General features: G+C 56.1%; 1 protein-coding gene across 1 annotated transcript; it reads left to right on the top strand.

Annotated features, from left to right (window-relative positions):
• Window positions 1–45,509: 45,509 nt before the first annotated feature.
• On the top strand, window positions 45,510–62,501 carry EPPK1 (epiplakin 1). The gene is made up of 2 exons (XM_073329792.1): window positions 45,510–53,915; window positions 54,213–62,501. Exons 1-2 carry the CDS (start codon window positions 45,539–45,541, stop codon window positions 61,673–61,675), a joined length of 15,840 nt encoding a protein of 5,279 aa, XP_073185893.1. The 5' UTR covers window positions 45,510–45,538; the 3' UTR covers window positions 61,676–62,501.
• Window positions 62,502–70,519: the final 8,018 nt, after the last annotated feature.

Below are 70,519 nucleotides of genomic sequence, written 5' to 3'. Positions count from 1 at the left end.
GGCCAGGGCTCTTTGGAGGGACGCCGAGTCCGAGTAGCTCTGGGTTATTGAATTACATCCCATTGCTCGCTCCAGTCTGCCAGGTCAGCCAGAGCTTCCTGGAAACTTCCGAGCCTCCCCTGGATTGACCAGGCCTCCCGGCTTCCCATCGGCCCATTTCATTCGCACGCTCCTGCTGCTGAAGGAGACTGGGCCCCAGGCCGATCCTGGAGACGCTCCCCAGGTCACCTCCCTGCGGGGCGATAGTTCATCTTGCAGCACAAGCCTTCGGCCAGGTCCTCCCCACCGTACCGGGCTGCCACTGAGCCCCATCTTCCCGAATGTAACTCGCTTTCCTGTGCCAAAGGCTGCCCTGAAATCCCAGTGTATCGGGTCTGCCGTATTCCTTCCCTGAGCAAAGAACGGAGTTGTTCCGAGGGGAACAGCTGAGTCCGGCCTGGGCTGCCTTGGTAAGCCCAGCTGCATTACGGCCTCTTTCCCACGGACCTGCAGGAATTTCATTCTGCTTTCCTCCCCCGTTGATTCTAAAGCCTTGTGTGCTCCCAAGGGCAGACTAACGGGTCTGTGTTTGCCCGGGTCGCTTTGCGTCCCTTTCTTAAATACCTGCACGACATCAGCCGTTCTCCAGGCACATGGTCCTTTGTTCTCCAGCCCTTTAACTCTCACCTTGCAGGGAGGAAGGGCCCAGGCCATCAGTTGCCAGAAAACAGGGTGTCGGCCATTCTCTGTGTCCTGACCCCTGCACACACCTGCCCTCTAGGGCTCTGCAACGATCATACACCCTTATCCCACCACCTAGATACTTAAGATCTGCCTAGGGGAAACTGGGGCACCCCCACACTATTCAGAGGAAACATTAAGAACAGTCCCACTTCGTCACATTTCTCTCCTCTTCGAGATCAAACTGAGCAGGGCCACTTTAGCCAGTGACCTGGGGAGGTTCGAAGCCACCAACGTTCCCGTGGATGCCCCAGCATCTCTCCCATTCCTTGGTGGGAGTTACACCAGGCCCTTCCAGTTTCACGCCCTCCCTTAGGTTAGGGGTGGTCAACAGCACTCGCAGGCCGCATGTGGCAAGGTTTATGCAGCCTGTGCCTTTTGCCAACCCAAAACCCCAGGGGGTCAAACTGGGATTGGGTCTTCTCCCCAACAAGCTGGCCAAACACAGCCACTTGGTTAGAGGACTGTTTAACATTCTTAACAGCTTTATCTCCATCTGAGTCCTTCTCAAAGCTATCCTCACTGGATCTTTCAACAGGGAAGTCAGTGGATCCATTCACAACAGCAAATGTCTGGCTGTTAGGAACTGAAACTTTCTTGATTAAATCACTTTCACACCCTTCAGTTGCAGTAAACTGCTTGCAAAGACTCCATGAGGATTCCTTTCCCTAGGGCTGCTTTATGCAACAATTCAACCCCACAGAAATTCTGCCCTTACCCTCTTTACCTAGGGTTGCTCTAGAGGAACACTTTCCTAAGCAACAACAGACTCTTTCTGGGTCTCCCTTACATCCAGAATTACCTCTGGCCCATCCGGTGGATTCCTACACAATCCCCTTTCAGGCAAACTTACAGACTTCCTAGATAAAAGGTTAGAAGTGTTGGGAACACTGGGGCATGGCCACTAGGTAACTCGAGGGGATGGAAGACCACGAGTGTCGATGAAGCCCCCTCGCACTAGGCCCCTGTGTCCTTGGCCCCCCCCTCCTGCCTGGAGGCACTCGCAGCAGCTCTGTGTGCTAGGCCCAAGTGTCCTTGGCCCCCCCGCCTGGAGGCACACACAGCAGTTATGCTGAGAATCTGCAACAATATGCTGCAGAGTCAGACTGCCTGAAACTAAGCAAGGCCAAACAGGGGAGATATGGAAGAACAATGCTGGGAACTGGATTGGCTGGCTATATGGATACTTGGAGCAGCTTGCTATTGGATAAGTATGCTGGGAAAAAGGATGTATAAAAGCCTGTGTAACTTCCTGCTCTGTTGTGCAGGATTTGAGATTTTATTCTCCCTGTACCTTTTTGCAGCTGCAAATAAACTTTTCTGCTTCTCCACCCCGTTGTGATTATTGGGTGTAGCACACCGGGTAACGAACCACTCAAGCTGTTGTTCAGCCTCTCGGCACTGGGTGCCGGCAACAGAAGCATTCTCCTTCCCTGTGCCACACACAAGTTCAGGAATCTTTTCCTTCTTGCGACAGGTTTCCACACCCTCCGTAGGTAACACAATCACACACCTTCATGCTCTCCTTGTGCCCTGGCTAGGATCTCACCCTGATTAGACAGAGTTGCTCCACCCTTTCCAACAACACACTAGCAACAGGCAAAATACAAGCACCAGAATTGTCTGGCTCTGGGATTTTGCATAGACACTAACTGGATGTGACTTCGTTACAGGGCCATTCTCCCGAGCAGATGCAAATTTAGGACCGTTCCCTTCCTGGGCTTTAGCTGAATCCAGAACCAGCTCTGAGACAACTGCACGACCCTCAACCATCACAGGCTGAAAGGCCCCTTCTGTCGCTCCACAGACAAAGAAGAGCCAGACACACTTTCTCCTTTCCCAGACACACAGCTTGGGATCTCATTCCCCTGGTCCCAGCACACAAGGCTGGTCACAGACAACTGCTTGGAGATCAGGGTAGCTCCCTCCATAGGCAAGTCAATACCCCTGACAGACACAGGCACATTTCCTTCATCCAGACTTTCATAGAATCATAGAATATCAGGGTCGGAAGGGACCTCAGGAGGTCATCTAGTCCAACCCCCTGCTCAAAGCAGGACCAATCCCCAACTAAACCATCCCAGCCAGGGCTTTGTCAAGCTGGTCCCTAAAAACCTCTAAGGAAGGAGATTCCACCACCTCCCTAGGTAACACATTTCAGTGCTTCACCACCTTCCTAGTGAAAAAGTTTTTCCTGATATCCAACCTAAACCTCCCCCACTGCAACTTGAGACCATTACTCCTCGTCCTGTCATCTGCTACCACTGAGAACAGTCTAGAGCCATTCTCTTTGGACCCCCCTTTCAGGTAGTTGAAAGCAGCTATCAAATCCCCCCTCATTCTTCTCTTCCGTAGACTAAACAATCCCCGTTCCCTCAGCCTCTCCTCATGAGTCATGTGTTCCAGTCCCCTCCTCATTTTTGTTGCCCTCCGCTGGATGTTTTCCAATTTTTCCACAACCTTCTTGTAGTGTGGGGCCCAAAACTGGACACAGTACTCCAGATGAGGCCTCACCAATGTCTAATAGAGGGGAACGATCACGTCCCTCGATCTGCTGGCAATGCCCCTACTTATACATCCCAAAATGCCATTGGCCTTCTTGGCAACAAGGGCACACTGTTGACTCCTATCCAGCTTCTCGTCCACTGTCACCCCTAGGTCCTTTTCAGCAGAACTGCTGCCGAGCCATTCGGTCCCTAGTCTGTAGCGGTGCATGGGATTCTTCCATCCTAAGTGCAGGACTCTGCTCTTGTCCTTGTTGAACCTCATCAGATTTCTTTTGGCCCAATCCTCCAATTTGTCTAGGTCCCTCTGTATCCTATCCCTACCCTCCAGCGTATCTACCTCTCCTCCCAGTTTAGTGTCATCCACGAACTTGCTGAGGGTGCAATCCACGCCATTCTCCAGATAATTAATGAAGATATTGAGCAAAACCAGCCCCAGGACCGACCCTTGGGGCACTCCACTTGATATCGGCTGCCAACTAGACATGGAGCCCATTGATCACTACCCGTTGAGCCCGACAATCTAGTCAGCTTTCTATCCACCTTATAGTCCATTCATCCAATCCACACTTTTTTAACTTGCTGGCAAGAATACTGTGGGAGACCGTGTCAAAAGCTTTGCTAATGTCCAGATATATCAGGTCCACTGCTTTCCCCTCATCCACAGAGCCAGTTATCTCGTCATAGAAGGCAATCAGGTTGGTCAGGCATGACTTGCCCTTGGTGAATCCATGTTGACTGTTCCTGATCCCCTTCCTCTCCTCCAAATGCTTTGAAATGGATTCCTTCCAGACCTGCTTGATGATTTTTCCAGGGACTGAGGTGAGGCTGACTGGCCTGTAGTTCCCCGGATCCTCCTTCTTCCCTTTTTTAAAGATGGGCACTACAGTTGCCTTTTTCCAGTCGTACGGGACCTCCCCCGATCCCCATGAGTTTTCAAAGATAATGTCCAATAGCTCTGCAATCACATCCACCAACTCCCTCAGCACCCTTGGATGCAATGAATCCGGCCCCATGGATTTGTGCATGCCTAGCTTTTCTAAATAGCCCTTAACCTGTTTGTTCACCACTGAGGGCTGCTCACCTCTGTGATGAAGCAGGACTGTTCTTAATCTTTCCTCTGAATACTGTAGGGTGCCTCAGTTTCCCCTATGCATTTCTTAAGTCTCTAGGTGGTGGGACAAGGGAGTGTAATTGTTGCAGAGCAAAGAGCCCAGGATACATAAATGGCCGACATTTTGTCTCCTGGCAACTGGTGGCCTGGGTCCTTCCCCCCTGCAAGGTGAGAGCTAAAGGGTTGGAGAACAAAGGAATCCCGTGACCTCCTGGCCCGGGAAACGGACAAAGCCCAGAGGAGGAGGGGCTGGAGGGAGTTTCAGTTTGGGGCTGGCTGGGACATGGAGTGAAGTGCAGGCATGGTTGTCTGACTCACTGCCCCACAAAATGGACCCAGCTGAGGGGTCCTGTTCTCTGCACCTGCAAGCTCTGTTTTAGACCATGTTCGTGTCATCTCGTAAACCTTCTGTTTTACTGGCTGGCTGAGAGTCCCATCTGACTGCGAAGTTGTGGGGCAGGACCCTCTGGCTTCCCCAGGACCCCGCCTGGGCGGACTCGCTGGGGGAAGTGCACGGAGGGGCAGAGGATGCTGAATGCTCCGAGGGCAGACCCAGGAAGGTGGAAGCTGTGTGAGCTGTGTGTCCTGCAGACAGGCTGCCCCCAGAGAGGAGACTTCCCCAGAGTCCTGCCTGGCTTCGTAGGGAGCAGGTCCAGAGCATCGCCCGGGGACTCCGTTGCAACTGGTGGCAGCGGTGGGATGTACTGCACCCCGTGGATGGCACTTCCTGCAGTAAGTGACTGGAGAGCAGTAAAACGAAGGGGGATTGATGAGGAACAGGCGTGCTGAAGGCTCAGAGAGGAGCGGTTTCGGGGGGCGGTTAACCCCTGGGAGTGTGTGACCAGCGAGAAGGACTGTGCAGTAATGGGGTCCCCCTGGGGACTGCGATGAGCAGTCTCAGGGGCGGAGGAGCCTGCAGCTTGGCCCTGGGAGAGAGAAGGACTTTTGCAGTAACAGGGTTCCCCTGGGGATTGCAGCGAGCGGTCCCAGGGGTGAAGGAGTCTGCAGCTCGACCCTGGCAGAGAGGTGGTGACCTCGAGAAGGGCTGGCACACTAGGGGTTCTCCCTGGAAACTGTGGGGAGCTGAGAGCACACAGGCCTGTGAGTCCTCAACAACTTGGGAAGAGTGGAGTGATGGCCTGTCACCGTCTCCTTAAGAAGGACATTGTAACCCTGTGCAGGAAGAGAGGGTTGAGCGTTGGAAAGTTCACCAAAGCAGAGTTCATCGTGCAGCTGGAGGAGGATGACCGCTCGAAGGAACAGATTCCTGACCCCAAATGGGGCTATAGCAGGATCTGGGAGCAGCTGGAGTGGGAGCCAGGCATCCCCAAGACTCCTGTCCCCGACCAGACGGGGGTCTTCACGATCGGGTTCCCCATCGGGGGATCGGAGACGGACGGGATTGGAGCTGAGTCCGAGGGAGCAAGAGGACTGTGAGAGACAGCGAGAGCCCGAGAAAGAGCTGCAGAAGCAGCAGCAGCATGAACTGGCGGTGGGGGAGCGGAGAGGCCCAGGGGACCTCCCAGGGGTGAGTGGGGATAGACCCCGGGGGGCCAGTTCCGCAGGGAACCTCGAGACTAAATTGCTGCCCCTGGTTAAGGGGCATAAATGATCTGGAGGATGGTGTGGATTGCACTCTCAGCAAATTTGCGGATGATACTAAACTGGGAGGAGTGGTAGATACGCTGGAGGGCAGGGATAGGATACAGAGGGACCTAGACCAATTGGAAGATTGGGCCAAAAGGAATCTGATGAGGTTCAATAAGGATAAGTGCAGGGTCCTGCACTTAGGACGGAAGAACCCAATGCACAGCTACAGACTAGGGACCGAATGGCTAGGCAGAAGTTCTGCGGAAAAGGACCTAGGGGTGACAGTGGACAAGAAGCTGGATAGGAGTCAGCAGTGTGCCCTTGTTGCCAAGAAGGCCAATGGCATTTTGGGATGTATAAGTAGGGGCATAGCGAGCAGATCGAGGGACGTGATCGTTCCCCTCTATTCGACATTGGTGAGGCCTCATCTGGAGTACTGTGTCCAGTTTTGGGCCCCACACTTCAAGAAGGATGTGGATAAATTGGAGAGAGTCCAGCGAAGGGCAACAAAAATGATTAGGGGTCTGGAACACATGAGTTATGAGGAGAGGCTGAGGGAGCTGGGATTGTTTAGCCTGCAGAAGAGAAGAATGAGGGGGGATTTGATAGCTGCTTTCAACTACCTGAAAGGGGGTTCCAAAGAGGATGGCTCTAGACTGTTCTCAATGGTAGCAGATGACAGAATGAGGAGTAATGGTCTCAAGTTGCAGTGGGGGAGGTTTAGATTGGATATTAGGAAAAACTTTTTCACCAGGAGGGTGGTGAAACACTGGAATGCGTTACCTAGGGAGGTGGTAGAATCTCCTTCCTTAGAGGTTTTTAAGGTCAGGCTTGACAAAGCCCTGGCTGGGATGATTTAACTGGGAATTGGTCCTGCTTCGAGCAGGGGGTTGGACTAGATGACCTTCTGGGGTCCCTTCCAACCCTGATATTCTATGATTCTATGATTCTAGGGGGGGGATGTGGATTCCACCCCACTGCCTTTGAGCAGGCTGGAGATTTGAACCAGGGAGATCCTGCGGAAAAGCCCAGGTGTCTAGCTCCCTTGCTGGGTTCCAAAGCCATAGACTCCGTCAGCCAGATGGGTGGGGAGGTGGATGGGCTCCCACTCCTGGTCCCAACCTATATATCTGTGTGGAGTTTCCTGGGGCCAGGCCCCTCGGACCCCCAGTGGGAGCGGAAGGTGACGGTCAATGGGGAGACATTCCTGGGGTGGCGGGACCCTGGGACAGAGAGAACTGTTGTCAGGCTCTGGGTGGTGCAGCCTCAGATACTGAGGGGCTGGGTGAGCTGGGTGAAGGTCCCAGGGATGAAGCCCCTCGCCCTCCCTATGGCCCAGATCCCTGTGCAGACCCAGGAGGGGTGGGGCTAGCTGGTTGTTGGGGTTCTCCAGGATACCAGCTGAGAGACCCTGCTGGGGGGGTGACTGTGTCTCTTTGGGACAGGATCCGGCTCTTCTTTGTCTGTGGAGCGACAGAAGGGGTCTTTCAGCCTGTGATGGTTGAGGGTCATGCAGTTGTCTCAAGAGTTGGTTCTGGATTCAGCTAAAGCCCAGGAAGGGAAGGGTCCTAAGCTTGTGTCTGCTCGGGAGAATGGCCCTGTAACTAGGTCGCATCCAGTTAGGATCTATGTAAAATCCCCGAGACCAGACAATTCTGGTGCTTGTATTTTGCCTGTTGCTAGTGTGTGGCTGGGAAAGGGTGCAGCAACTCTGTCTAATCAGGGTGAGATCCTAGCCAGGGCACAAGGAGAGCATGAAGGTGTGTGATTGTGTTACCTACTGAGGGTGTGGAAACTGGTAGCAAGAAGGAAAAGATTCCTGAACTTGTGCGTGGCAAAGGGGAGGAGAATGCTTCTAACCTTTTATCTCGGAAGTCTGTCAGTTTGCCTGAAAGGGGATTGTGTAGGAATCCGCTGGATGGGCCAGAGGTAATTCTGGATGTAAGGGAGACCCAGAAAGAGTCTGTTGTTGCTCAGGACAAGTGTTCCTCTAGAGCAAACCCCTAGGTGAAGAGGGTAAGAGCAGAATTTCTGTGAGGGGTGAATTGTTGCATAGAAAAGCCCTAGGGAAAGGAATCCTCATGGAGTCTTTGCAAGCAGTTTATTGCAACTGAAGAGTGGGAAAGTGATTTAATCAAGAAAGTTTCAGTTCCTAACAGCCAGACATTTGCTGTTGTGAATGGATCCACGGACTTTCCTGTTGAAGGATCCAGTGAGGAGAGCTTTGAGAAGGTCTCAGATGAAGTGGAAGCTGTTAAGAAAGTTAAACAGTCCTATAACCAAGTGGCTGTGTTTGGCCAGCTTGTTGGGGAGACAAGGTTGTGGAGAAAGGGATGTCTCCATGCTAGTTCTGTAAGTGAACAGTATGTGGCCCAGGTCAAGATGGGGGCTCTTAACCAAGAGAGCCCGAATTGCAGCCCTCCAGACTGGAGCGCTGGGAGAAGACTCGATCCCAGTTTGACCCCCTGGGGTTTTGGGGTGGCCAAAGGGCACAGGCCGCATAAACCTTCCCACATGCAGCCTGTGAGTGCTATCGACCACCCCCAACCTAAGGGAGGGCGTGAAACTGGAAGGGCCTGGTGTAACGCCCACCAAGGAATGGGAGAGATGCTGGGGCATCTATGGGAACATTGGTGGCTTCGAACTTCCCCAGGTCACCGGCTAAAGTGACCCCGCTCAGTTCGGTATTGAAGCGGGGAGAGATGTGACGAAGCGGGACTGTTCTTAATGTTTCCTCTGAATAGTGTGGGGGTGCCTCAGTTTTCCCTATGCAGTTCTTAAGTATCTAGGTGGTGGGATAAGGGGGTATGATCGTTGCAGAGCCCTAGAGGGCAGGTGTGGGCAGGGGTCTGGACACAGAGAATGGCCGACACCCTGTTTCCTGGCAACTGATGGCCTGGGCCCTTCCCCCCTGCAAGGTGAGAGCTAAAGGGTTGGAGAACAAAGGGATCCGGTGACCTCCTGGCCCGGGAAAGGGACAAAGCCCAGAGGAGGAGGGGCTGGAGGGAGTTTCAGTTTGGGGCTGGCTGGAGACATGGAGTGAAGGGCAGACGTGGTTGTCTGGCTCACTGCCCCCCAAAATGGACCCAGCTGAGGGATCCAGTTCTCTGCACCTACAAGCTCTGTTTTAGGCCATGTTCCTGACGTCTAATAAACCTTCTGTTTTCCTGGCTGGCTGAGAGTCACATCTGACTGTGAAGTTGGGGGGCAGGACCCTTTGGCTTCCCCAGGACCCCGCCTGAGTGGACTCTCTGTGGGAAGTGCACGGAGGGGCAGAGGAGGCTGAATGCTCCGAGGTCAGACCCAGGAAGGTGGAAGCCGTGTGAGCCCTGCAGACAGGCTGCTCCCAGAAAGGAGACTTCCCCAGAGTCCTGACTGGCTTCATGGGGAGCAGTTCCAGAGCATCGCCCAGGGACTCCATGACAACCTCCTCCCCATGCTGTGCTGCCCAGTGCAGCAGTCTGGGAGCTGACCTTGTCTGTGAAGACTGAGGCAAAGAAAGCATTGAGTACTTCAGCTTTTTCCACATCCTCTGTCACTAAGTTGCCTTCCCCATTCAATAAGGGTCCCACACTTTCCCTGATCTATTTCTTGTTGCTAACATACCTGTAGAAACCCTTCTTGTTCCCCTTCACATCCTTTGCTAGCTGCAACTCCAATTGTGCCTCGGCCTTCCTGATTACACCCCTGCATGCTTGAGCAATATCTTTAGACTCCTCCCTAGTTATCTGTCCAAGTTTCCACTTCTTGTAAGGATTTCACTGTGAAGCCAAGCTGGTCGCCTGCCATATTTGCTATTCTTTCTACACAGCGGGATGGTTTGTTCCTGCACCCTCAATAAGCCTTCTTTAAAAACAGCTATTGAAGCTAGACACGTTCAGACTGGAAATAAGGCGTGAATTTTTAACAGTGAGAGTAATCCTTCCTTGCCAAATCCAGAAGGGCTGGTTTTCCCCAGGGTCTGCTCCAGGGTCATCTGCCTGTGTCGTAGGGGAGGTCAGAGCAGGTGATCACAGAGGTCAGTTCTGGCCCTGGAATCTAGAACCTGCTTTCATTATATTCCCTGATTGCACCCGTCTCAGCCTCACAGTGTCCAGGATTGATGCCCAGCTAACTGGCCTGTAGCTGTCCGTTTCATCCCATTTACCCTGGTTAAATGTTGGCACTGAGCGGTTTCTCCCCAGGGAGGCGGCTTTGTGTCCTTGATGAAAAGACGGGAGCCACCGGGGAATCTCTGCTGACGGGAGCAAGTTCCCAATATTTTCCAAAGTGCCCTGGAAAGGGTGAAGTGGAGCAACCAGTGTGACCCCCAGGGCAGGGCGGGGTGTCTAGAGTCATCAGAGAACCTGCACTGCCCCCACCCCGCAGGCCTGGGCCGGATCCTTCCCTACAGACTCTGGCCCAGGGTGCTGACAGGCTAGCGTTAAACATTCCCAGCAATGCGGCTCCCACACCTTCCCCGGGGGATGATCCCCCAGCCAGAGCCATTGCCTTGCTGGTCACACCCTGTTCTCCCTACTGAGCCTGTCACAACCACAGCTAAGTAACACCCGCCATGCCCAAGTCACTGCCCGGCCGAGTTACCCACGTTTGGGTCTTTCTGTCTTTCCCTGCAAGACCCCTCCGTCCAGGCCAAGCTGGCTGGGCAGCTCCTTGGCTGGGGAGCATGGCATGAACACGGCAGAGTCTACCGGGGGGGCGGGCGTGGGGCACCTCCCACCTGACAGCCTCCACATTTTCCATCACCTGATTATTCTCGTCCCAGAGGTGCGCTCACGCTGGGTGCCTGACGGGGCACACCTTGGCTGTGGATGGGCACCGCTCACTGGGAGGCACCATGCGCCTCTCCATAGTGAACCGAAGAACTCACTGCCCTAGCTCAGTCCCCAGCTGCCCCCAGAGAGCCTCCGAAGGGCAGGTGCTGGCCCTGCGGGAGGGGAACCCCACCTTGGAGGTGTTGTGTTCAGACTGGCACAGCCTGGACCATCAGCCAGCTGGCCTAGGCTGCCACTGCCTGGGAATGCGGGGCAGGGGCTGGGGGAGCAGAGTGGCTCTGGAATCGTCTCTTGGAGCCGGGGGGTGACAGTGGGTTTGTTCCCCCGTCTGTCAGTGACCGTCCATCTCTGCCTCTCCCCCGGCATCGCTTGCAGCCCACATGATGTGCATTCCGCCTGCACCGTTGCAGGGGATGAGCTCGCAGCTCTGCTCCCTGCATGTGGGGCCAAGGATAGAGACAGCAGCACTGGCAGAGGGCCTGAAAAGTCCCCCTCTGCAGGCCCCCACCTGGTGTGACAAAGTGGGACTGTTCTTAATGTTTCCTCTGAATAGTGTGGGGGTGCCTCAGTTTCCCCTAGGCAGTTCTTAAGTCTCTAGGGGGTGGGGTAAGGGTGTATGATCATTGCAGAGCCCTAGAGGGCAGGTGTGTGCAGGGGTCTGGACACAGAGAATGGCCGACACCCTGTTTCCTGGCAACTGATGGCCTGGGCCCTTCCCCCCCTGCAAGGTGAGAGCTAAAGGGTTGGAGAACAAAGGAATCCTGTGACCTCCTGGCCCAGGAAAGGGACAAAGCCCAGGGGAGGAGGGGGTGAAGAGAGTTTCAGTCTGGGGCTGGCTGGAGACATGGAGTGAAGGGCAGACGGGATTGTCTGGCTCACTGCCCCCCAAAATGGATCCAGCTGAGGGGTCCCATTCTTTGCACCTACAAGCTCTGTGTTATCCATGTCCTGTCATCTAATAAATCTTCTGTTTTACTGGCTGGCTGAGAGTCACGTCTGACTGCAGAGTTGGGGGGCAGGACCCTCTGGCTTCCCCAGGACCCCGCCTGGGCGGACTCGCTGTGGGAAGCGCACGGAGGGGCAGAGGATGCTGAATGCTCCGAGATCAGACCCAGGAAGGGGGAAGCCGGGTGAGCTGTGTGTCCTGCAGACAGGCTGCTCACAGAGAGGAGACTTCCCCAGAGTCCTGCCTGGCTTTATGGGGAGCAGTTCCAGAGCATCGCCCAGGGACTCCGTGAAAGTGGGGAGTGCTGGGTAAGGAAAGTCTGGATGAGCCTAGGCAGCCTTGTGAGCTGATGGCTGTGTCTAGTCAGCAGTGTGGGAAGGCGAGGAGAGTGGAAGATGAGTGTCCCTGGACCTTACCTGTTAGCTGGGGGGAGAAGTGTGACAGTGAAGAAAACATGCCTGTGTCTGTCAGGGGTATTGACTTGCCTATGGAGGGAGCTACCCTGGTCTCCAAGCAGTTGTCTGTGACCAGCCTTGTGTGCTGGGACCAGGGGAATGAGATCCCAAGCTGTGTGTCTGGGAAAGGAGAAAGTGTGTCCGGGTCTTCTTTGTCTGTGGAGCAGAGAGAAGGGGCCTTTCAGGCTGTGATGGTTGAGGATAGTGCACTTGTCTCAGAGCTGGTTTTGGATTCAGCTAAAGCCCAGGAAGGGAAGGGTCCTAAGTTTGTGTCTGCTCGGGAGAATGGCCCTGCAACTAGGTCGCAAACAGTTAGTGTCTATGCAAAATCCCAGAGCCCAGACAATTCTGGTGTTTGTACTTTGCCTGTTGCTACTGTGTGGTTGGGAAAGGGTGGAGCAACTCTGTCTAATTTGTGTGTATAAAAACATCTTCTGTATTTTCCACAGTGTGCATCCAATGAAGTGAGCTGTAGCTCACGAAAGCTTATGCTCAAATAAATTGGTTAGTCTCTAATGTGCCACAAATACTTCTTTTTCTTTCTGTCTAATCAGGGTGAGATCCTAGCCAGGGCACAAGGAGAGTATGAAGATGATGTGATTATGTTACCTACTGAGGGTGTGGAAACCTGTAGCAAGAAGGAAAAGATTCCTGAACTTGTGTGTGGCAAAGGGGAGGAGAATGATTCTGACCTTTTATCTAGGAAGTCTGTCAGTTTGCCTGAAAGTGGATTGTGTAGGAATCTGCCGGATGGGCCAGAGGTAATTCTGGATGTAAGGGAGACCCAGAAAGAGTCTGTTGTTGCTCAGGAAAGTGTTCCTCTAGAGCAAGTCCTTGGTGAAGAGGGTAAGAGCAGAGTTTCTGTGAGGGGTGAATTGTTACATAGAAAAGCCCGGGGGAAAGGAATCCTCATGGAGTCTTTGCAAGCAGTTTACTGCAACTGAAGGATTTCAGTTCCTAACAGCCAGAAATTTTCTGTTGTGAATGGATCCACTGACTTTCCTGTTGAAAGATCCAGTGTGGATAGCTTTGAGAAGGTCTCAGATGAAGTGAAAGCTGTTAAGAAAGATAAACTGTCCTATAACCAAGTGGCTGTGTTTGGCCAGCTTGTTGGGGAGTAGACCCTATCCCAGTTTGACCCCCTGGGATTTTGGGGGTGGCCAAAGGGCACGTGCCGCAGAGACCTTCCCACATGCGGCCTGCGAGTGCTATCGACCCCTCCCCAACCTAAGGGAGGGCGTGAAACTGGAAGGGCCTGGTGTAACTCCTACCAAGGAATGGGAGAGATGCTGGGGCACCCATGGGAACGTTGGTGGCTTCGAACTTCCCCAGGTCACTGCCTAAAGTGACCCCGCGCAGTTCGATCTCGAAGGGGGGAGAGATGTGACGAAGCAGGACTGTTCTTAATGTTTCCTCTGAATAGTGTGGGGGTGCCTCAGTTTCCCCTGTGTAGTTCTTAAGTCTCTAGGGGGTGGGGTAAGGGTGTATGATCGTTGCAGAGCCCTAGAGGGCAGGTGTGGGCAGCGGTCAGGACACAGAGAATGGCCGACACCCTGTTTCCTGGCAACTGATGACCTGGGCCCTTCCCCCCTGCAAGGTGAGAGCTAAAGGATTGGAGAACAAAGGAATCAGGTGACCTCCTGGCCCGGGAAAGGAACAAAGCCCATGGGAGGAGGGGCTGGAGAGAATTTCAGTTTGGGGCTGGCTGGGACATGGAGTGAAGGGCAGATGGGGTTGTCTGGCTCACTGCCCCCCAAAATGGACCCAGCTGAGGGGTCCTGTTCTCTGCACCTACAAGCTCTGTGTTAGACCATGTTCCTGTTATCTAATAAACTTTCCATTTTCCTGGCTGGCTGAGAGTCACGTCTGATTGCGGAGTTGGGGGGCAGGACCCTCTGGCTTCCCCAGGATCCCGCCTGGGCGGACTCGCTGGGGGAAGCGCACGTAGGGGTTGAGGAGGCTGAATGCTCCGAGGTCAGACCCAGGAAGGTGGAAGCCGGGTGAGCTGTGTGTCCTGCAGACAGGCTGCTCACAGAGAGGAGGCTCCCCCAGAGTCCGGACTGGCTTCATGGGGAGCAGTTTGTCACGGAGTCCCCGGGTGATGCTCTGGAACTGCTCCCCATGAAGCCAGGCAGGACTCTGGGGAAGTCTCCTCTCTGGGAGCAGCCTGTCTGCAGGGTGGGGGATGGGGGGATGGTGCTCAGTGACTGGAGCAGGCGGTGGGGACAGGACTGGGGGGTGGGAGTGGGGAGGCAGGGATGGGTGCTCGGTGATTGGAATAGGCATGGGCAAATTGCCTGAACACCGATGCTAGGAGCCTGGGTACAAACAAGAGGAACTGGAATTGCTCATTTATGAGGATAAATTCGATCTAGCTCATATTGCTGAAACTTGGCGGCTGAGCCACACAACTGGAATGTTAAAATCAATGGTTATAACCTATTTTGGAAGAATTGAAAGGGGGATGGGGAGGGGCACTCTATGGCATTGGCTGTTTCTCAGTCACTGTGGTCTGGAATGCTTGCAGAGCAGTGTCTAACAGACAAATCACAAGTGGGTACTAGCTGGTGTCTGCTACAGACCACCACATAAGAGCATAAGAATGGCCACACTGGGTCAGACCAAAGGTCCATCTAGCCCAGTGTCCTGTCTTCTGACAGTGGCCAATGCCAGGGGCCCCAGAGGGAATGAACAGAACAGGGAATCATCAAATGATCCATCCCCTGTCGCCCATTCCCAGCTTCTGGCAAACGGAGGCTAAAGACACCATCCCTGCCCATCCTGGCTAATAGCCATTGACGGACCTATTCTTCAGGAACTTCTCTAGTTCTTTTTTGAACCCTGCTATTGCCTTGGCCTTCACAACATCCTCTGGCAAGGAGTTCCACAGGTTGACTGGGCGCTGTGGGAAGAAATACTTCCTTTGGTTTGTTTTAAACCTGCTGCCTATTCATTTCATTGGGTGACCCCTAATTCTTGTGTTATGAGAAGGAGTAAATAACACTTCCTTATTTACTTTCTCCACACCAGTCATGATTTTATAGACCTCAGTCATATAACCCCTTAGTGGCCGCTTCTCCAAGGGGAAAAGTCCCAGCCTTATCAATCTCTCCTCAGAAGCCGTTCCAGACCCCTCATCATTTTTGTTGCCCTTTTCTAAACCTGTTCCAGTTCCAATATATCTTTTTTGAGATGGGGCGACCACATCTGCACACAGTATTCAAGATGTGGGAGTACCATGGATTTCTATAGAGGCAGTGTGATATTTTCTGTCCCTTTCTTAATGATGCCCAATGTTCTGTTCACTTTTTTGGCTGCTGCTGCCCATTGAGTGGATGTTTCCAGGGAACTCTCCACAATGACTCCAAGATCTCTTTCCTGAGTGGTGACAGCTAATTTAGATCCCATCAATTTATATATATAGTTGGGATGATGTTTTCCAATGTGCATTACTTTGCATTTATCAACATTGAATTTCATCTGCCATTTGGTTGCCCAGACACCCAGTTTTGTGAGATCCCCTTGAAACTCTTCGCAGTCTGCCTGGGACTTAACTGTCTTGAGTAGTTTTATATCATCTGCAAATTTTGCCACCTCACCGTTTACCCCTTTTCCTAGATCATTTATGAATATGTTGAATAGGACTGGTCCCAATACAGATCCCTGGGGGACACCACTATTCACCTCTCTCCATTCTGAAAACGGACCATTTATTCCCACCCTTTGTCTCCTGTCTTTTAACCAGTTACCGATCCCTGAGAGGAGCTTCCCCCTTAGCCCATGACACCCCACTAGGGAACCCAACCTAACTACACCTACGCACCTAACTACAAAGTGTACGAATAAAAGCTGTGTGACCATGGGGGACGTCAGTTTGACTATGTGCTGGAGGGCTCATGCTGCCAGTACTAAAACATCCCTGGAATTGCTACACATAAGAGATGTGCTTGGAAAGTGCTGCAGCCAACCCGGAGGAATGCTGTACGAGACCTTGCTCTAAGGGGCAGAGAGGCACTGATCACAGAACTGAAAAGCAGTGGTAGCTTCCGTACAAGTGATCAAGACTCAATCACATTTGCAATGTGCATGAAGAACATGCTGGCCAGACAGGTAACGGAAAAGACCCGGGAAGTAGAAGAGGTAACTAAGCTCTGGAGGAAGCAACCCAGCCAGTCGAGCACTGGAAAGCCCAACCCCTTTTAACAGGGCAACAGGCAGTTCAAACCCATGATATGGTCAAGCAAATAAAGCAGGAAAATAAGAAATTAGAGACAGCTGTAGAAAAGCAGCAAAGCAAAAGGTACCGTCCCCCATCGCTCAGCAGGCTTCACAAGCTTTTACTGTACCTGAAGTGTGGGGACAGAAATGGAAACAGGTAGCCCCTAGCTAAATTAAAAGATGGGACATGGGACAACTGGAATGAATGCTGCAATGGGGACATGTGGAATGACCCAGCTGAATCATCCTCTACTGACCCATGGGCAGCGGCTACAGCACTACACCCGCCATCTTATGATGAGAACCATGTTGTGGGCAAACCCTCCCCAAAACCTAGATCAATTCCAGTTAAAACAGGAGAAATGGGAGAAATTGGGAGAGAGACCCCTACCAAAGAACCTGACCCCAACACTCCGCATACACCCCAATTTACCCTTGATGCTACCCCACACGCTGAGGGTCCACTGCCATTGAGGCTATGGAACGCAGTGGAAACTGCAACAGAAAGACTAACGGACAATTTAAGAGAACCACGGTCCCGTGGCAATTATGCAGAAAGAGAAATAAATCACGCACCTAAGTATAGAGAGAGGGAGAGATATCAGGCACCTAAAAGTACATATACATCTCACCCACCTCGAGTGAGCAGCTTAACTGCCAGACGCGATGCTTTAAAAATTAATGAGCTAACTGCGCTAGCGGGAGCTGTCGACCCCCCCGCCTTCCGAGACATTCGATGAATTTATGGCGTGGCTCCATAAGTGTTCGCAGTTATTAAAAGCTGTGGGAATTGACATGTTACAGGAACCAGTTCTGGTATAAACACCTTTGGGACCACTGAACTGTCATACCCTTGGTTTTGATGTTATGCAAATGGTTAAACGTGTGGTTCAAAAGAATTACAAGAATGCCAGGGAAAGCTCCGGCTAAGCTGGCTGACAGAATACAAACATATACTAGGTTAACAGCGGGGGTTACTAATCTTGAGGATTTGAAGCAACTTGTTTGGGAGGCAATGCCTTCTGGGGTGTGAGACTGGATGAATGCCTGGTGCCAGAACGGAGGTGGAGATATACCCTGGAATGAATGGATTGAAAAAGTGGAAACTGCAGTTAAACAACAGGAAGGAACTCCTGTCAATGAGCTGCGAACACAGTTAGGACAGTGGAAAACAGAGGGTCCTGGATACTCTCCCTGTAGCCGTGGCCGGGGTTGGAGAGGTCGCGGAATGAATAAAGGCAGAGGAGGAAATAGAGAGAGTGAATGGGTAAAGCCTGGAGTTTTGAAACAGGAGAATTTAGATCTTAAGGGAGAGATTGAGAAGCTGCAGGCACAGTTGCAGGCATGTCTGATTGGCAAGGAGTCTCGAAAGGAGGAAGATAAGACAGGGATGAAGTTAGCTCAAGCGACTGTCTTGGCGTCTGGACTGAATGACCCAAATGTCACTAATTCAAAGGAATAGGACAGCCCTCCCTGTAACTCAGAATGCATTTCCAGCAACCCATGACAATAGACATCTGGGGACGCCCCCACTTAAGCATCCGAGTTGGGGATGGGCTTGTAGATTTTCTATTGGACACGGGGGCTGGAATTCCGAGAGTAAAAGATGAATTTAATGTATATCCAATTGGGGATTCCATTCGGATCCAGGGCATATCAGGAACTAAGCAAAGATATGATGTTAAAACCCGCCCTCTCCAGTTTGGTGTACATACCATTCAGGAGAAGGGTGCTATTGCAGGGAGAGAAAACTTAATTGGGGCAGAAACTATCAAGCGACTGGGATTAATCCTAGATTTCCCAAATATGTGTACCAGGCAAAGTCTCACTGTAACGGAAGGTACAAATGACACTAACCTGATCCCTATGGGGCTTGCTACGCAGACTGTAAAAGCAAGAAAATCTAAACCACCTCCTCCTTCACCGAAAGGCTGGGAAGGTTGGTGGGCTGAGATTCAAGCCGTCTGGGCAGCGGACTCCCTAGATACTGGAACAATGCAGACCTCCATCACTTCAGAAGGGGATACCCCCCATACATAAAACAATACCCAGTCCCTCAGGAAGCAAAAGAATCTTTAAGACAAGTAATAGAAGAATTGGAAAACTGAGAATTAATTAGAAGGTGTTCAGCACCTAATGCGGCACCAATCTGGCCAGTTAAAAATCCTGATGGAACATGGAGATTAACTCTTGTCTCTCGGGGGTTAACAGAACTGCAAACGGGGAGCCCCAGTGGAGGCGGTAACCCCTGACAGGAAGTGGTTCTCAGTACGCCATGTGGCAAATGGCTTTTGGAGTTTACCTCTAAACCCAGAGTCCCAATACAGAACAGCTTTTGTGTTCCAGGGTGTACAATACCGTTGGAATGTTCTGCCGATGAGGCACTGTGACGCACCCACAGTATTTCATACTGTAGTGAGAAATATGCTAGAAAAGGAGGGATTATTACAAATGGGAAGAATAGTCCAGTATGTAGATGACATTTTAATAGTGAGTGAACAGAACAAGAACACGAAGCGTCAATGCAGCAGCTGCTGACTAGCTGCCAAGAGTAGGGCTTGAAACTTAACCCCTCTAAATCCCAGATCAAACAGAGAGAAGTGCAATATCCTGGAATTCGGCTCTGTACAGGGGGAAGAGCTGTGGATAAGGAAAGGGTGAAGTGTATCGTTAACCTTCCTATGCTGGTGGATACTAAATCTTTGCAAAAAGAAAAGGAGTACTTGTGGCACCTTAGAGACTAACCAATTTATTTGAGCAGAAGCTTTCGTGAGCTACAGCTTACTTCATCGGATGCATCCACAGTATGTTTCCAGAGTATGCATCCGATGAAGTGAGCTGTAGCTCAGGAAAGCTCATGCTCAAATAAATTGGTTAGTCTCTAAGGTGCCACAAGTCCTCCTTTTCTTTTTGCAAATACAGACTAACACGGCTGTTACTCTGAAATAAATCTTTGCAGTCTTTCTTGGGACTCACTAATTTTTGCAGAGAATTTATGGTTGGTTATGCAGAGAAAGCAGGTCTTCTGTATGAGGTACTTAAAAGACCACAGTGGACTTGGACAGAGGAGGCAACTAACACATGGGAAAGCCTGAAAAAAGGGTTAATGGAAGCACCTACCTTAGCCGCCCCTAATAACGAATTCCCCTTTGTTTTGTACCCCAGTGTTAAGAATTTCTGTATTGTTAGCATGCTTACACAGGATACTGATGCTGGGGAAAAGACCTGTGGTTTATTATAACAGAGCATTAACAGCTCCAGAAAACAAACTGGGAATCTGTGAGCAAACTGCCCTAGCTGCATACTGGACACTGCAAAAAGCTCAGGCCATCATGGGAGCAAGCAAGGTGATTGTAAAGAGTCACCATGCACTGGGAAAATTACTCAGTCAGGAAAATCTGTCTTAAGGACATGTGAGAGTAGATAAAGCCATTCAATGGGTCTTTGCTCTCATGTCCGAGAATCTGCAATTAGTCCCGCTAAAAGAACCTGAAATATCTGTATGGGGACTGACTGTAAACGGTGGAGAACATGTCTGTGAACCCCAGCAGGAATCCAAAACACACCCTATCTTTAAAGCAACCCCAGTTGAACAGGTGATTGGGAAAACGATCTGGTTTTTGGACGGTAGTTCTTATACCGAAGGAAAGCGAGTCACTGGTTTTGCAGGGATTTGTTTAACTGGAGACCTGCAGACAGTTAACTCTTTCCAGTTGTCACAGAACTGTGTGGGAGTCCTGCACCCTCTCTTCCTGCGACTCACCGTGACTCTCAGCCAGCCAGGAACACAGAAGGTTTATTAGACGACAGGAACACAGTTCCAAGCAGGGCTTGTAAGTACAACCAGGACCCCTCAGCCAGGTCCCTCTGGGGAGGCAAGGAACTTAGACCCCAGGCTTGGGGTTCCCTGCCTCCTCCCAGCCAGCCCAAAACAGAAACCAAAACCCCTCCAGCAGGCTCTCTCCCCTCCCGTCAGCTCCTCCCCCAGCCTTTGTCCAGTTTCCTGGGCCAAGGTGTCATCTGGCCCCAACCCCCTTTCTGGCTCAGGTTACAGGCTCATCCCCTGCTCTCCCATCCCCAATGCAGACAGTCCCAGTAAAAGTAGGCGACATTCCTGGTCAATCCACCTCGCTCCCTGCTGCGTCACACCAGTACAAATGGACTAAAGGAGGAACACAGTCTGCAGAAGTGTCAGCAGGTTTAGAAGTCTTAGCTAGAATGCAAAATAGACAAATAGAGATAATAATAGGAATTGATTCGGATTATGTGTACAAGGGAACCACTATCTATCTGCCATGGTGGAATAGTATAGGTTTTACAGGAACCGATGGATCCGAAATTAAACACAAACCTTTGTGGCAGCAAATGGAAAAATTGGCAAGGCAGTACCAGAGGATCCAGATGGTTAAAATAAAAGCCCATAGAGGAAAGGGTCCCTTACAGTGGGGAAATGAACAAGCAGATACATTGGCTAAAGAAGCAGCCCTTATCTGAACATTGTGGGAGCCGACGCCTGTAGCCGTAACCACCTGGGCTCAGGCAAAGCCAAAACAAGATATTGAAGGAAACAACCAGAAAGACCTTCAGCTATTACAGGACCTGCAGGCAAAAGATGACATTATTCAGCAGTGGATAGGGGAACGTCCCTCACAGTGGCAGGGTGTCCCACTGAGAAAGGAGGGAGATCTGATTCTGGCAAAACAGAAAACGAGTGGGTTTTAGTAACCCCTCTGCAAACGCAGTACCTCCTGTTCGGATGGGTCCATGGTTCAACTGTGGGAAAACTCTGTTTTCACTAACAAGGTCAGCTCCCAGACTGCTGCGCTGGGCATCACAAAATGGGGAAGAGATGGCCAGCCCTCTGTGGAGATAGAGGTGGTTAGGGACTATTTAGAAAAGCTGGACGTGCACAAGTCCATGGGGCCGGACGAGTTGCATCCGAGAGTGCTGAAGGAATTGGCGGCTGTGATTGCAGAGCCATTGGCCATTATCTTTGAAAACTCGTGGCGAACCGGGGAAGTCCCAGATGACTGGAAAAAGGCTACTGTAGTGCCAATCTTTAAAAAAGGGAAGAAGGAGGATCCTGGGAACTACAGGCCAGTCAGCCTCACTTCAGTCCCTGGAAAAATCATGGAGCAGGTCCTCAAAGAATCAATCCTGGAGCACTTGCATGAGAGGAAAGTGATCAGGAACAGCCAGCATGGATTCACCAAGGGAAGGTCATGCCTGACTAATCTAATCGCCTTTTATGATGAGATTACTGGTTCTGTGGATGAAGGGAAAGCAGTGGATGTATTGTTTCTTGACTTTAGCAAAGCTTTTGACATGGTCTCCCACAGTATTCTTGTCAGCAAGTTAAGGAAGTATGGGCTGGATGAATGCACTACAAGGTGGGTAGAAAGCTGGCTAAATTGTCGGGCTCAACGGGTAGTGATCAATGGCTCCATATCTAGTTGGCAGCCAGTATCAAGTGGAGTACCCCAGGGGTCAGTCCTGGGGCCAGTTCTGTTCAATATCTTCATAAATGATCTGGAGGATGGTGTGGATTGCACTCTCAGCAAATTTGCGGATGATACTAAACTGGGAGGAGTGGTAGATACGCTGGAGGGGAGGGATAGGATACAGAAAGACCTAGACAAATTGGAGGATTGGGCCAAAAGAAATCTGATGAGGTTCAATACGGATAAGTGCAGGGTCCTGCACTTGGGACGGAAGAACCCAATGCACAGCTACAGACTAGGGACCGAATGGCTAGGCAGCAGTTCTGCGGAAAAGGACCTAGGGGTGACAGTGGACGAGAAGCTGGATAGGAGTCAGCAGTGTGCCCTTGTTGCCAAGAAGGCCAATGGCATTTTGGGATGTATAAGTAGGGGCATAGCGAGCAGATCGAGGGACGTGATCGTTCCCCTCTATTCGACATTGGTGAGGCCTCATCTGGAGTACTGTGTCCAGTTTTGGGCCCCACACTTCAAGAAGGATGTGGATAAATTGGAGAGAGTCCAGCGAAGGGCAACAAAAATGATTAGGGGACTGGAACACATGAGTTATGAGGAGAGGCTGAGGGAGCTGGGATTGTTTAGCCTGCAGAAGAGAAGAATGAGGGGGGATTTGATAGCTGCTTTCAACTACCTGAAAGGGGGTTCCAAAGAGGATGGCTCTAGACTGTTCTCAATGGTAGCAGATGACAGAACGAGGAGTAATGGTCTCAAGTTGCAGTGGGGGAGGTTTAGATTGGATATTAGGAAAAACTTTTTCACTAAGAGGGTGGTGAAACACTGGAATGCGTTACCTAGGGAGGTGGTAGAATCTCCTTCCTTAGAGGTTTTTAAGGTCAGGCTTGACAAAGCCCTGGCTGGGATGATTTAACTGGGAATTGGTCCTGCTTTGAGCAGGGGGTTGGACTAGATGACCTTCTGGGGTCCCTTCCAACCCTGATATTCTATGATTCTATGATTCTATGGGAGGTCACCCAAAAGAGGAGGAGGCATTGGAAAAACTTTCAAAACAAGGATGGTGGCCAGGAATGAAAGAGGATTTAAACCTGCATGTCCATAGCTGTTTGACATGTGCTAAGCAAGACCCTGCTAGAAGGAAAAGACGTGGAGAGTTAATGCACCAAGTGTTCAAGGGACCCCTCGAGCGCTTACAGGTGGAGTTTGTAGGGCCCTTGCCGATCCCCCCTAGGAAAAGCAGATTCTTGTTTGTGATTGTGGATAACTTCAGTAAGTGGGTGGAAGCATTTCCAACTGGAAAAGAGACCAGCTGGGCTGCAGCAAAAATGTTAGTAACTGAAATTTCTCCAAGATGAGGGCTGCCACATAGTATAGATTCTGATAATGGCCCCACTTTTCTTGGACAGGTGTACCGAAGTATGGGTACCTGGGCCGGTATTCCCCTCCCGTTACACATCCCCTACCTCCCTCAAGCTGGGGGGCAGGTGGAAAGGATGAATAAATCTCTAAAAATTGAACTGTCTAAAGTGTGTAATGAGCTAGGAGCGAATGGGGACATGGTACTCCCATGGGTTCTGATGCGAATCCAAAGCCGACCAAACCCATGACAGGAGTTAGCCCTTAGGAAATCCTTTTTGGCAGACCCCTGCCCGGCTGGGAACCCTTGCTGTATTCCACCCCCCACCCCCCCCCCGATGGGGAGACACTGACAGCGCTGGCAACCACCACCTGGATGAACAGCTTTAAATACCGGCTGGGCGCCATCCAGGGAGCAGCTGCAGCACAAGACGCTGCAGGACAGCAAAATGAAGGAGGCATTTGACGGAAGCGGTGATGTCGAACAGTGGCCAATTGGAAGCCATGTTATGGTTCAAGGTGAACCTGCTCCTAAGAAAACATTCACAAAAGGAGAATGGTCAGGCCCCTGGCCAATCAGAGATAAATTAGGGCCTTCCCTGTACTTGGTCCAAACCAAGGAACAACCTCAGTGGAAGCATGCCATGCCGTTGAAGGAATATAAGGGCTAAGCTGCATATGACGTGTTTGTGCTTATTTTACAGAAAACCATACAGAACAAGCGATTAAGGTAAGCACAGTGGAAACCTTCCAGATGAACAATGGAAGTTTTACAAGCTTTAATCTTCGAGCCTCTTCTGCTCCTCGCTTATTGCTGTACTTTGCTTGGGGTCCGTTAAAGCAATTTGAAGTGTCCAGGCCTTACCCCGTCAGACAATGGAGGGCAAAAGGACAATGTACATAGGGTATTGGAAATGTGATCACCGTTTGGTGGAATGACAAAGATACTTCAGTGTGGATATTGGAACAAGTTGGAAAACAGCCTTTGTGGATGTTGGGGCCAGGAATCTCTTGGGCCAGTAACACACCCACCATTCCTTTGGGAACGAGATTTCTGTTCCTGAATCCCCAAAGTGACCAACTGATTCTGGAATTATTGAAGCAGGATTACATTATCAGGGAGCAGCCCAATAAGAAACCAAAATGGGAGCAATAGAGATACCCCCAGCCTCACAACCATGCCAGGCTGATATCGCTGCTATTTTTTAAAAAAATAAAAGTAATTAACTACACACTTACCTGTGGGAGAGAGAGGCGAGTGTGGCTTTTTATTTTTTAAGGTTATGATGCCAATCTGGACGTGGATCTTGTTGGGTGTCCTGGTGGGGACCCACAGCGCAAAGGGATTGGTCGATGTGACAAAGATCAACACATTCGGTGATCAGAACCTTTTGGACAGAAACAGTTAACAACACCACAGGATGGGATGCAGTAAGGCAGGAGCACCCTACCGGAACTGTTTTAAAAGTAGTGTGTGAAACTGAAGGAAAGCACCAAAAGGAAAACATCCTCAGGGTGTCAACCTTCGCGATTTGGATGGCTTGGGGAATCATATATACTGATATAGCCACGTAATCATATCCACAGACTTCGATATCTATATGCTTTGGATATTTATCCTATCCTTGCAAAGCCCTCAGGTGGCCAACAGGGCATCGCATGTCTTTTACCAACGCTGACCACACACAAACCCCGCACATCTGTATCAGGTCCCGGGCCTAACATTTCCAGGCCCAAGATAAGGGACTAAAATTAATTGGATAATAAAATCTGTCTATCAGTCGTACGAGGGAAGGTGCAGACTGAATGACGGATGGGGCATGAGTGTATGGATGGTGAAATGGGATAACCACATGACAGTGTTTAGCCCACTAGGTTGTCCTCAGTCCATACATTATGCTTTTCCGGGACGATGGGTAAACATCCTCCCCTTAAAAAGACAAAAAGTGGGGGAATGTAATAAGATGAGGCCCTGAAACATAAACTCTTGTATCAGAGGCCCAGTCTGAGGCCTGAAGCCTGAACCAAAGTACTTCCCGGCATTGCTAAGCAAAGGCTGGGCTGTGAGCCAGAGGCAGGCCCCACTCACAGACATTGGCAAGAAGAGGGTGGCTAGAAGCAGGTGCATCCACACATAAGTGCCAATAAGAGGAACTTGGGCCAAGATGGCATCAGACCACTCCCCAGAGATAACAAGGAACAGGCAGGTGCATCGTAAAGACAGGATCAAAAGGACAGCGTTGTTAGGGAAAAAGGGATTCCCTCCCGTCTAGGGTTAGGAGGGTGGCCTTCCCTGGACTTCTGTATTAGCCAAACAAACCCAGAGTCAGGACTCTTAGATAAAATGAGGCACTTTAATGCTAGCAAGTACGACAGCTGAAGGGCTCACCAATTCCTACACAGAGGAATATGGCGAAGCCCAGAACAAAGAACAAGGTGTCACGGAGTGTGGGGGAGTCCAGGCCCTGCACCCCTCTTCCTGGGATCCACTGAGACTCTCAGCCAGCCAGTAAAACCGAAGGTTTATTGGACAACAGGAACACAGTCCACAACAGAGCTTGTGGGTACAACCAGGACCCCTCAATCACGTCCTTCTGGGGGAGCAGGGAGCTTAGACCCCAGCCCTGGGGTTCCCTGCGTTCCTCCACCCAGCCCCAAACTGAAACTATAAACCCCCCCAGCAGGTTCCCTTCTGCAGCCTGTCTTCACATTCCTGGGCAGAGGTGTTACCTCCCCCTCCCCCTCCTGGCTCAGGTGACAGGCTCTCAGGTCTCCCATCCCCAGGGCACATCCCCAGGTCAACGCTCCCCTCTCCCTGCTGCGTCCCATCCTCACACAAGGTAGAGCTTTTATAGCTTGGTTTAACATACTTTGTGATATCTCTTCCAGTTCAAACCGGTCAACCCCTGTTGGTCTGAGTCCTGAGGTATGAACATGGAGGCCCCTCTGTATAAGGAATTCTTTCCCCAGACAGGGAGTACAGGTTACACATAGTTCAAATTCTTTCTACCCATAAACATAGGGAAAGGTCAGATAAGCATAGAAAAAAGACAGAAGCCTAGCTGTACATGACTATAGGGTTGTTTTCTGGTTCTTTTCTTTATCGGTGTCATGGATAGATTCGTTTGAACCAACATGTAACGGGAGAAGCAGCACCCTGGCGAGTCCAGGGGCTGCACCCCAGTGCGTCAGGAGGGATGAGTAACCTGTTCTGCACCTGTAGAAGACTAGGTCTGGAAGGGCACATCGTCGTCCAGCCGAGGGGGCAGTGGAGTGTCCTGCCCCTGACTGAGCTGTGTCCATTGCAGGGGGCACATATTCATAGTACGTCCTGTAGAGTCTACAGGGAGCTATCACTGTTCTTCATTGGACAATAAACCGGGCCAGGTGCCTTCGTACCTTACCAGAGTCTGTGGTCATTCGGGCTTCTCTCGGGGTCTGCTGTGCCAGCCTTCCGCGCAGAGCCGGGGCAGCACACAGAGGGAACACGCACGCAGCCGACGGTTATCATCACCGAACCCGAGCAGAGCACCGCACCGGTAGCTACCGACAACACCCTCTGCCCTCCTCCCTCCCCCACATGCCCTGCCCTCCCCCCTCGCCCACCTCCTGCCCTCCTCCCTCCCCCACCTCCTGCCCTCCTCCCTCCCCCACATGCCCTGCCCTCCCCCCTCCCCCACATGCCCTGCCCTCCCCCCTCGCCCACCTCCTGCCCTCCTCCCTCCCCCATCTCCTGCCCTCCTCCCTCCCCCATCTCCTGCCCTCCTCCCTCCCCCACGCCCCCTACACACCTCCCTCCCCCACACCCCGGCCCTCCTCCCTCCCCCACGCCCCCTACACACCTCCCTCCCCCGCATGCCCTGCCCTCCCCCCTCCCCCACATGCCCTGCCCTCCCCCCTCGCCCACCTCCTGCCCTCCTCCCTCCCCCACACCCCGGCCCTCCTCCCTCCCCCACCTCCCTCCCCCGCATGCCCTGTCCTCCCCCCTCCCCCACATGCCCTGCCCTCCCCCCTCGCCCACCTCCTGCCCTCCCCCCTCCCCCACCTCCTGCCCTCCTCCCTCCCCCACGCCCCCTACACACCTCCCTCCCCCACACCCCGGCCCTCCCCCCTCGCCCACCTCCTGCCCTCCTCCCTCCCCCACGCCCCCTACACACCTCCCTCGCCCACACCCCGGCCCTCCTCCCTCCCCCACGCCCCCTACACACCTCCCTCCCCCACACCCCGGCCCTCCTCCCTCCCCCCGTGCCCGCTGCACACCCCCTTGGCGCTCTGCTTTGCTGGGAAGCTGGGTGGGCCAGCGGCTGTCCGCTGGAAGGGCGTGTGGCACCCACCGAGGCAGAGGAAGCGGGGCGACGGGACCGGACGGAGCGAGGCTGCGCCCCGGCTGGGTTCACAGGGGGCACTGAGGCCTGCTCGCCACAGGGGAGCGCTCTCAGGCCAGCCCGGCGGGGAGCGGGGGGCCACCTGGGTCAGCTGCTGCTGGTCCCTGGCCCGCGAGGGGGGCCCTTGGGTTTGGCTGGGTCACCAGGGAAGTGTTTGAGCTGCGCTGAGCACCCCCGACGGTGCGCTCCCCAGGGCTGGGCGGGCCAGCAGACCCCATCCACGTGTGCCCCTCACTCGTCCCCGGGGATGCCCCGCGGGGCAGCTGGGGCCGAGCTGGGGACTGCCCCCGGGGAGGTGGGGAGATCGCCGAGGCGGCAGAGACGCCGGGCTTGGGGCCGGGGGAAGCAGCCCAGGTGTGCCAGGTGCAGAGGGGGTTTGGTGCCGGCAGCAGGAGGCCCCTGGGCTGGGCCGGCTGGGGGGCGGGGGAGCAGGGGAAGCTGTGTGCCTCGCTAGCAATGGGGCTGGGCCGGTGTGTCATCCCCAGGGGCGGGGAAGGCAAGGGTTTAACGCCGGCTCCCGGCCCAGGGCTCAGCCCGGCGCAGCGGCAGGACGGAGAGCACCTGCCAGCGTCTCAGAGGCCCAGCCCAGCCCCACAGGTAGGACAGAGCCGGGCCGGGGGAGGAGGGCACCAGGCTGCCTGGGCAGCTGCAGCCCCGCAGTCGGAGCCTGGCTGCTGCCTCTGGCAGGGCTGCACCGGGGAGCCACAGACACCTGGGGCTGGCTCCTGCTGGGCCAAATGCTCAGGAGGAACCAGCTGGGGCAGTGCTGGGATCTGACCCCAAAGGGGCCTGAGGTGGACACTCCTAGGCCATGGGTCTGGAAGGGCCCTGGGGGGTCCTCACGTCCCGCCCTGCTATCGCTGGCAGCCCCGTCATTTCACCCTGCTCCAACACCTCTCATCGGCCCGCAACCCGGGGGAGGCCTCAGGCCTGGGGCAGAGGGAGGCGGTCTAGCCATGGCTGTACGAAATGCTCAGCAAAACCCTGTAAAACAACGGACGTCTGGGCAGTGGGGCTCAGACCCACAGGCAGGGTCCGGGCCGGGGCAGCTGGGGCTCAGACCCACAGGCAGGGTCCGGGCCGGGGCAGCTGGGGCTCAGACCCACAGGCAGGGTCCGGGCCGGGGCAGCTGGGGCTCAGACCCACAGGCAGGGTCCGGGCCGGGGCAGCTGGGGCTCAGACCCACAGGCAGGGTCGGGGCCGGGGCAGCTGGGGCTCAGACCCACAGGCAGGGTCCGATCCAGGGAGCCGGGGCTCAGAGCCGGAGGGCAGGCTCCAGGGGACAGTGGAGAGGCTAGAGACGTGCGTGTCCATGAGGTCCCAGGGTCCCCCATGCTCTTGGGAGGTCAGGCAGGTGCTTTGCATTTCCCCATAGGGAACAGGCCCATCTGCTTAGCACGGCTGGCTGAACGTGTAACTCCTGTGCCCAGGCTGCTCCGCTCCCACTGACGGGGTCACAGGCCTGCTGCTGTTCCCTTAGCAGCGAACTTTGTCACCGGCTGCTCCCGCCAACAGACCTGGGGCCACATACTGCTCCTACTGACTGCCCCGTGCGCCTGCTGCTTGCTCTCCGGTGCCCCTGCTCCCCCCTTCCCTGTGCCCCTGCTCCCCACTCCCCCGTGCGCCTGCTGCTCGCTCCCCCGTGCCCCTGCTGCTCGCTCCCCCGTGCCCCTGCTGCTCGCTCCCCCGTGCCCCTGCTGCTCGCTCCCCCGTGCCCCTGCTGCTCGCTCCCCCGTGTCCCGTGCCCCTGCTCCCCCCTTCCCTGTGCTCCTACTGCTCGCTCCCCCGTGCCCCTGCTGCTCGCTCCCCCGTGTCCCTGCTCCCCCCTTCCCTGTGCCCCTGCTGCTCGCTCCCCGTGCCCCTGCTGCTCGCTCCCCCGTGCCCCTGCTCCCCACTCCCCTGTGCCCCTGCTCCCCACTCCCCTGTGCTCCTACTGCTCGCTCCCCCGTGCCCCTGCTGCTCGCTCCCCCGTGTCCCGTGCGCCTGCTCCCCGCTTCCCTGTGCCCCTGCTGCTCGCTCCCCCGTGCGCCTGCTGCTCGCTCCCCCGTGCGCCTGCTGCTCGCTCCCCCGTGCCCCTGCTGCTCGCTCCCCCGTGCCCCTGCTGCTCGCTCTCCGGTGCCCCTGCTGCTCGCTCCCCCATGCCCCTGTTCCCCCCTTCCCTGTGCCCCTGCTGCTCGCTCCCTCCTGCCCCGTGCCCCTGCTGCTCGCTCCCCCGTGCCCCTGCTGCTCGCTCCCCCGTGCCCCTGCTCCCCCCTTCCCTGTGCCCCTGCTGCTCGCTCCCTCCTGCCCTGTGCGCATGCTGCTCACCCGCCTCCCGTGCCCCTGCTGCTCGCTCTCCGGTGCCCCTGCTGCTCGCTCCCCCCTCTGCCCTATGTGCCTGCTGCTCGCTCCCCCATGAGGTGGCAAAGTTTGCAGATGCTACTAAACTGCTCAAGACAGTTACGACCAAAGCAGACCGTGAAGAACTTCGAAAAGATCTCACAAAACTAAGTGATTGGGCAACAAAATGGCAAATGAAATTTAATGTGGATAAATGTAAAGTAATGCACATTGGAGAAAATAACCCCAACTGTACATACAATAGGATGGGGGCTAATTTAGCGACAACTGATCAGGAGAAAGATCTTGGAGTCATCGTGAATAGTTCTCTGAAGATGTCCACGCAGTGTGCAGTGGCAGTCAAAAAAGCAAACGGGATGTTAGGAATCATTAAAAAAGGGATAGAGAATAAGACGGAGAATATCTTATTGCCCTTATATAAATCCATGGTGTGCCCACATCTTGAATACTGCGCACAGATGTGGTCCCCTCATCTCAAAAAGGTAGACTGGCATTAGAAAAGGTTCAGAGAAGGACAACTAAAATGATGAGGGGGTTGGAACGGGTCCTAAAGGAGGAGAGATTAAAGAGGCTAGGACTTTTCAGCTTGGAAAAGAGGAGACGAAGGGGGGATATGAAAGAGGTCTATAAAACCATGAGTGGTGCGGAGAAAGCGAATAAGGAAAAGTCATTTACTGGTTCCCATAATATAAGAACTAGGGGCCACCAAGTGAAATGAATGGGTGTTAGGGGGCTTATTCCCCCACCCACTTACCACCGCTACCCCAAAGCTCTGGCAGAGCTTTAAAGGGCCTGAGGCTCTGCTGGGGTAGCGGCTGCCAGAGCCCCGGGCCCTTTAATCCCCGCCTGAGCCCTGCTGCCCGAGCCCTGGGGTAGCGGCTGCCAGAGCCCCGGGCCCTTTAATCCCCGCCTGAGCCCTGCTGCCCGAGCCCTGGGGTAGCGGCTGCCAGAGCCCCGAGCCCTTTAATCCCCGCCTGAGCCCTGCTGCCCGAGCCCTGGGGTAGCGGCTGCCAGAGCCCCGGGCCCTTTAATCCCCGCCGGAGCCCTGCTGCCCGAGCCCTGGGGTAGCGGCTGCCAGAGCCCCGGGCCCTTTAATCCCCGCCTGAGCCCTGCTGCCCGAGCCCTGGGGTAGCAGCGGCCAGAGCCCCGGGCCCTTTAATCCCCGCCGGAGCCCTGCTGCCCGAGCCCTGGGGTAGCAGCGGCCAGAGCCCCGAGCCCTTTAATCCCCGCCTGAGCCCTGCTGCCCGAGCCCTGGGGTAGCAGTGGCCAGAGCCCCGAGCCCTTTAATCCCCGCCGGAGCCCTGCTGCCCGAGCCCTGGGGTAGCAGCGGCCAGAGCCCCGGGCCCTTTAATCCCCGCCGGAGCCCTGCTGCCTGAGCCCTGGGGTAGCGGCGGCCGGGCTCCATCGGGGATTTAAAGGGCCCCGGGGCTCCAGCCGCCGCTACCGCCCTGGCCCTTTAAATGCCCGTCGGAGCCCCACTGCCACCACCCCAGGGCTTCGGCAGCAGGGCTCCGGCAGGGATTTAAAGGGCCCCGGGGCAGTAGCGATGGCTGGAGCTCCGGGGCCTTTTAAATCCCCGCCAGAGCCCCCCACCCCTACCTCAGGGCTCCGGCAGCAGGGCTCAGGTGGGGATTTAAAGAGCTTGGGGCTCCAGCCACCGCTACTGCCCCGGCCCTTTAAATCCCCGCCGGAGCCCCACCGCTCCCGCTACCCCAGGACTCCGGCCGCAGGGCTCAGGCCGGGATTTAAAGGGCCCCGGGGCAGTAGCAGCGGCTGGAGCTCTGGGGCCCTTTAAATCCCTGCCGCAGCCCCGCCACCGCTACCCCGGGACTTTAAATTGCCCTCTCGGAAAGCCGGTCCTGGTACGGCGCACCGGCTCTTACCAGTACGCTGTACCAGGGCGAACCGGCTTACTTTCACCTCTGCTGCTTAGCCAGAGGCCTTAGCCTAAGAACAGGGGCTCAGACTGTCACAGGGAGAGAAGGCCCTTACACCGGCAGACTGTGATTTTGATTCTTTCATTTACACCTCTAGAACTAGCCAAGTGATAAGAACACACCTAAATCCTTAGAGTATGGGCCTTTACAGACAGGCCTGAATATCTCTATCCTAACAGTAGGCAGCAGGTTTAAAACAAATAAAAGGATGTTCTTCTTCACTCAGCACGCAGTCAACCTGTGGAACTCCTTGCCGGAGGAGGTTGTGATGCCTAGGACTATAACAGGGTTTAAAAGAGAACTGGATAAATTCATGGAGGTTAAGTCCATTAATGGCTATTGGCCAGGATGGGGAAGGAATGGTGTCCCTAGCCTCTGTTTGTCAGAGGGTGGAGATGGATGGCAGGAGAGAGATCATTAGATTATTACGTGTTCGGTTCACTCCCTCTGGGGCACCTGGCATTGGCCACTGTCGGTAGACAGGACGCTGGGCTGGATGGACCTTCGGTCTGACCCCGTCTGGCCGTTCTTATGTGCCCTGCGCCCCTGCTGCTCGCTCCCCCTCTGCCTGGACCCCCGTACTTATTTTTCTAGTGGAGCTGACTGAAAAATGTCTCTCCAAACAGAATGCCAGCGGGCTGCCCGCTGGCTGGCGTGTGCGCGCTGTCGGCGGGCGCTGTGCAGGGAGCGGGTGCCGCAGACCTCGACGGTAAAGTGCTGAAGGCTGGAATGGTGTCTGAGTAACCGCCGCCCCGAGCCTGTGCTTGGAGCTCTGACGCTGTCACTCTTGCCAGCCGGCTCAGTCGGCAGCCCGCGCGGCTACTCATCAAGATAGACCTCAGGCACGGTTTAGTGACAAAGGCACCCGGCCATGTTTGTTGCCCCCTGGGCACGGTCCCAGCGGCCTGTCTCCGTGGTTACAGGCACACTGACACAGGGGTGCTTAGCAGCAAGGAGTGGCTCAGTCAGCAGCGGGAATTTCTGCATTCCTGTTCATTGCTCTGTTAAACCATTGTCTCTTGCACCTGACTGGGATGTGTCTGTACTCACGGGAATAGCTTTATGGAAAGATCTGGTGCCTAGATATTGGCCAACTTCATGTACTGGGCAGTGAACCTGTGAGCGTCTGCTTTAATCCATGGCCTGACTTTGGGTCACAACCTCTGGTTCGGCCTCAGGTCTTGCACCAGGCCCAGGGCTCCAGGCTCTCTCTCCCTACTACACCTCTGTGGATGTGTCAGGGTGCGAGCTCCCCCCAGCAGGGACCAGCCATGGCTGCGAGCTCCTCCCCAGCAGGGACCAGCCCTGGCTGCGAGCTCCCCCCAACAGGGACCAGCCCTGGCTGCGAGCTCCCCCCCAGCAGGGACCAGCCCTGGCTGCGAGCTCCCCCAAGCAGGGACCAGCCCTGGCTGTGAGCTCCCCCAAGCAGGGACCAGCCCTGGCTGTGAGCTCCCCCAAGCAGGGACCAGCCCTGGCTGCGAGCTCCCCCTCAGCAGGGACCAGCCCTGGCTGCGAGCTCCCCCTCAGCAGGGACCAGCCCTGGCTGCGAGCTCCCCCTCAGCAGGGATCAGCCCTGGCTGCGAGTTCCCCCCGGCCCCGCAGCAGGGACCAGCCCTGGCTGTGAACTCCCCCCAAGCAGGGACCAGCCCTGGCTGTGAGCTCCCCCCGGCCCCGCAGCAGGGACCAGCCCTGGCTGTGAGCTCCCCCAAGCAGGGACCAGCCCTGGCTGCGAGCTCCCCCCGGCCCCGCAGCAGGGACGAGCCCTGGCTGTGAACTCCCCCCAAGCAGGGACCAGCCCTGGCTGTGAGCTCCCCCCCGCCCCAACAGGGACCAGCCCTGGCTGCGAGCTCCCCCCGCAGCAGTTGCACAGACAGTGTGAAGCTGGGAGGAGGGGGCGGGGGTGGCTGTCCCAGGCTGAGGGGCCCTTTCCCATGGTGACAGCAGCCAGCCCAGTCTGCTGTCTGCTCCGGATTCTGCCACACCCCCACCCATGTGAGACCCTGCACAGACCACGGGGCCGCAGGTCAGGGCAGGAGCCTGAGACTAACACATCACCAGGCACAGCCAGCCAGGGGTCAGGGCCCACGAGAAACACGCCCCCCCCACCCAGCATCACCCCCTTCTCCGAGCTCCCCCCACCTCACATCTCCCCTGCCCCCCCAATCCAGCATCAGCCCCCCTCTGCTAAGCTCCCTGCCCCCCACCCCTTCCCATTAATGGGCTTACATTGCAGCAAGGGAGGGTTAGGTTGGACAATGCAGCTCTGGAATAAATTGCCCAGGGGGGTTGTGGAGTCTCCGTCCTTGGGGATGTTTAAGAGCAGGTTGGACAGACCCCTGTCGGGATGGGCTAGATAGTACTTCGTCCTGCCATGAGTGCAGGGCCTGGACTAGACGACCTCTCGAGTCCCTGCCAGTCCTACGGTTCTATGCTTCTCTATGGCAGCAGCCCCAGGTGCTCTCAGCGTTACAGGGGCAGGGCTGTGGTGGGTGCTGCACTGGCCGCCACAGTAGATCCCCCAACGGGCCCGTCTGGCCTGGACCTGGGAAGAGTCCGGGCCCACATGCACCCCTGTTCCGAGCCATGCACCTGAGGGAGTGGCAGGTGCCGGCAGCCTTTGAAACCCAGCCAGGAAATTCCCTCATGTCTTAGGAAAAGTCAATTATTAAAAGTTTCCACAGGGCCTACGCCCTTCGAGTGCCCTGAGAAGCATCCGCCCCCATCCAGCTCCTCCCTATTCCCCCACCCCATCGCCTGGGACTGGGCACGCAGCCTGAACCCACGCACCGTTCCCAGCCCTCGCTGCTGCACCCTGGGTGCCCTGCCGGGACTAGCCAGGTCCCTCTGCAGGAAAAGGCCGGGGCTGGAGTAACTGGAAGCTGCCTGCCCTGCCCCACTCCTGCCCTGACCCCCACAGCGCCCACTGCTGGGAGCTCCCCCCTGCCCATGCTCCTGCCCTGACCCCCCACAGTGCCCCCTCCCGGGACTAGCTGGGGAATCCCTGCAGACAGGTCCCTCTGCAGGGAGAGGCCAGGGCTGGAGTAACCAGGAGCTGCCCCTCTGCCCTGCTCCCCACAGCGCCCCCTGCTGGGAGCCCCCCCTCCACCCATACTGTTGCCCCGCTCCCCACAGCGCCCTCTGCTGGGTTCTGAGGTCTCACACTGTCACTGCCTGACCCCACCTCTCTGTGTGGTCAGAACTTTGGCTAGGAGCAGGGGGCTGGGTTAGCTCACAGAAGCCCCCGGCCCCCAACCTGCAGGAAGAGCCCGTCGCTGGTCCTGCCCCGAGCAGCCCCTGGCAAAGCGCCCCCGGCCCAGCACGGCCCTCGTGGCATCCAGCCCTGGTGACTGGGACGGGTGCCGTGCAGAGGCAGTGTGGTCCCCAGCCCAGAGCTGGCAGGCCAGGTGCATGTCGAGCCTGGTCCTGGGTCCGGCAGAGGAAGCTTCAAGTCTTTCAAGCCGCAGTCCATGGGGCAGAGGGAGGCCCCTGACCAATTCCAAGCCTGCCCCCCTCCCTGCCCAGCATTTGTCCCATCCCTGCCTGGGGTCGGGCAGAGGCCGAGCCACACAGGGGAGCTGGCCTCACACTGAGATGGCACGCTTGGCTGGTGACACGGCGTGCTGCCGACAGGCCTAGGGCTCCCGGGACTCGTTCATGGCCTCGTGCCACTCGCCGCTTGCACCAGAGCCAGCCGTGTCTGCACAGGGCTGTTTACACAGCAACCGACGGCACCGCCCCTCAGACCCAGAACCCCCACAGCCCCGCGCAAGCGTGGCCATTCCCACCCCGGGGACCCCCGTAGCACAGCCCGGAGTCTGCCGCACAGAGACAAGGGACTTTCCCAGCACCACAGACGGAACCAGTCCTGGCTCCCAGCCCCACTGCACTACCTACTAGACCCCACTCCCCCCCAGAGCTCGGGATAGAACCCAGGAGTCCTGGCTCCCAGCCCCCTATGGGGCCTACCGGCTGCACCCTTGCAGCCTCCAAGCCGGGCGCGCGCAGGGAGACGCTCGTAGCTATTCTCTGTGATCTGCACGGGGCAAACCCAGGCACGTTCTGGCCAGGCAAGTTCCTGCCACGAATGGGGCATGAGCAGGATTGTAGGGCTCATATCCTTGGGGTCTGCCGGAGCCACCCCCCAGGGAGCTTCCCCAGAGAGAGCCAGGGCTTCCCATTTACTGTGCGCCGGAGGTGGGGAGTCAGAGGGGAAAGGAGCGAGAGCGAGAGAGTAACAGGGCTCCTGGGCAGGGGCAGCGGAGGGCTGCCAACTTTCTACTCGCACAAAACCAAACACCCTTGCCCCACCCCTGCTCTGAGGCCCCGCCCATGCCCCACCCCTTATCTGAGGCCCCGCCCCCCACTCCCTCCACCGCCCTCTCTTCATCGCTCGCTCTCCCCATCCTCGCTCACTCGCTCATTTTCACCGGGCTGGGGCAGGGGGTTGGGGCGTGGGAGGGGGTGAGGGCTCTGGCTGTGGGGGGTGGGGTTTGGGGTGCAGGAGGGGCTCCAGGCTGGGTGGTGGAGCCGAGGGGTTCAGAATATGGGAGGGGGCTCCAGGCTGAGGCTGGGGGTTGGGGTGTGGGTGGAGGTATGGGCTCTGGGCTGGGGGGGAGGGTTCCAGGGTGGGGCCAGAAATGAGGGGTTCAGGTTGCAGGAGGGGGCTCTGCGCTGGGGCAGGGGGTTGGAGTGGGGGGGCAATGGGCCATGGCATGGCAGGGGCAGCCCCACTCCGTCCAGCCCAGTGGGAGGGCACTATTTGCAAACTGGCAGTTGCCAGACGCACACTGGCCTGCCCAGCCCTGTGCTGCCAGCCTGCCCCTTCCCCTTGGAGGGCAGGCCCATGCTGCCCCAGACAGCCCCCCACCCAACACCACAACACCCCACCAATTCCCTATAGCCGGAGCCCCCCCGGACCCACTCTGCCCAGCACCCCGCCCAGACCCCTCCACAAATGTACAGCACCCTGCACACCACCACCCCTGCCCACAACTGCCCAGCACCCCCCACAGAGCCCCACTCCCTAGTGCCCCAACACACACATCTTCCCTGCCCCCTCAGAGCCCAGCACCCCCCCAGGCCTCTAAGAGACCCCCTGCCCCACGCCCTGCCTCCCAGCCGCACTCACCAGCCCTGCTTGGAGGTGACTGTGTCTGCCGGGCTGGTCCCGGGCCGGGAATCGGTCCATCCCCGCGGGAGTGGCGCAATCAGCCAGGCCAGGCCCTGCCCCACCAGGGCTCCCGGGGGACCCACTTTCCTGGAGCGGCCCAGCCAAGCCCCCCCAGCGGCTGAGACCTGAGACTGGCCAGGCTTCTTCCCCAGTCCCAGGCGGCTCGGCTCCGGGGAGACAGGCGGGGCCCCACGGGTGGTGGGAAGCAGAGACTGCCCGGAGCCGGAGGTGCCCTGGGGTCCGGCCAGGGGGCAGAGAGCAGCAGTGGGCTGGGGACAGGGATGGAGAGGTGGCCTCGGCCGGCCGGCAGGCAGGCTGAGAGGAGCAAGTGGTGGGCGGGGGGAGCCAGCGGGGTCTCGGGGCGCAGGGCAAGTGGAGCAGGCCGGGGCCCCTTCTGAGCATGGGCCTGGCTCCGTGGCACCACTGTAAACCCGGCACTGCCTGCGTGGGGGGGATCGCCAGGTTCCCCGCGCAGTTGGGGGGGATCGCTGGGTTCCCTGCGCGGTGGGAGGAGGGATTGACGGGTTCCCCGCGCAGTGAGGGGTGGAGATCGCCAGGTTCCCTGCACGGTGAGGGGGGGATCGCCAGGTTCCTTGCACGGGGGGCGGGGGCGATCGCTGGGTTCCCTGTCGGGGGGGGGAATCGTTCAGGTTTCCTCCGTGTCTGCCAGGAGAGGGGTAGATCCTCAAAGTGGGCGGCTGAGCCTCTCCCAACCACTCCTGAATTCCAGACCTCTGTGCACACGGTTCCTTTCCTTGTGGGGCAGACAGCGTGGGGCTGGGAGAAGCCTGATTCCCCCCCCCGCTCCGCCCCTCCAGAGGGGAGGGGAGCAGCCAGCTGGACCCACCTCTCAGCCTGTGCTGAGCCCGCGGCTCTCTGGCCAGGGGCTGTCGTCACCTGTGAGTGCAGCAGCAGGGACCCTCGCTGCTGCCCCAGAGACCTGGCCCAGGCAGCATCCTGCTCCTGCCCCCCCGGGGGTAGCTCTCAGGGCTGGGGGGCCTGTGCGAGGGCCCAGAGTGAAACATTTCTCCCCAGAAGGCAGGGCCCTGGGAGCCGGGCCAAGTGCTTGGGGTGGGGGGCAGGATGGCCAGGGGCGGCTGCAGACTCCTGGCTGCAGGTGGGTGAATTTCAGGAGAGCTGAGACACACTGACCCCGTGAAGTGCTCAGATAAAACCCTGCCCAGGCTGGGCTGGGCGAGGGGCAGCATCAAGCGCTGGGTTCAATATCTAGGGGTTCCTCTTAAGATTACAGAACAGAACCGGCTCGAGCCCCGAGCCAGAGACCTAGGGACCAAGCCCCGGGCCAGAGACCTAGGGACCAAGCCCCGGGCGTCTCTCAGAGGCAGCGCTGGGTCTGCGTGTAACAGAATAACTGTTACTCAAAGGGAGAGGGAACCCAGCTTTAGTTTGGGAAAACACCAACAGTTCCCAAGTGTGGAAACCCTAAGTAAACGACTGCCCCATGGTATGACAGGCAGTGTCTTTTGCCTCAGTTTCCCACCCTGCTGGGTGACAGTCCACAGCCAAATGTCCCTTCGACACACCGCTCCCCGTTCCCTGTGCAGCACCCCAGAATCCAAGGGGGGTGGTCCTGGGGGTCACCTCTTGCCCCCGAGGTCGCTGGTGGTTGAGCGGTGCCTGCGGTGTGGCTCCGGGCTCTGGCCCCAGCACTGCCGCGGCGTCTAACTGCGGTGCCTCGGGCTGGCTTTCCCCCCGGCCCAGGTCTCGGGTCAGCCCCCCCACCCCCCGCGCCCCTGGCCGTCTGGTGGGTAGTTACGGCTCTGGCCAGCCGAGAAAGCACCAGGAGTCTCAGCTGGGGCGGGTCAGCGCTACCTGTCAACTGGGGAGTATACCATGGGCACGGCACCAGCCAGGAACCGACCCAACCGCTCTGTCTGTCCCTCGCTTCAGCGTCGCTTCCCGCTTAGTGCGTGCGGTTAATCAGCGTGAGCCCCAGCGGGGGCCCGCTCAGTACAGTTCTGCTGCCCGAACTCACCCACCCAGGAGAATAACAGTGCATTGCTCCTGGGCTAAAGGGAAGCTTAAACCCAAACTGGTCACTTTGGGCTGCTGGTCACCTAGCTACAGTAGGGCACCCATGAAAATATGGGGGCTCCTGAGGTCTCTTCCTGCAATTCATCGCTAGATGGCAGAGGAGAGGTCATTCAGACCCCCAGCTCAGTGACTGGACCCCTTGTCACGGCATCCCCGCGCGATGCTCTGGAACTGCTCCCCATGAAGCCAGGCAGGACTCTGGGACAGTCTCCTTTCTGGGAGCAGCCTGTCTTCAGGACACAAAGCTCACACAGCTTCCACCTTCCTGGGCCTGACCTCGGAGCATTCAGCATCCTCTGCCCCTCCGTGCGCTTCCCACAGCGAGTCCGCTCAGGCGGGGTCCTGGGGAAGCCAGAGGGTCCTGCCCCCCAACTCCGCAGTCAGACGTGACTCTCAGCCAGCCAGGAAAACAGAAGGTTTATTAGACGACAGGAACATGGTCTAACACAGAGCTTGTAGCTGCAGAGAACAGGACCCCTCAGCTGGGTCCATTTTGGGGGGCAGTGAGCCAGACAACCACATCTGCACTTCACTCCATGTCCCCAGCCAGCCCCAAACTGAAACTCTCTCCAGCCCCTCCTCCTCTGGGCTTTGTCCCTTTCCCGGGACAGGAGGGCACCTGATTCCTTTGTTCTCCAACCCTTTAGCTCTCACCTTGCAGGGGGAAGGGCCCAGGTCATGAGTTGCCAGGAAACAGGGTGTCGGCCATTCTCTGTGTCCAGACCCCTGCGTACACCTGCCCTCTAGAGCTCTGCAATGATCATACACCCTTACCCCACCCCCTAGATACTTAAGAACTACACAGGGGAAACTGAGGCACCCCCACACTATTCAGAGGAAACATTAAGAACTGTCCCACTTCGTCACATCTCTCCCCCCTTCGAGACCGAACTGAGCAGGGTCACTTTAGCCGGTGACCTGGGGAAGTTCGAAGCCACCAACGTTCCTGTGGATGCTCCAGCATCTCTCCCATTCCTTGGTGGGCGTTACACCAGGCCCTTCCAGTTTCACGCCCTCCTTTAGGTTGGGGGTGGTCGATAGCACTCACAGGCTGCATGTGGGAAGGTTTATGCGGCCTGTGCCCTTTGGCCACCCCAAAACCCCCGGGGGTCAAACTGGGATCGGGTCTTCTCCCAGCGCTCCAGTCTGGAGGGCTGCAATTTGGGCTCTATTCGTTAAGAGCCCCCATCTTGACCTGGGCCACATACTGGTCACTTACAGAACTAGCTTGGAGACATTCCTCTCTCAACAACCTTGTCTCCCCAACAAGCTGGCCAAACACAGCCACTTGGTTATAGGACTGTTTAACTTTCTTAACAACTTCCACTTATCTGAGACCTTCTCAAAGCTATCCACACTGAATCCTTCAACAGGAAAGTCCGTGGATCCATTCACAACAGAAAATTTCTGGCTGTTAGGAACTGAAACTTTCTTGATTAAATCACTTTCCCACCCTTCAGTGGCAGTAAACTGCTTGCAAAGACTCCATGAGGATTTCTTTCCCAAGGGGCTTTTCTATGCAACAATTCACCCTTCAGAGAAATTCTGCCCTTACCCTCTTTACGTAGGGCTTGCTCTAGAGGAACACTTTCCTGAGCAACAACAGACTCTTTCTGGGTCTCCCTTACATCCAGAATCACCTCTGGCCCATCCGGCGGATTCCTACACAATCCCCTTTCAGGCAAACTGACAGACTTCCTGGATAAAAGGTTAGAAGCATTCTCCTTCCCTTTGCCACACACAAGTTCAGGAATCTTTTCCTTCTTGCGACAGGTTTCCACACCCTCAGTAGGTAACACAATCACACACCTTCATGCTCTCCTTGTGCCCTGGCTAGGATCTCACCCTGATTAGACAGAGTTGCTCCACCCTTCCCAACAACACACTAGCAACAGGCAAAGTACAAACACCAGAATTGTCTGGTCTCTGGGATTTTACATAGACCCTAACTGGATGTGACTTAGTTACAGGACAATTCTCCCGAGCAGATGCAAATTTAGGACCGTTCCCTTCCTGGGCTTTAGCTGAATCCAGAACCAACTCTGAGACAACTGCAGGACCCTCAACCATCACAGGCTGAAAGGCCCCTTCTCTCTGCTCCACAGACAAAGAAGAGCTGGACACACTTTCTCCTTTCCCAGACACCCAGCTTGGGATCTCATTCCCCTGGTCCCAGCACACAAGGCTGGTCACAGACAACTGCTTGGAGACTGGGGTAGCTCCCTCCATAGGCAAGTCAATACCCCTGACAGACAGAGACCCATTTCCTTCACTGTCCCAATTCTCCACCCAGCTAACAGGTAAGGTCCAGGGACACTCATCTTCCACTCTCCTCGCCTTCCCACTCTGCTGACTAGACAAAGCCATCAGCTCACAAGGCTGCCTGGGCTCATCCAGACTTTCCTTACCCAGCACCTTGCCACTCCCCACAGATCCCCTGCCCTGCCCGTGTCTCCCCCCACTCAGCTGGGGTCTCAGCTCCCACTGTGTTCAGCGCTGCCCTTGCTGTCCCAGTGGGGGTAGACAGCGAGCTCACTGCTTTCCTCACTGCATCAGAGGCAGTGTGAGCCCCCTCTCCGGTGTGCAAGGGGGCGGGGAGCATCTCGCTGTCCCACCCAAGCTCAGGGGTCTGGTTACAGGCAGGCAGGTAGCCTGAGCCTAGCCGCTCCTCCCTGCTCCCAGCCAGGTCATCTGCATTTTCACTGACCATTTCCCTCTCCATCGATTGGTTCCCTGGATCCAAATTCAAACCCTCAGCAGTTACAGGAGCAGGGCCTGGATTGTGTCCCAAAGGGACACAGTCATCCCACAACAGGGTGTCGCAGCTGGTATCCTGGAGAACCCCAACGGCCAGCCAGCCCCATCCCTCCTGGGTCTGCACAGGGATCTGGGCCATAGGCAGGGCGAGGGGTTTCGTCCCTGGGACCCTCACCCAGCTCACACAGCCCCTCAGCATCTGAGGCTGCACCACCCAGGGCCTGACACCAGTTCTCTCTGTCCCAGGATCTCGCCACCCCAGGAATGTCTCCCTATTGACCATCAGCTTCCACCCACTGGAGGTCCGAGGGGCCTGGCCCCAGGAAACTCCACACAGACATATAGGTTGGGGTCAGGAGTGGGAGCCTGTCCACCTCCCCACCCGGGACATCTGGCTGACGGAGTCTATGGCCTTGGGACCCAGCAAGGGAGCTAGACACTGGGGCTTTTCCGCAGGGTCCCCTTGGTTCAAATCGCCAGCCTGCTCAAAGGCAGTGAGGTGGCATCCACATCCCCCCTCCTCCTTAACCAGGGGCAGCAATTTAGTTTCAAGGTTCCCTGCGGAACTGGCCCCCCGGGGTCTATCCCCACTCACCCCGGGGAGGTCCCCTAGGCCTCTCCACCCCACCACTGCCAGTTCATGCTGCTGCTGCTTCTGCAGCTCTTTCTCGGGCTCTCGCTGTCTCTCACAGTCCTCTTGCTCTCTCGGACTCAGCTCCAATCTCGTCCGTCTCCGATCCCCGGATGGGGAACCCGATCGTGAAGACCCCCGTCAGGTCGGGGACAGGAGTCTTGGGGATGCCTGGCTACTACTCCAGCTGCTCCCAGATCCTGCTATAGCCCCATTTGGGATCAGGAATCTGTTCCTTCGAGCGGTCATCCTCCTCCAGCTGCACACGGTCATCCTCCTCCAGCTGCACGATTAACTGAGCTTTGGTGAACTTTCCAATGTGCTTGCCCTGAGCAGCGGCTGCCAGGAGGCAGAGCCGGAGCTGGCTGTGCTGGGCACAGAGGAGAGGTAGCAGGGGCTGCTGCTGGGACAAGCAGCTGCTGCTGCCCCAGCGCTGTCCCTGGGACACTGGCCAGGACGCCAGCCTCCCAAGGATGCCCCCTTTCAAAGCCCAGCTTTCTGTACCAGACAGCCCCATGCTAACCCTGGGCCACCTGCTGGATGCTCAGCTGCGAATCCCCCAGCCTCTGCACTGGCTCCTGCAAACAAGGCAGCCATTGCACGAGGGCCGCCGGGGACAGCGGAAATCCCCAGTGCATCGACCTGGGCCCTCAGGTACAGTCCTGGCTGGAATGTCACTGAGCCGCCAGCATCTGGCCCTGCCTGATTCCGTACGCTCATGGAGAACCCGCCCCAGCCTGCCCTGGCCCATTCCCTGCCCACAGATCGCTCAGCCAGGAACCCTCCCCAGCCACCTGTCCCCCTCGGCTCACTCACCAGGAACCCTCCCCCACCCACCTCAAATCACACAGCCTCCGGCGCGCCCCGCTCCATGGGGTTTCCAGCTGTGACGAAGTGGGACTGTTCTTAATGTTTCCTCTGAATATTGTGGGGGTGCCTCAGTTTCCCCTAGGCAGTTCTTAAGTATCTAGGGGGTGGGGTAAGGGTGTATGATCATTGCAGAGCCCTAGAGGGCAGGTGTGTGCAGGGGTCTGGACACAGAGAATGGCCAACGCCCTGTTTCCTGGCCACTGATGGCCTGGGCCCTTCCCCCCTGCGAGGTGAGAGCTAAAGGGTTGGAGAACAAAGGGATCAGGTGACCTCCTGGCCCAGGAAAGGGGAAAGCCCAGAGGAGGAGGGGCTGGAGGGAGTTTCAGTTTGGGGCTGGCTGGGACATGGAGTGAAGGGCAGACGTGGTTGTCTGGCTCACTGCCCCCAAAATGGACCCAGCTGAGGGGTCCTGTTCTCTGCACCTGCAAGCTCTATGTTAGACCATGTTCCTGTCGTCTAATAAACCTCTGTGTTACTGGCTGGCTGAGAGTCCCGTCTGACTGTGGAGTTGGGGTGCAGAACCCTCTGGCTTCCCCAGGAGCCCTCCTGGGCGGACTGGCTGTGGGAAGCGCACGGAGGGGCAGAGGAGGCTGAATGCTCCGAGGTCAGACCCAGGAAGGTGGAAGCCGGGTGAACTGTGTGTCCTGGAGACAGGCTGCTCACAGAAAGGAGACTTCCCCAGAGTCCCGCCTGGCTTCGTGGGGAGCAGTTCCAGAGCATCGCCCGGGGACGCCGGGACACCGGCTGGCTTTGCTTCCCCCCGCTCCCACCTCCGGCTGCTGCTGAACTCTCCATCCCCACCCTCCCATCAGGAAGAGACAGCTGGAGTCTGCTGCTTATACGTGGCAAAGGGGGTCAGCGAGCCCCTTCCCGCTCATCTCTGACACCTCTAGGCCGCTCCGTGTCACTTCTCTGGTCACACTGGTGGATACACAGGAGCAGGGCTTGTGGGGAACCGGCACCTCCACACAGGGCAATGGCCTTGCGGCTGCACGGACACCCCCAACAGCTCCTCACATGGCAGCCGAGGGGGCAGCAGGCACACGTCATTGCGCTGGGCCAGCATTTGCCGTGCAAGGACGGTGCAAGGGCAGGGGCTCAGGGAGAAGGGGCGGTGCAAAGGCAGAGACTCGGAGAGAAGGGGCTGGGTGGGGGCGGGACTTCAGGGGGCAGGGGTGGCACAAGGGAAGGGCCTCAGGGGAAGGGGCGGGGCCTCAGGAGAAGGGGCGGGGCTTAAAGGGGCAGGGCTTCAGGGGGAAGGGGCGGCACAAGGGAAGGGCCTCAGAGGAAGGGGCGGTGTTTCAGGGGAAGGGGTGGCACAAGGGAAGGGCCTCAGGGGAAGGGGCAGGGCCTCAAGGGGAAGGGGCGGGGCTTCAAGGAGCGGGGCTTCAGGGGGAAGGGGTGGCACAAGGGAAGGGCCTCAGGGGAAGGGGCGGGGCCTCAGGGGGAAGGGGCGGGGCTTCAAGGAGCGGGGCTTCAGGGGGAAGGGGTGGCACAAGGGAAGGGCCTCAGGGGAAGGGGCGGGGCCTCAGGGGGAAGGGGCGGGGCTTCGCAGAGCAGGGCTTCAGGGGGAAGGGGTGGCACAAGGTAAGGGCCTCAGGGGAAGGGGCGGGGCCTCAGGGGAAGGGGCAGGGCTTCAAGGAGCAGGCCTTCAGGGGGAAAGGGTGGCTCGGCCACAGTTCGGGCCCTGGTGGCCCTGCCATGTTTGCGGGCCTTCTGCCACTCCTGCTGCTCATCCAGCCCACAGGAGGAGGGAGAGTCTTGCCTCTGGCATTTCTCGTCTTGCTCTCACTGTTGTCTGGATGCCTCCAGCCAGGGGGCTGCACTGGCTCCACTCCCTGCCTCTCGTCCGTTCCTGGCATTGTGTCTGCAGAGATACTTCTCTTGTCCACATGTCCCATGAAAACTGCACGTGGCTGTGTCTCATGGAGCCTCTTCTCTCTCTGCAGAGACACGGGCGCTGCCCCGGGAGGTGAGCGAGGCCCCACCCGTCACTGGAGGGGAGCGCAGCGCAAGAAGGCAGACGGCATGGAGCACCAGCCGGCAGTGAATGGACATGCCACCCCCACAGCTCACCCAAAAGACACCCCAGGAGGAAGTCACTTCCATCAGGGCATGCAGCCTGGCAAGCGGCGACAGACGGGTGTGGAGTCACACGGTGTGGGAGAGCCCCTGGCGGGGACTGGGACCATTGCTGGGGTGTACGTGGAGGCTTCCAAGAAGACAATGAGCTTTTATGATGCCACCAGAGAGCATTTCCTGATGTCTGAGCCAGCACTTGCTCTTCTGGAGGCTCAGGCAGCCACAGGCTCCCTCATTGATCCGGTGGGGAACAAGCAGCTCTCTGTGGCAGAGGCCGTGAGACTGGGGCTGGTAGGCCTGGAGCTGAAAGAAAAGCTGCTGTCTGCAGAGAGAGCAGCGATTGGCTTCATGGACCCCTACACAGATGAGAAGATCTCACTCTATCAAGCCATCCAAAAAGAGCTGCTCGGGCGGGATCGGGGCGCCCGCCTGCTGGAGGTCCAGATCGCCACAGGGGGCCTCGTGGATCCAGCCACCAGCCACCGCCTCCCCGTGGACGTTACCTACGAGCAGGGACACTTCGGTGACGAGATGAGCCAGCTCCTCTCTGACCCCAGCTCTGCTGCTGCCAGAGGGTTTCTTGACCCAAACACCAGCGAGACGGTCACCTATCTGGAGCTTAAGAAACGGTGCATGATCGATCCCTCCACAGGGCTCCTCCTCTTGCCTCTGAAAATCACCTTCCCAGGGCTGAGAGGGAGAGTGAGCAGCAGTGAGCTGCTCAGCTCCAGCATCATTGACATGGACACGTTCAGGGCCCTCGAGGAAGGCCGGGTCTCTGTCCAGGAGGTAGCAGAGATGGACCATGTTCAGCAGTACCTGGAGGGCACGGGAAGCATTGCAGGTGTTGCCATACTGCCGACCGGTGAGAGGAAGAGTCTGTACCAGGCGCTGACAGAGCATCTCCTCATGCCAGGCACAGCACTGGCCCTCCTGCAGGCCCAGGCTGCCACTGCCTGCCTGACAGAGCCCACCAAGAGCCAGAGACTCTCAGTTGATGATGGTGTCAAGGCTGGTGTGGTTGGGCCAGAGCTCTATGAGAAGCTGTCATCCGCTGAGAGAGCTGCCACCGGGTACCGAGACCCCTACACTGGGGAGCTGCTCTCTCTGTTTCAAGCCATGAATAAGGGGCTTATTGCCAGGGACCAGGGGACTTACCTACTGGAGGCCCAGCTGGCCACCGGTGGCCTCATCGATCCAGTCCACAATCACCGTGTCCCAGTGGAGGTGGCCTGCCAACGGGGCTACCTCGATGAAGAGATGAAGCGGCTCCTCTTCCATCCCACCCATGACATGAAAGGGTTCTTCGACCCCAACACGAAGGAGACCCTCATGTACGCAGAGTTATTGGAGAGGTGTGTCACTGACCCAGACACTGGTCTCCGTCTGCTGCCGCTTTTCGGAGAAAATGGGGAAGGGTCTCAGGGCATGCATTCCTTCATAGACCACAGGACCCGAATGGCTTTGGAAGACACAACAGTACCCGTGGCCTGTGGCAAATTCAAGGGGAAGTCAGTGTCGCTCTGGAAACTCCTCTTCTCAGACTACTTCACAAACGTGCAAAGGGCCACATTTACCCAGCAGTGCCGCACCGCAACTCTCTCCATGAAGGAACTGGCTAAGACCATCAGCACCACAGTTCAGCAAATGGCTTCCACCGCCAATATCACCTTTGAAGGCCTGAGGCACAAAGTGACCCCTAGCCAGCTCCTGAGCGCTGACATCATCAACAGGGATTTGTTTGAGAAACTCAGCCAAGGGGAGACATCAGCCAGAGAAGTTGTCTGCATGGACACAGTCAGGAAGTACCTGGAAGGGACAGGCAGTATCAGTGGGTTGCTGCTGCCCGATTCCCAGGAGAAAATCAGCATCTACCAGGCAAAGAGGAAAGGCCTTCTAATGCCAGGGACATCCCTCATCCTCCTCGAGGCACAGGCTGCCACTGGATTCATCATCGACCCAGCTGCAAACAAGAAATATTCTGTGGAGGAGGCTCTGCGAGCCAATGTCATCGGCCCAGATATTTACAACAAGCTTCTGGCAGCAGAGAAAGCAGTCACTGGCTACAAAGACCCCTACACCGGCAACAAGATCTCCCTCTTCCAGGCCATGAGCAAAGGCCACATCATCAGAGACCACGGCATCCGCCTGCTGGAGGCCCAGATCGCCACCGGCGGCATCATCGACCCCTTGCACAGTCACCGTCTCCCTGTGGAGGTGGCTTACAAGCGGGGCTACTTTGACAAGAAGATGAACCGGATCCTCTCTGACCCCAGCGTTGACACCAAGGGCTTCTTCGACCCCAACACGCACGAGAACCTCACGTACTTGCAGCTGAAGGAGAAGTGCATCACAGAGCCCTCCACTGGACTCTGCCTCCTGCCTCTGAACAGCAAGAAGCGTCAGTTCATCAATGACACCACCAAACAAGCCTTCAGGAGCACCTGGCTCCTCGTGAAGTATGGGAGGTTCCAAGGAGAAAGGGTCTCTGTGTGGGACCTGTTGAACTCTGAGTATTTCAGCGAGGGAAAGCGGCGGGAGATATTTAATCACTACCAGCTGCGGAAGCTCACCCTGGAGCAGATCAGACTCATGTTGGAGGAAGAGATGAAAAAATGGGCCCACATCAAATTCCCAGCCATGAGAGGCAGCGTCACGGCCTACCACCTGCTAGAAACTGGCATCATAGACAAGGCCCTGTTCGAGAGGGTGCTGGAGGGAGCCGTGAGCCCGGAGGATGTCCTGTGCATGGACTCTGTCCACAAATACCTCTACGGCTCTGGCAGCATTGGGGGGATTGTGCTCCAGCCATCAAACCAGAGAATGAGCATCTATGAAGCCATGAAGCAGAAGATTGTGATGCCAGGGGTGGCTCTCCCACTGCTCGAGGCCCAGGCTGCTACTGGCTTCGTCATCAACCCAGTGAACAACCAGAAGCTGTGCGTTGATGAAGCCGTAAGGGAAGGGGTTATCGGGCCAGAACTCCATGAGAAACTGCAGCACGCAGAAGGAGCCGTAATGGGCTATAAAGACCCTTTCACCGGAGAAAAGATCTCCCTCTTCCAAGCCATGAAGAAGGGCCTCATCGCTGACAAACAGGCTATTCAGCTCATGGAAGCCCAGATTGCCACAGGAGGCATCATCGACCCTCACCATGGCCACTATGTCCCTGTGGAATTTGCCCAGAAACAAGGCTACTTGGACGAGGACATGAGCAAAACCCTCTCTAGTGCCTCTGATAATACCAGGGTCTACTGCATCCCCAACAGCAAGGAGCCTGTGACCTACGCTCAGCTCATCGCTCACTGCCAGAAGGATGAAAACTCTGGCCTCCACTTGCTGCCTTTGCCACAGACAGCTGTGCCTGTCTGCACAGATGAGCAGATCCAGAAGCTATTCAAGGACACCATGGTGAAGGCAAAAGGGGTCTCCCTCTGGGAGCTGATCCACTCTGGCTACTTCACTGAGGAGCAGAGAAATGACTTTGTGGAGAAGTACCGGTCTGAGGACGTGTCTGTCTGGCAGCTGGTCACTCTTGTCCTGAAGCTTGTTGAGGAAATAGAGATGAAAGCCCATACCCACATCACCTTTGAAGGCCTGCGGGGCAGCGTGCCTGCTGTCTGGCTGTTCGATGCTGGCATCATTACTGAGAAGACGTTCGTGGAGCTGGCTAAGGGAAAACAAACAGCTGGAGAGGTAGCCAAGATGGAGAGTGTGAAGAGATACTTACAGGGCACAGGGAGCATTGCTGGGATTTTCATACAGGCCTCCAAGAAGAGGATGAGCATTTACCAAGCAATGAAAAACAATCTCCTCCTGCCCGGGACAGGGGTGTTGTTGCTAGAGGCTCAAGCAGCCACAGGAGCTGTTATAGACCCAGTAACAAACCAGAAACTTGGTGTGGAGGATGCCGTCAAAGCAGCCATTGTCGGTGAGGAACTCATGGAGAAGCTGCTTCTAGCAGAGAGAGCAGTGACTGGTTACACAGACCCATACACGGGGAACTCAATCTCAGTCTGTCAAGCAGTCAGGAAAGGCCTCATTCCCATGAGTGATGCTGTTCCCTTAATAGAGGCCCAGCTGGCTACAGGAGGGGTCATCGATCCCATCCACCATCATCATCTTCCTCTTCCTGCTGCCTACATGCACGGCTTTTATGATGAAGAAATGAACCAGGCCCTATCCCAGCCCACTGACAACACCAAAGTCTTCTTTGATCCAAACACAAAGGAAAACTTGACCTACCAGCAGCTGAAAGACAAGTGTGTCCCTGATGCTGAGACAGGCCTCTGGCTACTACCTCTGTCTGAAACTGCAGCATTCTATGTGGACAAACAAACCATGGAGGTGCTGAAATCTGTGACAGTCTGTGTCGCAGTAGGTCGGTTCAAAGGGCAAACAGTTTCCCTCTGGGACCTTCTCAATTCCGAGTATATCACAGACTGCAAGCAGAGAGAGCTGGTGAAACTATACAAAGGGGAGAACACTGTGGCCCTGCAAGAAATCATCACCACCATTACCACAATCATTGAAGAATCTGAGAAGCAAGGCAAGAGGTTCACGTTCAAGGGCCTGCGGAAGCAGGTGTCTGCCAGCGACCTCTTCGAGTCTCAGCTGATAGACAAGAAAACCCTGGATGAACTCAAGCAGGGACAGAAAACTGTCAAAGAAGTCACAGAGATGGACTCCGTCCGGAGATACCTGGAGGGGGGTAACTTCATAGCTGGAGTGCTAATACAGCCAGCCAATGAGAAGATGAGCATCTACCAGGCTATGACGAGACGCATGCTGAGGCCGGGCACCGCGCTGGTGTTGCTGGAGGCGCAGGCTGCCACCGGGTTTGTTATTGACCCGGTGAAGAACAAGAGGCTGTCAGTGGAGGAGGCACTTGCTGCTGGGCTCGTTGGACAAGAGGTCTATGAAAAGCTGCTGTCTGCAGAGAGAGCAGTGACCGGATACACTGATCCCTACACAAAAGGCCAAATCTCCCTCTTCGAAGCCATGAACCAGGGACTGATCCTCAAGAGCCATGGCATCCGCCTGCTCGAGGCCCAGGTTGCCACTGGAGGCATCATCGACCCCGTGCACAGTCACCGCCTCCCCGTGGAGGTGGCTTACAAGCGGGGCTACTTTGACGAAGAGATGAACCGGATCCTCTGTGACCCCAGCGACGACACCAAGGGCTTCTTCGACCCCAACACTCATGAGAACCTCACCTACATACAACTCCTGGAGAGATGTGTCCAAGACCCTGAGACTGGGCTGTACATGCTCCAAATAGTAAAGCATGGGGGGAGATACTTCTATATCGATGAGTCAATGAAACAATTTTTATGCTCAAAACCCATTAAAATGCATGTTGGGAAGTTCAAAGGCCAAACAGTGTCCCTCTGGGACCTGCTCTGCTCTCAGTACATCTCAGAACAGAAAAGAAAAGAACTAGTGAAGCAATATAAATGTGAAACCCTGACAATAGAACAGCTCATCACAGTCATCACCACCATCATTCAGGAAATGGAACTCAGAACCCAAGCCCTTAAGGTAAAAGGACTCAGAGGAGATGTATCAGTGTCAGAGTTATTCAATGCTGAGATAATTGACAAAACAACACTGGACAATCTGCAAAAAGGAACTCTCACAGTCCATAAACTCACCCAAATGGATTCTGTCAAGAGGTATCTGGATGGAACTGGCTGCATTGCTGGAGTTCTGCTGCCAGCCAAGAAAGAGAGAATGAGCATCTACCAGGCCCGAGAGAGAGGTCTCCTAACACCAGAATCAGCGCTGGTGCTGCTGGAGGCGCAGGCTGCCACGGGCTTTATCACTGACCCGCTGAAGAACGAGAAGCTGTCCGTCGATGAAGCCGTCTCCGCCGGCCTGGTGGGCAGTGAGATTCAGGAGAAGCTGCTCTCTGCAGAGAGAGCAGTGACCGGATACACTGACCCCTACACAGGCAACAAGATCTCCCTCTTCCAGGCCATGAAGAAAGACCTGCTCATCAAAGACTACGGCATCCCCCTGCTGGAGGCCCAGATCGCCACTGGCGGCATCATCGACCCCGTGCACAGTCACCGCCTCCCCGTGGAGATGGCTTACAAGCGGGGATATTTGGACGATGACACATTTCTCCTTCTTTCTGATCCACAACATGGCAACAAACGATTTATGGATCCTAACACCAAGGAAAAACTCAGTTATGCGCAGCTTCTGCACAGATGTAGCAAAGACCCAGAAACAGGACTGTGCCTGCTTCAGATAATAGAAAAGAAGGAAGACTATTTCTACACTGATGAGCAAACAAAAAATACAATGTTATCCACCATGGTTCAAGTACAGGTAGGGAAATACAAAGGACATAATTTATCTCTATGGGAACTCCTCTGTTCCGAATATATCACTGAGGAAAAGAGAAAAGAATTGGTAAAACGATACAAAAAGGAATCCACAGCTATTCTACAAAAGATCATTGATATCATCTTAACCATTATACATGAAAAAGAGAGGAGCAGAAAAGATATATGGTTCCAGGGAATCAGACAAAAAATCACTGCATCAGAACTACTCAATGCACAGATAATTACCAAGGACACAATGGAAAAGCTAGAGGAAGGAAAACAGACTGCAAAAGATATAGCAAAGATGGATGCCATAAAGAGATACCTTGAAGGAACTAGCTGCATTGCCGGAGTCCTTGTGCCGTCCAACACAGACCCGCCCAGGACAGAGAAGATGAGCATCTATCAGGCCATGTGGAAGGGGATTCTGAGGCCGGGCACCGCGCTGGTGCTGCTGGAGGCGCAGGCTGCCACCGGCTTTATCACTGACCCGCTGAAGAACGAGAAGCTGTCCGTCGATGAAGCCGTCTCCGCTGGCCTGGTGGGCAGTGAGGTTCACAAGAAGCTGCTCTCTGCAGAGAGAGCAGTGACCGGATACACCGACCCCTACACAGGCAACAAGATCTCCCTCTTCCAGGCCATGAAGAAAGACCTGCTCGTCAAAGACCACGGCATCCGCCTGCTGGAGGCCCAGATCGCCACCGGCGGCATCATCGACCCCGTGCACAGTCACCGCCTCCCCGTGGAGGTGGCTTACAAGCGGGGCTACTTCGACGAAGAGATGAACCGGATCCTCTGTGACCCCAGCGACGACACCAAGGGCTTCTTCGACCCCAACACTCACGAGAACCTCACCTACATGCAGCTCCTCAGCAGATGCGTCCCAGACCCAGACACGGGGCTCCTTATGCTTCAGCTGATGCACAAAGGCTCCGTGCTCTTCCAGCTAGATGAACAAACACGAATCTCCTTACAGTCTGCCCCTGCCACCGTCAGCGTGGGACTCTTCCAGGGGCAGAACGTGACCGTGTGGGAGCTTCTCTTCTCCAGGTACGTCCCTGACCAAAAAAGGCAGGAGCTTCTGAAGAAGTACAAAGCGGGGACACTAACCATTCAGGAAATGACAACCATCATCACCACCCTCATCACCGAGACCGAGAAAAAGAGCGGCAAAGAGCCCAGAGGAGTGGAAGGCCCCTGCCGAGAGGAGAGAACATCCGGGAGAGCTGCCAGCGCCCCTTCTCCGCAGGACGAACAAGCGGAAAAGACTCTCCGGCTCGCCACCGTCGATGTATCGGTCGGCGAGTTCCAAGGGCGAAAGGTCTCCGTGTGGGAACTTCTCTTCTCCAAATACCTCTCAGAAGAGAAAAGGCAGGAGGTGCTGGAGAAGTACAGAGCAGGGACCGTGACCCTGGAGGAGCTGGTCAGAATCCTCACCACCATCGTTGAGGAGAAAGAAGAGAGAAGCAGCAAACTGAAGTTCTCCGGCCTCAGGAGGCAGGTGACTGCCTCAGAGCTGTTCAGCTCTGACATTATTGACCAGAACACGCTGACTGAACTCACCCAGGGCACCAAGACGGTGCAGGAGATCACGGAAATGGATTCCGTAAAGAGATACCTCCAAGGCACGAGCTGCATTGCCGGAGTCCTTGTGCCGTCCAACACAGACCCGTCCAGGACAGAGAAGATGAGCATCTACCAGGCCATGTGGAAGGGGATTCTGAGGCCGGGCACCGCGCTGGTGCTGCTGGAGGCGCAGGCTGCCACCGGCTTTATCACTGACCCGCTGAAGAACGAGAAGCTGTCCGTCGATGAAGCCGTCTCCGCCGGCCTGGTGGGCAGTGAGGTTCACGAGAAGCTGCTCTCTGCAGAGAGAGCAGTGACCGGATACACCGACCCCTACACAGGCAACAAGATCTCCCTCTTCCAGGCCATGAAGAAAGACCTGCTCGTCAAAGACCACGGCATCCGCCTGCTGGAGGCCCAGATCGCCACCGGCGGCATCATCGACCCCGTGCACAGTCACCGCCTCCCCGTGGAGGTGGCTTACAAGCGGGGCTACTTCGACGAAGAGATGAACCGGATCCTCTGTGACCCCAGCGACGACACCAAGGGCTTCTTCGACCCCAACACTCACGAGAACCTCACCTACATGCAGCTCCTCAGCAGATGCGTCCCAGACCCAGACACGGGGCTCCTTATGCTTCAGCTGATGCACAAAGGCTCCGTGCTCTTCCAGCTAGATGAACAAACACGAATCTCCTTACAGTCTGCCCCTGCCACCGTCAGCGTGGGACTCTTCCAGGGGCAGAACGTGACCGTGTGGGAGCTTCTCTTCTCCAGGTACGTCCCTGACCAAAAAAGGCAGGAGCTTCTGAAGAAGTACAAAGCGGGGATGCTAACCATTCAGGAAATGACAACCATCATCACCACCCTCATCACCGAGACCGAGAAAAAGAGCGGCAAAGAGCCCAGAGGAGTGGAAGGCCCCTGCCGAGAGGAGAGAACATCCGGGAGAGCTGCCAGCGCCCCTTCTCCGCAGGACGAACAAGCGGAAAAGACTCTCCGGCTCGCCACCGTCGATGTATCGGTCGGCGAGTTCCAAGGGCGAAAGGTCTCCGTGTGGGAACTTCTCTTCTCCAAATACCTCTCAGAAGAGAAAAGGCAGGAGGTGCTGGAGAAGTACAGAGCAGGGACCGTGACCCTGGAGGAGCTGGTCAGAATCCTCACCACCATCGTTGAGGAGAAAGAAGAGAGAAGCAGCAAACTGAAGTTCTCCGGCCTCAGGAGGCAGGTGACTGCCTCAGAGCTGTTCAGCTCTGACATTATTGACCAGAACACGCTGACTGAACTCACCCAGGGCACCAAGACGGTGCAGGAGATCACGGAAATGGATTCCGTAAAGAGATACCTCCAAGGCACGAGCTGCATTGCCGGAGTCCTTGTGCCGTCCAACACAGACCCGTCCAGGACAGAGAAGATGAGCATCTACCAGGCCATGTGGAAGGGGATTCTGAGGCCGGGCACCGTGCTGGTGCTGCTGGAGGCGCAGGCTGCCACAGGCTTTATCACTGACCCGCTGAAGAACGAGAAGCTGTCCGTCGATGAAGCCGTCTCCGCCGGCCTGGTGGGCAGTGAGGTTCACGAGAAGCTGCTCTCTGCAGAGAGAGCAGTGACCGGATACACCGACCCCTACACAGGCAACAAGATCTCCCTCTTCCAGGCCATGAAGAAAGACCTGCTCGTCAAAGACCACGGCATCCGCCTGCTGGAGGCCCAGATCGCCACCGGCGGCATCATCGACCCCGTGCACAGTCACCGCCTCCCCGTGGAGGTGGCTTACAAGCGGGGCTACTTCGACGAAGAGATGAACCGGATCCTCTGTGACCCCAGCGACGACACCAAGGGCTTCTTCGACCCCAACACTCACGAGAACCTCACCTACATGCAGCTCCTCAGCAGATGCGTCCCAGACCCAGACACGGGGCTCCTTATGCTTCAGCTGATGCACAAAGGCTCCGTGCTCTTCCAGCTAGATGAACAAACACGAATCTCCTTACAGTCTGCCCCTGCCACCGTCAGCGTGGGACTCTTCCAGGGGCAGAACGTGACCGTGTGGGAGCTTCTCTTCTCCAGGTACGTCCCTGACCAAAAAAGGCAGGAGCTTCTGAAGAAGTACAAAGCAGGGACGCTAACCATTCAGGAAATGACAACCATCATCACCACCCTCATCACCGAGACCGAGAAAAAGAGCAGCAAAGAGCCCAGAAGAGTGGAAGGCCCCTGCCGAGAGGAGAGAACATCCGGGAGAGCTGCCAGCGCCCCTTCTCCGCAGGACGAACAAGCGGAAAAGACTCTCCGGCTCGCCACCGTCGATGTATCGGTCGGCGAGTTCCAAGGGCGAAAGGTCTCCGTGTGGGAACTTCTCTTCTCCAAATACCTCTCGGAAGAGAAAAGGCAGGAGGTGCTGGAGAAGTACAGAGCAGGGACCGTGACCCTGGAGGAGCTGGTCAGAATCCTCACCACCATCGTTGAGGAGAAAGAAGAGAGAAGCAGCAAACTGAAGTTCTCCGGCCTCAGGAGGCAGGTGACTGCCTCAGAGCTGTTCAGCTCTGACATTATTGACCAGAACACGCTGACTGAACTCACCCAGGGCACCAAGACGGTGCAGGAGATCACGGAAATGGATTCCGTAAAGAGATACCTCCAAGGCACGAGCTGCATTGCCGGAGTCCTTGTGCCGTCCAACACAGACCCGTCCAGGACAGAGAAGATGAGCATCTACCAGGCCATGTGGAAGGGGATTCTGAGGCCGGGCACCGCGCTGGTGCTGCTGGAGGCGCAGGCTGCCACCGGCTTTATCACTGACCCGCTGAAGAACGAGAAGCTGTCCGTCGATGAAGCCGTCTCCGCCGGCCTGGTGGGCAGTGAGGTTCACGAGAAGCTGCTCTCTGCAGAGAGAGCAGTGACCGGATACACCGACCCCTACACAGGCAACAAGATCTCCCTCTTCCAGGCCATGAAGAAAGACCTGCTCGTCAAAGACCACGGCATCCGCCTGCTGGAGGCCCAGATCGCCACCGGCGGCATCATCGACCCCGTGCACAGTCACCGCCTCCCCGTGGAGGTGGCTTACAAGCGGGGCTACTTCGACGAAGAGATGAACCGGATCCTCTGTGACCCCAGCGACGACACCAAGGGCTTCTTCGACCCCAACACTCACGAGAACCTCACCTACATGCAGCTCCTCAGCAGATGCGTCCCAGACCCAGACACGGGGCTCCTTATGCTTCAGCTGATGCACAAAGGCTCCGTGCTCTTCCAGCTAGATGAACAAACACGAATCTCCTTACAGTCTGCCCCTGCCACCGTCAGCGTGGGACTCTTCCAGGGGCAGAACGTGACCGTGTGGGAGCTTCTCTTCTCCAGGTACGTCCCTGACCAAAAAAGGCAGGAGCTTCTGAAGAAGTACAAAGCGGGGACGCTAACCATTCAGGAAATGACAACCATCATCACCACCCTCATCACCGAGACCGAGAAAAAGAGCGGCAAAGAGCCCAGAGGAGTGGAAGGCCCCTGCCGAGAGGAGAGAACATCCGGGAGAGCTGCCAGCGCCCCTTCTCCGCAGGACGAACAAGCGGAAAAGACTCTCCGGCTCGCCACCGTCGATGTATCGGTCGGCGAGTTCCAAGGGCGAAAGGTCTCCGTGTGGGAACTTCTCTTCTCCAAATACCTCTCGGAAGAGAAAAGGCAGGAGGTGCTGGAGAAGTACAGAGCAGGGACCGTGACCCTGGAGGAGCTGGTCAGAATCCTCACCGCCATCGTTGAGGAGAAAGAAGAGAGAAGCAGCAAACTGAAGTTCTCCGGCCTCAGGAGGCAGGTGACTGCCTCAGAGCTGTTCAGCTCTGACATTATTGACCAGAACACGCTGACTGAACTCACCCAGGGCACCAAGACGGTGCGGGAGATCACGGAAATGGATTCCGTAAAGAGATACCTCCAAGGCACGAGCTGCATTGCCGGAGTCCTTGTGCCGTCCAACACAGACCCGTCCAGGACAGAGAAGATGAGCATCTACCAGGCCATGTGGAAGGGGATTCTGAGGCCGGGCACCGCGCTGGTGCTGCTGGAGGCGCAGGCTGCCACCGGCTTTATCACTGACCCGCTGAAGAACGAGAAGCTGTCCGTCGATGAAGCCGTCTCCGCCGGCCTGGTGGGCAGTGAGGTTCACGAGAAGCTGCTCTCTGCAGAGAGAGCAGTGACCGGATACACCGACCCCTACACAGGCAACAAGATCTCCCTCTTCCAGGCCATGAAGAAAGACCTGCTCGTCAAAGACCACGGCATCCGCCTGCTGGAGGCCCAGATCGCCACCGGCGGCATCATCGACCCCGTGCACAGTCACCGCCTCCCCGTGGAGGTGGCTTACAAGCGGGGCTACTTCGACGAAGAGATGAACCGGATCCTCTGTGACCCCAGCGACGACACCAAGGGCTTCTTCGACCCCAACACTCACGAGAACCTCACCTACATGCAGCTCCTCAGCAGATGCGTCCCAGACCCAGACACGGGGCTCCTTATGCTTCAGCTGATGCACAAAGGCTCCGTGCTCTTCCAGCTAGATGAACAAACACGAATCTCCTTACAGTCTGCCCCTGCCACCGTCAGCGTGGGACTCTTCCAGGGGCAGAACGTGACCGTGTGGGAGCTTCTCTTCTCCAGGTACGTCCCTGACCAAAAAAGGCAGGAGCTTCTGAAGAAGTACAAAGCGGGGACGCTAACCATTCAGGAAATGACAACCATCATCACCACCCTCATCACCGAGACCGAGAAAAAGAGCGGCAAAGAGCCCAGAAGAGTGGAAGGCCCCTGCCGAGAGGAGAGAACATCCGGGAGAGCTGCCAGCGCCCCTTCTCCGCAGGACGAACAAGCGGAAAAGACTCTCCGGCTCGCCACCGTCGATGTATCGGTCGGCGAGTTCCAAGGGCGAAAGGTCTCCGTGTGGGAACTTCTCTTCTCCAAATACCTCTCGGAAGAGAAAAGGCAGGAGGTGCTGGAGAAGTACAGAGCAGGGACCGTGACCCTGGAGGAGCTGGTCAGAATCCTCACCGCCATCGTTGAGGAGAAAGAAGAGAGAAGCAGCAAACTGAAGTTCTCCGGCCTCAGGAGGCAGGTGACTGCCTCAGAGCTGTTCAGCTCTGACATTATTGACCAGAACACGCTGACTGAACTCACCCAGGGCACCAAGACGGTGCAGGAGATCACGGAAATGGATTCCGTAAAGAGATACCTCCAAGGCACGAGCTGCATTGCCGGAGTCCTTGTGCCGTCCAACACAGACCCGTCCAGGACAGAGAAGATGAGCATCTACCAGGCCATGTGGAAGGGGATTCTGAGGCCGGGCACTGCGCTGGTGCTGCTGGAGGCGCAGGCTGCCACCGGCTTTATCACTGACCCGCTGAAGAACGAGAAGCTGTCCGTTGATGAAGCCGTCTCCACCGGCCTGGTGGGCAGTGAGGTTCACGAGAAGCTGCTCTCTGCAGAGAGAGCAGTGACCGGATACACCGACCCCTACTCAGGCAACAAGATCTCCCTCTTCCAGGCCATGAAGAAAGACCTGCTCGTCAAAGACCACGGCATCCGCCTGCTGGAGGCCCAGATCGCCACCGGCGGCATCATCGACCCCGTGCACAGTCACCGCCTCCCCGTGGAGGTGGCTTACAAGCGGGGCTACTTCGACGAAGAGATGAACCGGATCCTCTGTGACCCCAGCGACGACACCAAGGGCTTCTTCGACCCCAACACTCACGAGAACCTCACCTACATGCAGCTCCTCAGCAGATGCGTCCCAGACCCAGACACGGGGCTCCTTATGCTTCAGCTGATGCACAAAGGCTCCGTGCTCTTCCAGCTAGATGAACAAACACGAATCTCCTTACAGTCTGCCCCTGCCACCGTCAGCGTGGGACTCTTCCAGGGGCAGAACGTGACCGTGTGGGAGCTTCTCTTCTCCAGGTACGTCCCTGACCAAAAAAGGCAGGAGCTTCTGAAGAAGTACAAAGCGGGGACGCTAACCATTCAGGAAATGACAACCATCATCACCACCCTCATCACCGAGACCGAGAAAAAGAGCGGCAAAGAGCCCAGAGGAGTGGAAGGCCCCTGCCGAGAGGAGAGAACATCCGGGAGAGCTGCCAGCGCCCCTTCTCCGCAGGACGAACAAGCGGAAAAGACGCTCCGGCTCGCCACCGTCGATGTATCAGTCGGCGAGTTCCAAGGGCGAAAGGTCTCCGTGTGGGAACTTCTCTTCTCCAAATACCTCTCGGAAGAGAAAAGGCAGGAGGTGCTGGAGAAGTACAGAGCAGGGACCGTGACCCTGGAGGAGCTGGTCAGAATCCTCACCACCATCGTTGAGGAGAAAGAAGAGAGAAGCAGCAAACTGAAGTTCTCCGGCCTCAGGAGGCAGGTGACTGCCTCAGAGCTGTTCAGCTCTGACATTATTGACCAGAACACACTGACTGAACTCACCCAGGGCACCAAGACGGTGCAGGAGATCACGGAAATGGATTCCGTAAAGAGATACCTCCAAGGCACGAGCTGCATTGCCGGAGTCCTTGTGCCGTCCAACACAGACCCGTCCAGGACAGAGAAGATGAGCATCTACCAGGCCATGTGGAAGGGGATTCTGAGGCCGGGCACCGCGCTGGTGCTGCTGGAGGCGCAGGCTGCCACCGGCTTTATCACTGACCCGCTGAAGAACGAGAAGCTGTCCGTCGATGAAGCCGTCTCCGCCGGCCTGGTGGGCAGTGAGGTTCACGAGAAGCTGCTCTCTGCAGAGAGAGCAGTGACCGGATACACCGACCCCTACACAGGCAACAAGATCTCCCTCTTCCAGGCCATGAAGAAAGACCTGCTCGTCAAAGACCACGGCATCCGCCTGCTGGAGGCCCAGATCGCCACCGGCGGCATCATCGACCCCGTGCACAGTCACCGCCTCCCCGTGGAGGTGGCTTACAAGCGGGGCTACTTCGACGAAGAGATGAACCGGATCCTCTGTGACCCCAGCGACGACACCAAGGGCTTCTTCGACCCCAACACTCACGAGAACCTCACCTACATGCAGCTCCTCAGCAGATGCGTCCCAGACCCAGACACGGGGCTCCTTATGCTTCAGCTGATGCACAAAGGCTCCGTGCTCTTCCAGCTAGATGAACAAACACGAATCTCCTTACAGTCTGCCCCTGCCACCGTCAGCGTGGGACTCTTCCAGGGGCAGAACGTGACCGTGTGGGAGCTTCTCTTCTCCAGGTACGTCCCTGACCAAAAAAGGCAGGAGCTTCTGAAGAAGTACAAAGCGGGGACGCTAACCATTCAGGAAATGACAACCATCATCACCACCCTCATCACCGAGACCGAGAAAAAGAGCGGCAAAGAGCCCAGAGGAGTGGAAGGCCCCTGCCGAGAGGAGAGAACATCCGGGAGAGCTGCCAGCGCCCCTTCTCCGCAGGACGAACAAGCGGAAAAGACTCTCCGGCTCGCCACCGTCGATGTATCGGTCGGCGAGTTCCAAGGGCGAAAGGTCTCCGTGTGGGAACTTCTCTTCTCCAAATACCTCTCGGAAGAGAAAAGGCAGGAGGTGCTGGAGAAGTACAGAGCAGGGACCGTGACCCTGGAGGAGCTGGTCAGAATCCTCACCGCCATCGTTGAGGAGAAAGAAGAGAGAAGCAGCAAACTGAAGTTCTCCGGCCTCAGGAGGCAGGTGACTGCCTCAGAGCTGTTCAGCTCTGACATTATTGACCAGAACACGCTGACTGAACTCACCCAGGGCACCAAGACGGTGCAGGAGATCACGGAAATGGATTCCGTAAAGAGATACCTCCAAGGCACGAGCTGCATTGCCGGAGTCCTTGTGCCGTCCAACACAGACCCGTCCAGGACAGAGAAGATGAGCATCTACCAGGCCATGTGGAAGGGGATTCTGAGGCCGGGCACCGCGCTGGTGCTGCTGGAGGCGCAGGCTGCCACCGGCTTTATCACTGACCCGCTGAAGAACGAGAAGCTGTCCGTCGATGAAGCCGTCTCCGCCGGCCTGGTGGGCAGTGAGGTTCACGAGAAGCTGCTCTCTGCAGAGAGAGCAGTGACCGGATACACCGACCCCTACACAGGCAACAAGATCTCCCTCTTCCAGGCCATGAAGAAAGACCTGCTCGTCAAAGACCACGGCATCCGCCTGCTGGAGGCCCAGATCGCCACCGGCGGCATCATCGACCCCGTGCACAGTCACCGCCTCCCCGTGGAGGTGGCTTACAAGCGGGGCTACTTCGACGAAGAGATGAACCGGATCCTCTGTGACCCCAGCGACGACACCAAGGGCTTCTTCGACCCCAACACTCACGAGAACCTCACCTACATGCAGCTCCTCAGCAGATGCGTCCCAGACCCAGACACGGGGCTCTGTTTGCTGAAGGTGGGGATGAACTAATTATATTTCATTTTATGACTGTGACCCAGTTTTGTTTTATTTTGCAAATAGCAGTTTTTATCTCTTTGTCTGAAGTCATTCTGTCTCTGTGAGCACTGGTGTTCTGTTCCTCTGTTTGTTTGGTGAAATTCTCAGCCTGCTTTGCAGGACAAAGGTCTCAGTGATGCTTCTCTTTGTTATCATCCTCTTTTACTCAGGCCTGTCTGCTTACTGCTTGCCGTGGAATGCCATGTAAAATGTCTCCCAGGTTGTCAGGGATATTGGGTCCCTGATATTGCACAACCCTCTGGGTCATGCGGCAATTGTACTGAATTACCTCAGGGAATCTCAGGGTAACGTGCAATCCCCGTGTTCTCCTGGACCAAAGAATGCATTGCAGCCGCTGTGGGAAGGAAAGGTGCTCAGCGTAGGCCAGGGTAAGGGAGGAAGTGGCTGGGTCTTCTCTTTCCAGGTTCTGCTCAGGATAGTTCCAGAATCGGAATTCCAACGTTTTTCAAGTCAGAGTTGAGGCTGAGTGGCGGGGGGAGACTGCAGGTCTGGATCGAGGAGTATCAGCAGAGCTGGGTGGAGGCCAGAAGTGGAAGACTTGTCAGGGGAGTGAGTTGCATTGGCAGAGCTGAGCGGCAGAGGGTTGCACAGCATTGGCCTGCATGATTCTCGTCGATTTGATTTAGTTTCTCCAAGTGCACCCCTCCCTGAGTGATCCAATGCCATGTTAGTCTGTAGCGGGGGATACTGTTTCCCTCCCCTTTCGAGCACTAGACTCACTCAGAAACACAGTGGTATGTTGTTTTCAAAGTCCTCCTTCCCGCCTGACAGCTGCCCTGGAGCTGAGGTCTGTGAACTCTAGCCAGGAGCTGAGGAATCATGAGGCATATTTTCAGAAGGGTTTGTTTATTCAAAATTGGGTTTGCAACATGGACTTTTCAGTGGAGCAGCCAGAAATAAAGGGGCCTTTCCCGTCTGACAGGGCATTTCCAGACAGGACTATCCCAGGCTCAGCTCCTCTTCTCCTTCCAACTCCTGAGCTCGCTTTGCCAACGTTCTACGCCTGCTTGAAGCCTCGGGGGTTCCCAGGTGCTGACCAGCTCTCCTCTCTCAATAAAGGGAATCTTTAATCACCTGCAGAGGATGACGTGAGCAGAATGGATCTTTGTCTTAACTAACCCCGCCAAAGTGGCCTCTGCAGCTGTGTGATGGAATATGGATTCAACCCCAGGACTTCTAAAGCTGCCACTGGATAAAGGGCAGCGCGTCAGTGGTCAGATCCAGATCAAGCCCTGAGCCAGGCAGAGAGCAGAGATCTTAGCGGAAGGGGAGGCAGCTTTGTTCCAGTAGGAAACCTGTGTCTCCCTATTACAGACCCTGGGACCCTCAGAAGCCAACGCTGTGCATTGGCCGTGGACAAACCCCAAGAGATTTGGGGAGCAGGAAACAGGCCCAGAGTTGCCCTGTTACCGTGACAGCGGCAGGATGCAGCACTATCAGTGTGGAAGGCACTTTACGGGTTAACGACCTGATTAGTCCCTGGGCCCTCCCTCCACAGGAGGCCGGTCAGTCCCTGTCCCCATCCCCATCCAGGAGGCTAAACCACACCTGTCTGTGCTGGGATTAGGCCGGCCAGTCTTCGCAGCCCTAGTCTGTGGCAGTGCAGTGCCATCTGCAGGAAGCCGTAATTCCTGAGCTCGTGCAAACTGACAGCTTTGAAACCACCCCTGCAGACTGCTGCACCTTAGAGACTAACCAATTTATCTGAGCATGAGCTTTCGTGAGCTACAGCTCACTTCATCGGATGCATACTGTGGAAAGTGTATAAAATATACACTTTTTATACACACAAAGCATGAAAAAATGGGTGTTTACCACTACAAAAGGTTTTCTCTCCTCCCACAAACCCACTCTCCTGCTGGTAATAGCTTATCTAAAGTGATCACTCTCCTTACAATGTGTATGAAATCAAGTTGGGCCATTTCCAGCACAAATCCAGGGTTTAACAAGAACGTCTGGGGGGGTGGGGGGGTAGGAAAAAACAAGGGGAAATAGGTTACCTTGCATAATGACTTAGCCACTCCCAGTCTTTATTCAAGCCTAAGTTAATTGTATCCAATTTGCAAATGAATTTCAATTCAACAGTCTCTCGCTGGAGTCTGGTTTTGAAGTTTTTTTGTTGTAATATCACAACTTTCATGTCTGTAATCGCGTGACCAGAGAGATTGAAGTGTTCTCCGACTGGTTTATGAATGTTATAATTCTGGACATCTGATTTGTGTCCATTTATTCTTTTACGTAGAGACTGTCCAGTTTGAAAAAATGGGTGTTTACCACTACAAAAGGTTTTTTCTCCCCCCACCCCACGCTCCTGCTGGTAATAGCTTATTATGATAATCAAGGTGGGCCATTTCCAGCACAAATCCAGTGTTTAAAGTACAGAAGATCTATTTTCCGTACTTTAAACCCTGGATTTGTGCTGGAAATGGCCCACCTTGATTATTAAACCCTGGATTTGTGCTGGAAATGGCCCACCTTGATTATCATAATAAGCTATTACCAGCAGGAGAGTGGGGTGGGGGGAGAAAAAACCTTTTGTAGTGGTAAACACCCATTGTTTCATGCTTTGTGTGTATAAAAAGATCTTCTGTACTTTCCACAGTATGCATCCGATGAAGTGAGCTGTAGCTCACGAAAGCTTCTGCTCAAATAAATGGGTTAGTCTCTAAGGTGCCACAAGTCCTCCTTTTCTTCTTGCGAATACAGACTAACACGGCTGTTACTCTGAAACCTGTCCAGATTGCTGGGAACTCGGCGCTCCTCCCCTCCCTGGGGATGCAGATAACCCGGAAGATGCCCTTACAGCCTGTGCTGAGAGCCTGAGAGCCTCTAAGCTGCAAGAGGTGACCAGGCTTTCCTCGGGAGTGAGCCCACATGTGAAATTATTGCAGATGCTCCGGGCTGGAGCGCACCATACCCCAAGGTGCCAGCAGCACGCCAGGTGCATCCGGACTGAGGCCAGCACTGCAGGCACTTCAGCAGCTCGGGCTTGTGGGTCCTAGCCCTGGTGGGTGCCAATAACCACTCAAAGCCAAGGCTCAGGGAAAGGTTTGTACTAGGGCTGGCAGGACAGGGGAAATCCTGCAGAAGTGTAGACAGTTACAGTGCATGGTGAGCAGCGGTGGGGCCTGTTTGGGGCCGGTCCAGCTGAGAGTCAGGGCTTCTCAGGTCTAGCGTCTGGGCTGCCCTTCCCAGGCCTGTGTCTGTCCAGGCCTGCAGGAGCTGGCAGGTTCCAGGCCAGGCTCAGCTCGTGTCTCTCACTGGGGGCCTCTGTAACGCTCCCTGCCCAGCCGCGGCTGCTCCCCCTAGGTCCCATGCACCCAGGGCCACGGCTGGGCTTTCCCGGGCCAGCCTCGTCTTTGAGCCTCCGCCCTCTGTCCGCGCAGTTTTCAAACAACAGGCAGACCAGAGAAGCTGCAGCTCAGAGAGAGCCCCGATTGGCCCGCTTCCCGATTGGTCCCTCCCCTGCATCCGCAGCTGACGGGCCCATTCCCCTGCAAGCCCCAGCTGCCGGACCCTGCCCTCCCAAGCCCCAGCTCCCAGCCCCGGCGAGGGTCTCTGCTGAGGGGTGGCACTGTCTCTGCATCCTGGGCTTGTGCCAGCCACCCTGCCACCGTGGGAGAGAGCAACACTGCCCCCCGCCTCCAGCGAGTACCCCACCGCAGGCACCCCTCCAGCTCCCCCAACTGCACCCAACCCCCCGACCAGAAATATGGGAGCCCTACAGGCAGACCTGCCCCAGCTGCCCTGGCCGGCGCTCCCGGCCCATCCCAGGCATGACTCTGTGCAGTCCCAGGAGCCCCTCTGCAGCTCCTGGCCAGCCGGGGTGTGGCTGCTGCTTCCCACAGGCCCCGTCACTGCCTGGCTCAAGGTCTTTCCTCCTGCCTGGCCAGGGCAACGGAAAGTGCCCTAGGGAGGAGGCTGCTGGGCACCTTAGTGCCCTGGCCAGAAGTGCTGGACAGGCCCTGGGCCGGGCGGCGGGGCTGTGCAGTGGGGAGGGGGCTGATGGGACTCATAGGCTTCTGCTCAGCGGGTTCGTTGCCGCTGTCGCTACTCTTGGGTCTTTCTCTCTGAAACCCCAGAGCCCGGCTGGGAACAGGTCGGTGGCTTACTGGTGATCTGCAAAGACACCACACCTGGCTGCCTACACTGCTCTTTTGGCTGGCTTCTGGGGGCCTCGAAAGCACAGCCCACGGTGAGCAGCATGGGCAGCCTGGCCTCTTCTTTGCCCTGTTCCCATCGAACAGGCTGTGTGCGGAGGCCTCGAGCCGTCCCTGGGGCTCCTAGGGGCACGGCCACACCTGTGAAATTCTCCCACGCACGGCTGTGTCCCCGTGGGAGTGACAGGGCTGGACTTGGGACCGTCACAACATGCCACGAAACGGCTTGAACAGGGGGCTCTGGTAGGGTTGCCAACCCTCCTGATTTCGCTGGGAGTCTCCCAGAATTGGGCAGGCTCCTTACCTGCCTTGGCTCCGCGCCACTCCTGGAAGCGGCTGGCACGTCCCTGCGACCCCTGAGGGGTGGGGGTAGGTATCTCCACATGCTGCCCGCACCCCGAGCACCAACTCCGCAGCTCCCATTGGCTGGGAACTGCGGCCAATGGGAGCTGCGGGGGTGGCACTTGCAGGCTCAGGCAGCACACGGAGACCCCTCGGCGCCCCCCCCTACCCCCCGACAGGGACATAGCGGCCACTTCCAGGAGTGGTGCGGGGCCAGGGCAGGCAGGGAGCCTGCCTTAGCTCCACTGTGCCACCACCCAGACACCGCCCGAGGTAAGCACTGCCCGGCCGGAGGCTGCACTCCCTCCTGCACCCCAACCCCCTGCCCCAGCCTGGAGCCCCTTCCTGCACCCAAACTCCCTCCCAGAGCCCACAGCCCCTCCCACACCCCAACCCCCTGCCCCAGCCTGGAGCCCCCTCCTGCACACACCCTCCCTCCCAGAGTTTGCACCCTGCATCCCTTCCTGCAACCCAGCCCTCTGCCCCAGGCTCAGCCTGCAGCCCCCTCCCACACTCTGAACCCCTTGGCCCCAGCCCAGAGCCCCCATCCCCTCCTGCACCCCAACCCCCTGCCTCAGCCAGGTGAAAGTGAGGGAGGATGGGGGAGAGCAAGCGAGGGAGAATGGAGTGAGTGGGGTGGGGCCTCAGAGAGGGGGGTTGGGGTTCCCTCCTCTTGGCCAGCCAACTCCCCCAAAACTGGAAACCCCTCCAGCCGTCTCCCCCAGCCTCCCCGCAGCTCCCCCCCACCCAGCCTTTGTCCAGTTTCCCGGGCAGAAGGTGTCACCTCGCCCCAGCCCCCCTCCTGGCTCAGGTTACAGGCTCAGGTATCTTCCCTCAGGTGAAGTCTCCCATCTCCAATGAAACTCCCCTGCAACATCCCCAGATCAATCCTCCCCACTCCCTGCTCGTCACACCCTCCCCTTCCCCCGCGCTGGCCAGGCAACAGCTCTCATGGGGCCCCCAGGGGCGTCTTTTCTCTTGGGGCACCGCCCCCTTGCCCAGGGTGGGTGCAACCTCCAGAATAGCTGAGCACCGGCCTTTCTGCAGACTGCAGCTCTGAGCGCCCGGCCTGTGGTGTGAGCATGCCAGGGATGCCCATTGCCCTCTGCTGCCTGGTTCTTCCTGGGTGCGCCCCAGCCAGGCCGAGCAGGGAACGAGAGCAGGGTTTTAAGGAAAGGTTGAAGGTGAGGAGGCAGCTCTGTTCCAGGCCAAGGCGGGGAAGCAGCTTCAGGCACCATGACGGGTTCGGTCACAGAGACTCCCTTGGGACTGTAACCTGATGTGCTGAAACTACCTCTGAGCCGGTTTTCCCTGTCATGGAATCATGGAATCACAGACTATCAGGGTCAGAAGGGACCTCAGGAGGTCATCTAGTCCAACCCCCTGCCCAGAGCAGGACCGATCCCCAACTAAATCATCCCAGCCAGGGCTTTGTCAAGCCTGACCTTAAAAACTTCTAAGGAAGGAGATTCCACCACCTCCCTAGGCAACGCATTCCAGTGTTTCACCACCCTCCTAGTGAAAAAGTTTTTCCTAATATCCAACCTAAACCTCCCCCACTGCAACTTGAGACCAATAACTCCTTGTCCTGTCCTCTTCTACCACTGAGAATAGTCTAGAACCATCCTCTCTGGAACCACCTCTCAGGTAGTTGAAAGCAGCTATCAAATCCCCCCTCATTCTTCTCTTCCGCAGACTAAACAATCCCAATTCCCTCAGCCTCTCCTCGTAAGTCATGTGTTCCAGACCCCTAATCATTTTTGTTGCCCTTTGCTGGACTCTCTCCAATTTCTCCACATCCTTCTTGTAGTGTGGGGCCCAAAACTGGACACAGTACTCCAGATGAGGCCTCACCAATGTCGAATAGAGGGGAACGATCACGTCCCTCGATCCGCTCGCTATGCCCCTACTTATACATCCCAAAATGCCATTGGCCTTCTTGGCAACAAGGGCACACTGCTGGCTCATATCCAGCTTCTCGTCCACTGTCACCCCTAGGTTCTTCTCCGCAGAACTGCTGCCGAGCCATTCGGGCCCTAGTTTGTAGTGGAGCATGGGATTCTTCCGTCCTAAGTGCAGGACTCTGCACTTGTCCTTGTTGAACCTCATCAGATTTCTTTTGGCCCAATCCTCCAATTTGTCTAGGTCCCTCTGTATCCTATCCCTACCTTCCAGCGTATCTACCTCTCCTGCCAGTTTAGTGTCATCCGCAAACTTGCTGAGGGTGCAATCCACGCCATCCTCCAGATCATTAATGAAGATATTGAACAAAACCGGCCCCAGGACCGACCCTTGGGGCACTCGGCTAGATACCGGCTGCCAACTAGACATGGAGCCATTGATCACTACCCGTTGAGCCCGACAATCTAGCCAACTTTCTACCCACCTTGTAGTGCATCCATCCAGCCCATACTTCTTTAACTTGCTGACAAGAATACTGTGGGAGACCGTGCCAAAAGCTTTGCTAAAGTCGAGGAATAACACGTCCACCGCTTTCCCTTCATCCACAGAACCAGTTATCTCATCATAGAAGGCAATTAGATTAGTCAGGCATGACTTTCCCTTGGTGAATCCATGCTGACTGTTCCTGATCACTTTCCTCTCGTCTAAGTGCTTCAGAATTGATTCCTTGAGGACCTGCTCCATGATTTTTCCGGGGATTGAGGTGAGGCTGACCGGCCTGTAGTTCTCAGGATCCTCCTTCTTCCCTTTTTTAAAGATTTGCACTACATTAGCCTTTTTCCAGTCGTCCGGGACTTCCCCCGATCGCCATGAGTTTTCAAAGATAATGGCCAATGGCTCTGCAATCACAGCCGCCAATTCCTTTAGCACTCTCGGATGCAATGCATCCGGCCCCATGGACTTGTGCACGTCCAGTTTTTCTAAATAGTCCCAAACCACTTCTTCCTTCACAGAGGGCTGGCCACCTCCTCTCCATGCTGTGCTGCCCACTGCAGTAGTCTGGGAGCTGACCTTGTTAGTGAAGACAGAGGCAAAAAAAGCATTGAGTACATTAGCTTTTTCCACATCTTCTGCCACTAGGTTGCCTCCCTCATTCAGTAAGGGGCCCACACTTTCCTTGGCTTTCTTCTTATTGCCAACATACCTGAAGAAACCCTTCTTGTTACTCTTAACATCCCTCGCTAGCTGCAACTCCAGGTGTGATTTGGCCTTCCTGATTTCACTCCTGCATGCCTGAGCAATATTTGTATACTCATCCCTGGTCATTTGTCCAATCTTCCACTTCTTGTAAGCCTCTTTTTTGTGTTTAAGATCAGCAAGGATTTCACTGTTAAGCCAAGCTGGTCGCCTGCCATATTTACTATTCTTTCTACACATCGTGATGGTTTGTCCCTGTAACCTCAATAAGGATTCTTTAAAATACAGCCAGCTCTCCTGGACTCCTTTCCCCCTCATGTTATTCTCCCAGGGGATCTTGCCCATCAGTTCCCTGAGGGAGTCAAAGTCTGCTTTTCTGAAGTGCAGGGTCCGTATTCTGCTGCTTTCCTTTCTTCCTTGTGTCAGGATCCTGAACTCGACCATCTCATGGTCACTGCCTCCCAGGTTCCCATCCACTTTTGCTTCCCCTACTAATTCTTCCCGGTTTGTGAGCAGCAGGTCAAGAAGAGCTCGGCCCCTAGTTGGTTCCTCCAGCACTTGCACCAGGAAATTGTCCCTTACAGTTTCCAAAAACTTCCTGGATTGTCTGTGCACTGCTGTATTGCTCTCCCAGCAGATATCAGGATGATTAAAATTGCCCATGAGAACCAGGGCATGCGATCTAGTAGCTTCTGCGAGTTGCTGGAAGAAAGCCTCGTCCACCTCATCCCCCTGGTCCGGTGGTCTATAGCAGACTCCCACCACGACATCACCCTTGTTGCTCACGCTTCTAAACTTAATCCAGAGACTCTCAGGTTTTTCTGCAGTTTCAAACTTGAGCTCTGAGCAGTCATACTGCTCCCTTACATACAGTGCAACTCCCCCACCTTTTCTGGCCTCCCTGATCCCTGCCAGCTTGGGACTCCAGACCCCTGCCTTGTTGAGCCAGACACGCCAGCCTGCTGCAAACACAGACCCAGGGTCTGAACCATGTCCCCAAAGCTGCAGGGTTTAACTGAAAACCACTCAGAAGGTACTCCTGTCCCCAGCACCCAGACACCCAGCTCCCAATGGGATCCAAACCCCAAATAAATCCATTTTACTCTGTATAAAGCTTATACAGGGTAAACTCATAAATTGTCTGTCGTCGATAACACTGATAGAGAGATATGCACAGCTGTTTGCTCCCCCCAGG

The sequence above is a fragment of the Lepidochelys kempii genome, chromosome 2 (genome assembly GCF_965140265.1).
Source record: "Lepidochelys kempii isolate rLepKem1 chromosome 2, rLepKem1.hap2, whole genome shotgun sequence".
Classification (NCBI taxonomy): domain Eukaryota; kingdom Metazoa; phylum Chordata; order Testudines; family Cheloniidae; genus Lepidochelys; species Lepidochelys kempii.
Note: the sequence above shows the minus strand (reverse complement) of the source record. Positions and strands in the feature narration are given on the sequence as shown.

Excerpts from the sequence above, each read along its gene's own strand:
- EPPK1 (XM_073329792.1), top strand. The coding sequence starts at position 45,539 with ATGTCTGAGCCAGCACTTGCTCTTCTGGAGGCTCAGGCAGCCACAGGC. Across the intron at positions 53,916-54,212 it reads GCTTCAGCTGATGCACAAAG|CTGCCAGCGCCCCTTCTCCG; the intron begins GCTCCGTGCTCT and ends CATCCGGGAGAG.